The sequence below is a fragment of the Rhinolophus sinicus genome, chromosome 1, assembly GCF_057876585.1.
Source record: "Rhinolophus sinicus isolate RSI-liver-muscle chromosome 1, RSI-T2T, whole genome shotgun sequence".
NCBI lineage: Eukaryota > Metazoa > Chordata > Mammalia > Chiroptera > Rhinolophidae > Rhinolophus > Rhinolophus sinicus.
In genome coordinates this window covers 198,725,377-198,797,465 of record NC_142501.1, presented here as the reverse complement: position 1 = coordinate 198,797,465, position 72,089 = coordinate 198,725,377, and the positions used below count along the sequence as shown (strand labels likewise).

Genomic DNA, 72,089 nt, shown 5'->3' with positions numbered 1-72,089 from the left:
ATACACATGCATACACAAAATTTCCTGTACTCCCTGGAGTCCTTTAGAGTTCCTTAGATCCTTTATACAGAACAGATATAGTTTCTATAGCTATGACTTGGCTTGGAAGAAAGTCAAGGCACATACACCTGTGCCCATCCATGAAGCTGATTTTTACTTTACATGAATTCCTTCCTTTTGCCCCATGAATAAAGATATAGTCTGAAAAAGGAGGGGATCAAAGAATCTTCATAAAATTCTCACTCCGTTTCCCCCCTCAATCATATTCTTTCTCTGATCTGGGAATCTAAAAATGTCAGGAAATGCATTGTTCCCTGTGATTTAGCATTAACAAGAGAATTCTTTGAAAGGGTTCTATTACCTCTTTATGTCTTTGCACATAAACTAGGTTTTTCTCTAAAAACTCAGTTCAAATTTGATTTGCAGTGGAAATTCCTAAAGTTGTGGTAAGGATTTTAAGAGATAAAGAAGGAACTACTACTCAATGCTTACTGTGTCCAAAACAACATGGTAGGTGCTTTTCTAGAAATATGTACGTTGTATGGTTTTGCATAAAAGAGGTTAAGATTAGTACTGTGTGTAGTTGGGGCAGGTGCCCAGGAAGGAGGAGGTGGTGGAGGAGAGAAGGGGGAGAGGCAGAATCAGGGAAAGGGGGCACAAGATGGCTTTGAAGGATGCCTAGGAATTCCAACAGGATGGGTGGGATGTGCATTTCCTACCTAACCCACTGACTCCTTACCACTGCCACTGTGTGACTTTGACCATTACTGGTCTCTCCAGGATTCTCACGTCAGTGCCCACTGCCCTTATTCTTGCTTTCTTTGCTCTAATCGCACTGGCCAGGTACTCTCCCATCTCAGAGCCTTTGCAATTATGGTTCCTTCTGCTTTGAACGCTCTGCCAAAAATATGAGAGAATAAATGGCTGTTGTTTTCAACCACCAAGTCTATGGTACTTTGTTGTGGCAGTCCCAGGAAACCAATACAGATGTGCCATAGTCTTCACAGAGGAGGTGTTTTCCTGTCATTCCTAATGTGTCTGGGAGCTGAAATGAGTCTGGAAAGAAAGTAAGGAGAAAAACAAGAGGCACAAGTTGCACTCTACGTGATGGGCTGGGCAGCATACACCCTTTCATTAGGTGACATTTACGGTCAGCTGAAATGAACTTGAATTTGGGCTAAACTTCATCTGCCAGGTTGCTAGGGTCATGCACTTAGCTGGCTCACCTACCTAATTTAAGTGAAAAATAAGCATCCTTATTAGCATAGTGCTCTGACTTCATTATGGCAGCTTCTTGGAAAAGCTGAGGGTAGAGTTTTCAGTCCCATGGTCTGGTGACTATGTTTGGTCCCATTCAGAACTGTCCTCAAGGTGCTGCTTGGTGACTTCCACGTTCTCCAAACTGTCCCATGGCCCTGCTCTGCTGATTCTCAAAAGAAGTCCATCGTCTGCTGCACTTTTTCTCATGCAGGCTCCCAGGGAGCGGAAATCGGCACAGGGCAGCTCATGAAAAAAGGGTGATCTCAAGGGTTCTTCTCAGAGCGAGACAGAAAGACTTCTGGGTAGATTAGGAAATGTTCCGAAATCTCTTCTCCCTCGTAATCATTAGCACTACCACAACTATCATTTCCATAATCATCTTTATAATTATTTGAAGTGGAAAGGGAGCAGGTTAGCTGCTTAATGAAAAATAGATGCGGAAAAAATAGAAACTGTGCAGAGAGGTGATTGAATAGCCTCTCTCAGAAATGCAGCATCATCGTATGTGATTAGTGAGTGTTTGAGGGCTTTGGGCCCCAACAAACTGTTTCAACTTAAACTTGCTCTCTCTTCTTCTTACACCCTTCACTCCAGTTAAATTGAATCTCTGACTTCCTGCCATAAAGACTCTCTGATTATCCACCTCTGTGCCTCTCTTTGTTTTGCCTATAACACCCCCTACCCATCTACCCCTCTCCCGAACTTCCAAAAGGCTTTAATCTGAATCTTTCTTGGAGCTTTGGTTATTTTCTGCCTTATATTATACACACATACATACACACATATATACATATACATATGTATGTTTTTTTTTCTTCTACTAGATTCTGAACTCCCCAAGGGATACTTTCCATTGCATTCTTCTCTGAATCCCAAACACCCCAGCTACCAAGTGTAGGCTTTGAACAGAGTAAGTGTTCAATCTATGTCTGTTGAAAGAACGAGAAACTAGAAGTTTATTAACTCATTCTTTTAATAGACATACAACAGGAGGAAAAGTGTTGACGGAAACAATAACAGATATGGCAGAGCCTGCTATTATTTCCCAAACTTCTTTGCTTTCCTTTCTGGACACACAAGTAAATGGCATTGACCTGCCTAGTTTGCAGTGAAAAGAGAGCCTATCGCTGAGTTCTGGCCAATGGAAAGTGAGCAGAAATGATTTATATCACGTCAAGTCCTGGCCTATTACCTCTCCGTGCATGACCCTCCATTCTCTTTCTCCTTCTGCCAGCTTGATGCAGATTAGCACGGTAACCTTGGAAACTACATCTGGAAGATGACAAAGCTACAAGATAGAGACAGCCTGGGTCCTTGAATCGTCACATGGAGAGAAGCCACCTACCAATCAGGAACACCATTTTGGGATTTTGTGTAAGAAATAAATATCTACCATGTGTGAGCCATTACACAATTTGGAGTTTATTAGTTACAGTATCTAGGGTTACCTTCAGCAATATAACAGGGTTTAGTATTTCTGGAAAAAAGTGCAGAAACCATGATTCTTGGTTATCCTGCATTGTATATAAAATTGTGTATTAGTCGAGGTAGGTTAGGTTACACTACAGTGACAAATTAAACCTGAAGTCCCAATGGCTTAGCGTTTTTGTTTGGCTCGTGCTACATATCCATTTTAGGGGTTGTATGTGTGTGTTTGAGTCAGAGGAGGTGTCTCTACTCTACACCAACACTTAGGTACCGAGGCTGATGGCCTTTCTACAATTTGTAGCTGCAACATCTGGGATGGGTGGCTTCTCATTCACTGAAGCAGGAGAGGAGAGACCAAATAAGCCCAGCTCATCCACGTGCATCCCATTGGCCAGAACTTGTCATGTGATCCTGACAAAAGAGCAGGGAAGTAGGTGAAGCAAATGTAATATTTAGTGAGTATTATTGCTTTTGCCACTTTTCCAGAAAGCCTTCCTGGTTCCCTCCAGCTTCAAACAATGTCTCTACCTCTGAATTCTAATAGCACTAGATGTTAGCCCTCCTTTATAATAGGTGTTTTTTACATTCTATAAAGATACACACACAGACACGCACACACACCTACCCATATCTATGTAAAATAGAAATCATTTACTACGTGCCACTCTCCTATTTACATGTATTAACTCATTTCAAACCCCTTAATAACGCCAGAGGTAGCTACTCTTATTATCTCCAACTTACGGGTGAGGAAACTGAGGCACAGAAAGGCTAAGTGTTCCCACAGCATTGTAGCATAACCAGTTTACTTCCGCAGTGCAGCTCCGAACAACTCTACATTATGGCTTGTCCTTTTAGCTTCCTTATTAGCAGAGATTAGGATGTAAAATTGATTCATTTCTTCATTTCCCATAGTGCCAAGTACAGTTCGGGGCACGTAAGAGGTTTTCTGAAAGGTATTGCACACAACTAGTACCTTTTCTAATCAAGATCGTCGACAGATCTGATCTTTTCGCAATTCTACTTTCTGCATTGCTGTATTGCTTCTGAGATATCAGGAAGCATTTTAGGATATGCGATTATTTCTCTTTAAAAAGCTATAGGTCTTCAAGAAGATAAAATGGGGTCTTTGGGGACATCTAGGGTATAACAAGACGGAGGCAGCAGAAGTTAAGGTAAGATACTGAGGAAAGATTCCAGCCACTTTATTTATATTGTCACTTTATTTTGTGCTTAAGAGACTGTTAAATTGCAATAGAGAAGTGTGGCTGCTAAATCTATTTGGTCTTCATTTGTGTCCCCAAACTCCACAAATAAATTCAGATTCCCTAGAGAGGACTTTCCTTTGCTTAAGTGTGGATTTCTGGTTAAGCTATAATCCCATTCCATTGGCCGTGAGCCTTCTATAGACTAAATTTAGAAAACTTAAATTACAACTAGCCATGTGATTTCCAAAATGAAATGTATAGGACAGAGTATCTGAAAACACCAGGGAAAATGGTGGTGAGAGGGAAGTGTCAGGGAGCCAGTGGTCCATCTCACATGTCTATAATTAGAAAGGCAAAGACCCTATTCATTTAGCAAGAAACGGGATCTTGCAGACTAATTTAGAACCCTCAGAGCAATGATCTGGGAGAGGAATCTTGTTCTAATTATGACTCTGTGTTCCAACCAGGCATGAAAGACATCACAGGAAACCTATTTCAGGGGAAGTCATTCCCCAGTTGGCCATGTCTTATGCACAGTGGGGTCAGTGAGTCTGGGAGGAAAAAAACTAGGAAATAATCTTCTTCGATGACTAACAAAGATGGGGCTTTCCATCGTGTTGCCCTGATGGAAAACTTGGTGGGCTGTCAGGAATGAATAGAGAACTATCAGCCCCTGCTTGGATATTCTACTGTAAAAGTGGGGACTTACATGTATTTAAGTGGGAGGAGCTTAAGAAATCTATCCTGAGAAGACAGGACTTCTCAAGAAGTCTATCCTGAGAAGATAGGGGACTAAGTGGTACTTTGTCATTAACCTACCCACAGGATTGCCCTGCACTATCCAGTGAATGGTTATAATGCCCACGTCATCTTCAAATGCACTGCAGATCTTGACTCAAAGTATTTTCTAGATTAAAAAACAAAGAGCCTGATGTTTTCGTAGTAACCCGATGGAGATTAAACTTTGGTTTAATAGGCAAATGTAAATGGATGTTGGGATTTAAAGGAAAATGTTTCCGTGAAGATAGATATGACTTGTGTAGAAAAGCAGGGCTCATGTATCAGTTAGGGTTCTTGGTATTTTAATTTACTTGACAAATATTTATTGAGTCCTAAAATAAGCCAGGGATTGTTGCAAGCACTGGGAATGATGTGGTGAACAAGATAAAGTCCTTTTCTTCATAAAGTTTATATTCCAGAGAGAGAGAGAGACAGATAATAAACAGTAGACAAATAAACTAATAATTGTGTGATTTCTTACTGAGATAATTGCTATGAAGAAAAATAAACAGTGCCTTAGTCTGTTTAGGCTACTAGACAACAAAATACCATAAAAATGTGGCATAACAAAATACTATAGACTGGGTGGCTTATAAAGAATAGAAATGTGTTTCTCACAGTTGTGGAGGCTGGGAAGCCCAAGACCAAGGTGCCAGCAGATTTGGTGTCTGGTGAGAGCCCACTCGTTGGTTTGTAGATGGCCATCTTCTTGCTTTGTCCTCACATGGCAGAAGGGAAATGAGACAGCTCTCTGGGATCTCTTACACGTGCACTAATCCCAATCAGGAAAGCCTTCTCCTTAAAGTGATAACTTTGCATCTCCATATTTTCTCTGAGGACTGAATGCTGAAGTTGGGAGATGCACGTGCAGCTCCTTCAAGAGCACCGTCCCTCAAACTATGGAGGGCTTCGAATCCCCTGGAGGTCTCGTTTCAACACAGCGTGCGGAGCTCCTATTTATGACTCAATAGGTCTAAGGTGGGGTCTGCGAGTTTACATTTCATGAGTGGACTGAGTCAAACAGTGTCCCCCCTCCCTCAGTGTTCATGTCCACCCAGTACCTCAGAGAGTGGCCTTATTCGGAAGCAAGTTCTTTGCAGATGTAATTAGTTAAGATGAGGTCATACTAGATGAGGGTGGGCCTTACATCCAAGTTGACTGGTGTCTTCCTGAGAAGAGACCCAGAGACACACAGGGAGAATGCCATGTGACACGGAGGCAGAGACTGAAGCCTCTCGTCCACAAAGAACGCACCACCAAGGATGCCAGTAACCTCCAGATACTAGGAAGAGACAAGGAAGCATTCTTCCTTCCAGCCTTCAGGGGTCCTTAAAGGGGTCTACCCTTAGCTGGGTTCAAAAGGAATGAGGCCTTCCTTGCTTACTTCCACGTTTTGATCATTCAAACATAACATGTGTTTTGTTTTGTTTTCAATTAAAATATCTTGTTTTTCCCCCTCAATTACAAAAGTAATGCAAATGGTACAGCATAAGAAGGGTGCTTTCTAAAGTGGCTTTAAAAAATTTCAGTGCTTGTCCTCCATTGGTTAAAATGCCGTTGTATATCCCGTTGTATAGAAGGAGAGAAGATAAAATGTTGATTAACTAAAGGGGTTTCCCCTGATGAGGGAATACGTATTTTAAGTGGTTCTCTAAGAAAACCCACTGTCCTGGTGAATATGGAGCGACTTTATCCTAGCCAGGGGTGGGACAAGGGGTGGGACAAGTTAATATTAACTCCAGCTTCATCATCAGCCTAAGATTTTGCCTTAAAACTCATTTCTGTTAATTCCAGGCGCTCTCTTAGAGTTTGAGACTTAGATTTTTAACACACGGTTATTTGGGGTATCTAAATATTCATATGCACACATAGCTTTCCCTCCCTGGACTGTAAATTGTTTCCTCTTTGTGATGCCATCTGCTTCCTCCACCTAAGCCACTTTGTAATGCTGTTATAAAGTCTGTTTCAGTAGTTTCCTACTTGACCTGGAAATCAGGTTCTTGGGCAAGACAATAATATATAGTTTTGCAACCATTAGATACAGCATGCCAGCATTTCCCCCTTTGTCAGAACATTAATGCATTGAAATAATCTCATCCAGGTTTTCTTTCACACCTGCTCTTTGCTTAACAAACTCCATCCTCCTTACCTGCCCTAAATCACAGGTCTTTAAGTCAAACTGCACTCCCATGAGCCTTCCCCAAACCCATTTTTCCCCCCAAGAAATCTAAGCCGAGCTTTCCTGACTCTCCCCAGCAACCTTTCTACAGCAAAGGAAATACTTAAAATTTGCCACCATTCGTCTTGCATGTTTCATACAAAAATACAAAACGCTGCCTTTTAAAAATTAAAAAGCCAGTAAAGTATCTTCCAAGGTTCAATCTGAGTTTAGAAAATTCATTACGATGAAAAGAAAAGAAGGAGGATTTTTTTTTTTTATTGTTGATAGTTAGTGGCATTGATAGATCATGGCAGAACCCTCCACAATATGGCCAAATAATTTCACTGGAGAAGATTTTATATAGCTACAGCTAAAATTCAATGAACTGATTCAGAAGACTCAGTATAAAATATAACAGTGACTTTGAGTGCCAAATCAATTTGGGGGCTTGGAGGGATAGGGAGAGTCCCCTTCGTGGATGCAACTAAGTAGAACTGTGAATTCAGAGTCATCGGAGTGGCCAGGCAGAGGGTGATAGTGGGTGATTTAAGAGACGTACCACAAAAAAAATCAGCAAGCAGTTGTGAACACCCATGCTTAGAGAAGCATGTGACTCTAAAGTATGTCCGCAAGAAAAAGCGAGAAGGATATTCTGGAGGACAAATTAGGGATTTCCAATCAGGTGGCTAGGGCTCCAGGTTTGCAATGGGGATCAATTCAAGACCCTATGTTCTATACCAGTTTCCTCGCCTGTGAAATAAGAGGGATGGATCAGAGTAATGGTTTACAAAGTTTTGTGTTGTTTTGTCTTGTTGATAGTAGGAGGCTCTTAACCAATGAATTGATCTGACTGTGCTGCATGTTGGATTTGCTCCTCCAAACCCATACTCTAGCTGCAATGGACGGAACGTTTGTGTCCCCCAAGACTCATATGTTGAGACCTAATCCCGAATAGGATGGTATTTGGAGGTGGGGCCTTTGGGAGAGGATCAGGTCTTGAGAGTGGAGCCCTCACGAATGGGATTGATGCTCTTATAAAAGTGACCCCCGAGGGCTCTCTTGTTCCCCTGAGGCCATGTGAGGACACAGAGAGAAGAGGCCTGTCTGGGAACCAAGAAATGGGTCTTCACCAGACACCGAATCTGTTGATACCTTAATCTTGGACTTCCCAGCCTCCAGAACTGGGAGAAATAAATGTTTGCTGTTGCAGCCACCCAGTGTCTATGGGTATTTTTGTTATAGCAGCTCCTATGGACTAAGATACCAGCCTTCTTCACGCTGCGCTGAGTTCCAGGATGCTGAGGACTGCATCATGGAGCCCCTAGTGTCGGCTCAGGTTCAGTCAGTAGGAGGAGCCAGCAGGAAACTGAAGGATGGAGAAGAGAGAGGAAGGTATTTATTCCCCCAGCTCTCTCCCTGCCATGTCACTGGCTGGCAGTGGCTGTGATCCAGGCTGATGGGTCTCTCCTTCAGTGCCTCTTTTCTTTCTCTCCCTCCTCAGATGTGGGTAACAGTCGCTTTTCTTAGTCTCCATCTTCCCTGTGGGTTTCCATTAACCCTGCCCATCTTCATTAAATTCTCCTCAATGACCCCATGGAAACGTGACATTTCTTTTCTGCTGGGACTGATGCACGCAGAAACTTCTTAAGTAAAACAGATAAGAGACAAGCGGCCCTGATTGGGGCAGGCACTCTAGCTGGGCATGCAATGTGGCCCACTCCCACATGCCTGAGGGGGCACAGGCAGGAAGGAACTTCCCAGATGTTTCTTTCCAAGTCATCACCTGGAGAGAGGTGGAGGGGGAGCTCCCTTATCCAGTGTAATCAAAAGAGACTGAGTTCCTATGTTCAGTCCCTAGCTCCTATGTGCAGACCAGGGGGCAGAGGGGGTCTGCAAGGTCACCTACCTCTACCACAGATGACAGTGCAAAGCTTGTGAGCACCAATTCCAGAGCCATGTCGCCCAGCTCCAAATCCAGTCTTTGCCACTTGTTGTCCAGTAATATATTGTCTTCAGTCTCCTCATCTGCAAAGGTGGATTCTAACCTTATCTCATCGGAGGGTTGTGAAGATAGAATTAATTAATATACACAAAGGACTTAGAACAGTGCCTGGAGCAGAGTAATCACTATATAAATATTAGTTCGTATTATCCCATGCCACTTTACTATTTTCATTTCCTGGTGCCCAAGCTGTAAAAATACTCCAAGATGGCCCCCAAATCAAGTGGGCTTGGAGGTAGAAATTTCGCCAAGGAACACAAGGTTGAAAGGGGAAGTGGAACATCCCAAGCTTTGGAAAAGGGAAATAATTGGGATCTTAGCTCTGCCACAAGCCAGCTCTGTAATCTTGGCAAGGACTTACCATCTCCAGTCCTTAGTTTTCTCATCTATAAAATGGGGATACTGTTTACCTCTTAAGGTTGTGATGGGGCTTCATACAAATCGTTCCTTTATTTTTCATTTGCTCATTCACTCATTCATTCAATAATTAGATTTGTTCCACCAAGCAAGCTGTGTTTATTAACGTCACAAACTTGTTTCCCAATGTGGGTCTAAGGCACTTGTAATGGTCCTTCGGGGCGCCTAAGTTGCTACAGGGAGTTGACATGTGCTCACTTCTGAGTCAGATGCTCCCCGTATTTCTCAGCTCCAGCCTTCAAGGACACAGATTCCCTTGACACCCCAATTCAGCATCTGTGGACCCTCAGGGACCCCTTCTGGAGAAAAAGCAGCTGTTCCCATGTTGAGAAGGAGGGAATGAGACCAGTGGCAGGAGTGTGGAGAAAATTGCTGCCCACGATGGTTAATTACCACATGCGTGGGTACCACTTGTGCTGGGGTGGTTACCAGGACCAGGTGTGATGACCAAACGCATGCCTCCTCATTTAGATGTGCCCCCATGCTTCAGAGCTGCCTGTTCCCAAGGAGGTTTCAGGGCAATCTGCCCCAAATGTTTCCATTCAGAATGATGCATCCCCACTCATTTTGGGAAGCTTTTAAACTTCAGGGTGGACAGCATGGCCCTCGGGAATGTGCTTTCATGCATTAGGAGTTGATTTTAAACAGCAAATATGCCGCAGTCAGTCACAGGGAAATAATAATACAAACTTCAAAAGAGCAGAGGCCAAAAGAAAGGGTATTATTAATGGAAAAAAAATGTTTTAAGTCCTATTAAAGAGCCTCAAGTCTAGTGGAAAAAGCCAGGAAATGGGAACAAAATTAGCATTATTATAGCTTTTCATGGTAACTTACTCTGGGTTTTTATGGTGGCTTAAAAAGGAAGAAAAGAAGGGGAAGCCTAGCTGATAACAATTTCTCCAACTAAATACATTTCCCATCCAAAATGCACTTGTGATAGTGACTGTATTTAAAATGTCTTCTTTTTATGTCGGTTTTGTGGCTGTTTATACCTCACAGTGTTACTAGAGAAAGCAGCATTTTGTGTGGAACAGTAAATAGGAAAGTTCTTTGAGGCCCTTCAAGAGGAAGTGCCATTTAAGGGCCAGGAATTATGATGATTAATTTGCATCTGAATAATCCAGGTCTTCACAGAAGCCAACACTGTAGATGCATCCCCCAAATGCTGCAGAGGGTCAGCACTGTATATAAACGTGGATTTGGGGATACTAGAGGAAGAGGCGATTTCATGAAAGGCAAGGTCTTTCCTTTTTTCTCTTTGCAATAATCGTCTGTGGGTTCCCATTTCCCTCTGCTTCCATCATCTCAGCCCAACTGGACCATCCCTCTCTCGGAGCATCCTCTTTCTCATCGCTTAGGACACAGGAGCAATGATTCCCAGGGCCCCAAACCATTGTTCTCCATCTGGCTTTAGGATGCTCGCAAACCCACAGTCCACACAGGGCATCTGTGTTCACATCCACGTGTGGTGTGTGCACATGTCCACACCCTGAACAGCCGGCTTTACTTATGCATCCGCATATTCTATTGTTAACTGTGTGAAGCCACCTGGGTTTAGGAGCAGGTGAGATTTAAATGGCTCTTTAAAATATTTTTTACTGTGGTAAAAACACATAACATAAAATCACCCTCTTAACCATTTTTAAGTGTCCAGTAGTGTAAAGTGCATTCACGTTGCTGTGAAACAGATCCCAGAACTTCTGGAGAGGGCATTTTTAAAAATTAAGACTGCTTTTTTTTTAGAGCAGTATCAGGTTCACGGTAAAATTCGGGGGAAGGAACAGAGATTTCCCATATACCCTCTGCCCCCACACATGCATAGCCCCCCCCATTTATTACATTCCCCACCAAAGGTGCATTTCTTATCATTGATGAACTGACACTGACACAACATTATCACCCCAAGTCCATAGTTTACTTTAGGGTTCACTCTTGGTGTTGCGCATTCTGTGGGTTTGGACAAATGTACAATGACATGTAATCATCATTATCACATCAAACACGGTACTGTCACTAACCATCCTTCTGAGCTCTGCTTACTCATTCCCCACCCCCACCCCAACCTCTCCACAACTTTTTCGTCTTTTAAAACTGAAACTCTTTTACCCATTAAACAACACCTCCCCATTTCACCTGGTAACCACCATTCTACTTTCTGTCTCTATGAATTTCACTACTTTAGATACCTCAAATGGGTGGAATCATAGAGTTCTTGTCTTTTTGCAAATGACATTTTACAAGAAGGTCAGATTTGGGAATTTTTGTTTGGAGACAATCGCAATGTCACTGGAGGTATAACTGGTTCTTCTGTGCTGTTCCGTGAGATCCACCTGACCCTCCATAAAGGGCTCACTCTACCAGGGACAGAACTCACTCCCCTACCCACTGTTGCCTATGTCTACTTGGTCTGGAGAATACTGACAAGTGGGTGACAGCTGGGCAAGGAATAAGGACGGCTCCTGGAGCATCTGGTGGGAGGTCCAACAGCATTGAGGCAGACAGGTCTGCCTCCCTCCCACCTCCTCTCCCACCGCCTGGATGACTGAAGGACCTGTCCCAGGTTATTGTCAGCCCTGGAAGGCCTATGGCTCCCAAGTGGCGAGATAACTCCTTCCACGGGTGAAAGCCAGTAATACCATATTCCCCTGGTAGAGAGGAGAAGAGGGGGAGTGTCACCTCTAGGTTACATTTGAAGGAGGCTTTTGGAAGAAACAAAGAAAATTCTTCTAGAAACTTCAGTTACACCACATCAACCCCCCTTAATCCCCGCCCCTCAAATAGAGGAAAACAGGGCGAGGGGGAAGATGAAGAGGGTAAAGGAGGTCAAATATATGGAGAGCAGACTAAGGGTGGTGAGCACACAATGCAATATATAGCTGATGTATTCTAGAATTGTACACTTGAAATTTATATAATGTTATTACCCAATGTCACCCCAATACATTTAGTTTAAAAATAGAGGAAAACAATCTTTGCTTTCATCTTCACCCAAGAAGATGGCAGGAAGCTTAATGAATGTCTTAGACTCCAGAGATGGTTCTGAAAAAATTGGGGCACAATTGTTAGAATACTGAGAGGCAAAAATATAAACCTCAAGGTTTTCATGTATCTTCTACCAAATTAATTGGATCTATGCTGAGTCATTTCTCCCTCTGCTGAGGTAGAAGCCAAAGTGGTTCTTGTGAGGTGACAGAAAACCTAGTTACCCCAACTTGACCCCATAACAAGGATTTCTCTGAACTTGCCCCCAGGCCTGATGGTCCCAACTCACCCCCTTGGTGACCCTCTATTAACATATGTAAAGACTTTCAAAGTGACTTCTAAAGCTGTCCTGTTTTATTGAAAGGCTGCTGACAGCCTCTGACTGCTGTTCATCAGCCTGAACTTGTGAATTTGCTACACTGCCATCCTGTGAGGAGTGAACAGGCTCTAGGCAATTTCAGGTTGTTAACGTAAATTAGCTTAGTGACCTGTAACCTCTGTCCCTTGATGTACACACCCACACTCACACCTGGTGGCTCATAGAACATGGTGTTTCTAAGGGCAAGATAGACGAGCAGCCAACAAGGGTACTGGTTAATACGTATCATCAGGGGTCTGAGAGTGAGAAGCCTGAGGTCAGCTGCCTCAACAGAGTCATGACAAGAACCAACAAAACTCAGGGTAATCCAGGACAACCCCTGCACCCCTGCCAAGAGGTCCATAAAACTCTAGAATATGCAAAGTCACCTAAAGTGACAGAAAGTAGATCAGTAGTTACTTGGGGATGGAGGAAAAGGAGGAGTGAGAAGGAGAAATTACAAAGGACCACAAGGAAACTTGTGGGTCATGGATATATTCTCTGTCTTGATTGTAGTGATGATGGCTTCATGGGTGTCGACTTATGTCAAAACTTATCAAATTGTACACTCGAAGTACTTACAGTTTACTGTATATCAATTATACCACACTAAAACTGTTTAAAAAAATATTAGGGAAAAGAAACCTTCTTTTGGTTGAACTTAGTGAGTGGATAAACCTGAGGCTACTGGCAGCCATTTTGACATCGTGAAGACAAACCCTGCTCGAGAGTGAAGCCAACATGGAGGAAAATAGAACCAAAAGAAGACCAGGAAAAGACCAAATTCTGGTAATCCACTGAGCACCTGGATCCAGCTGTCCCTGAAACTATCCATGGAATGTTTGCCTATTGAGACAACACGTGTGTGTGTGAGAGTGTGTGTGTGTGTGTGTGTGTGTGTGTGTGTGTGTGTAACTCAGTCTGAGTCGGGTTTTCTCTGTTACAACTGAAGAGTTCCATGTCACAGTGTCCACAGTCGGACAGACAGACTGAGAGGCCCTTCTTAATCAGCACATATCTTAGGGAGGGATTGGCTTGGGGGCTATGGGAGTGACCGGTGCTGGCTGTCTCAAGGCAGAAAGGCCTTGCCCTGCTTCTCTGTGGTCCCTGAGCCCAGGCCCAAGGGGAGGCCTTGGCGCTTCACTGCTTATGTGCTGGGCCATTGCCGAAAAGTCAGGGTCAGTTGCGCATCTGCTTTGGAGGAGTATTTTTAGCGGCAAATGGAGTGGTTTGTGAAAAAACAAATGCCTGGAATAAATCCTGAAAAGGAGAGGGCCTGTGTGCGGCCTACTGTCCAACTAGGTCAGCCTCAGGCACAACTGCTTTTGACAGTTTGCTCCCAAAGGTGACCCGCAGGTGCCAGCTCCTGTCCCCACCAACCAGCCATCTGTGGTTTGAGACTCACAGGCCTGGGAGAGACCTGGGACGCTGTAGCTTCCATGCTCCCACTTCCATGGGGGTGTAACCCCAAGAACCCTCACTGCTTTGCTCTGTCAGCAATTCCAAGAGATGTCATTTTCTCTAGCAGCTACTAGATATTGAAGGGCATTAAAAAAAAAAGAAAGAAAAAAGATGCTATGAACCCTGATGCAAGGTGCACAGGACTGAAATCTAGCTCAAGTCCCAGTCTTGCTGCCCCCAAGGAGTATAAAATAACTTCTCCATCAATACAGGGATGACAATACTGAGGGGTCTACCTCTTGGGAATATTGACCAAATGATAAGCACATGAAAGCATTTTGAAACTCTAAAGCCCAGTACAAACATAGCATCAAGAGATGTTCCAAATCTACGCTGCCCAATCCAGTAGCCATTAGCCACCCGTAGCTTACCAAACACTTACAATATGGCTAATCTGAATTAAAATGTGCTGTAAGTGCAAACGCATACTGGCTTTTGAAGGCTTTTAGTATTTTTTTAAAAAAATAATGTAAATATCACTTTAACAATTTTTATATTGATCACCTGTTGAAAGGATAATGTTTGTGATATACTGGGTTACATAAAATATGTTACTAAAATTAATTTGACCTGTTTCGTTTCCTGCGTTTGATGTGAATACTAGCAAATTTTAAATGACATACGTAACTTGCATTTGGAGCTCACGTTATATTTCTATTGGGAACCAGTAGTTTAAATTGTGAGGGGTGCTGGTAGGGGAAGCCAGTCAGTCTGGAGCAGTGAGGGAAATCAGACAAACCTCTGATCAGGCAGTAGGGGTGGGGTCGGACAGCATTTGGAACCAGTCTGCTTTGGTGGTTGTCGCTAATTCCCCTGTGAATAAAATGGGCTTTCTTCCCTTTTCCCATCCTGCCTCCTGCCATTCACCACCGAAATCCACAGAATGAAACAGGTTCAGCATCCTGTCACATGGTCACTGGTCACATGGAAATGCTGGCGAGCTGGCTGCAGGTTCGGATCTACTTGGCCTCACTGGTTTCCTTCCCTGAAACACCCCACGTCCTTTTGCTTCTCTGAGTGAGGTATGTCTTCAGGATTTCTCAGTAGGGTAAGATCTGTGGTCTGCTGTCCAGCGTCCATGTTCCCCTTTCTGGAAGCAGCACGCTTTGTTTTGAGCCAGGGTTATCCCCCGCACCCCTTCAAAAAAGATCCTGAGACAAGGATTTGAGTGCAAGTTATGTTGGGGGGAAGGAATCCCCAAAAGCTCTGTGAGGTAGTAGGCACAGGATGGAAACCAATACGGGGTGGATTAATAAGATCAGTGTGGGTAATAGGGGGCTCACTTCCCTGGGGGACTTTGAGAAGTGGTGTGGAGCACCTATCCCACTAGGGGTTAGCAGGCTGCACTCTTTATTTACTAACTTTTATTATTTTATGCTGAGGGTCAGTCTTAGGGCATTAACTCTCTGGTGTTTCCAGTTTGTTAAGTACACTCCTGGGGAGAGAGAATTCCCTCAGTCAGAAAGATGTAGGGAATCCTTAAAGTCTACAGGGAATGTCTGCAAGTGGGCTTCAGGAAAGGCTGGGGGCAGTGGGCAGAGCACAGATAGTCCCTGCTACACCTTAGAAAACAGAGAGGAGAGATGGGAAGAAATGAGATCCTTGGTGATGGATCAAGCCTTACCTGAAGCCTACACAGACTTCTCATTTATCTGCACCTATAAATTCCATATACTGTTTAAGCTGGCTTAAGTTGAGTTTTCTGTTGTTTGCAACATAATGATTCCTCACTCATATCTTTCCTAAACTGTTCCCACAATGAAGAAGACTCTCTGTGCTTTCAAAATCAGGAAACAGGACAGATGGGTAAGCCGTGTCGTCCTTTCCTTCCTGAAGCCAGAGTGCAATGGTAAGAGAATGCATTGCTGCCTGAGATGGCAGCCACGTCCTCCCTGTGACCCAGCAGCCAATCCAGTGAAGGCAACCTCACCGGGGAACTCACTCAACTCTCTGAACACTGTCAGCTCCATGTTCCAACCCGAACTCCACATCCAGTACACTGATGGCTATTCCCGAAAACTGAATCACATCAAGAATCTTCCCATGGAAACACAAAGTTTAAAAGGTTTCCTTGATACTCTAAGAATTCTCACAGAGCAATAAATGGAAAATACCATTTTCCATAAAATGTAAATACATATATTTTATATACATTATAAAACAATTATTTCCAAAAACAAGTTATGAAAAATAAATAAGGAAGATGTTAAACGGGAAAAGGAAAGGAATTTCTCCTGACATTCACATTATTTCACAAAGCTTCATGGCTTCAGGAGGACATCTGGGCTCCAGGAAGATTTAGCATAACATCTGAGATGCCTCAAAAGCCTGCCTCTCTAGTATCCATTCCCAGCCCCACCAGCTTGGGTAATTGGTCTTCTCAGTTTTGCTTTTGGGGGTGATTGGGAAGGTGGGAAGAGAGATACGGTTCCATTCCTAACATGGCCACAAGAGGGAGCTCCCAATGGTTGGCTGTACCTGAAAGGAAATTCCCGTCAAGTTCATGGAAACTGACACAGAAAACTTGATTTAAAGGGTGCCTTCTGATAAACCTCAGCATCTTCTTGCTAACATGCCAAGAACAATCACTGCACATTTTTAGCCTGTTCAATGCATCCTCTCAGGATCTAAGAAGCATTGTCTTATTAAATCTAGGTCATTCGATTTTGGGCATCGGCTTATCTTTGGAGCTGCTCCTATATTTTACAAGGTGAATTTTGGAGCAACAAGATTAAAGAGTCAGGAAATGGATAAAGTTAACCCTGAGGCCCTGGGCCTGGTAAATCGACAATGGAGCCAGAATAACTATTTACCATTCTAAAGCCCTGATCCTCATTTCACAATTGTTTCTAAAGAATGCCACTGTCACCTCCCTTCCCCATGCTTGTCTGAGTCTTTTAAACTCGTATTTGAATTGATTCTCTGTCTCCCTCTCTCTCTTTTTTATTATTATTATCATTTTGCCAGGGACTTTGGATCATTACAAGATTGTGGGTAATGACAGACTATAATTAAGCTTAAAACAGATTTTTCTTTTAGGGAAGAGAAGAATCTGCTGTAGCTGAGACTCCAGATTGCCTGGGCTATAATTTGCGGTGCTGTCACAAAGGGGTCCTTTTTCCTCATGGTGCTCCGCTATGATGAGAGCGGAGCTGAAGTTGAGGAGTGTGTGCCTCTCCCCGAACCCTCTCTGGAGCCCAACAGAATGGACGCCTAAATAGCTGAGTATAGCTGGAGGCTGATTACAGGCCACAGCCCGCTATTGTGCCTCATCAGTTGTCATTGTTGAGGCTGCAATTGCACGGGATGTTTCTCTTTGTCGCCTGCTCCAAGCTCTTTCTAGGACAGGAGTGAAACTGTGTGGTGAGCCTGAGGCCTGGACTGGGGAGAATTGTTCTTCCTTGTGCACCCAAGGAAGGGCTTGACAGCGCTTTGGGGATGGAAAATGGGCTGCTTTCAGGTGTGACGACTGTAGCCTTGGCATTGGTGAGGCTCCCAGGCTCATGGATTATCCATAAGGAGGGTGCAAGTTATGGCTCTGCCTTCAGTAGCTCAGTAGCTGTGTGAACTTCAGCAAGCAGCTCCACTTCTCTGGCCTTAGTTTTCTCATCTGCACAATGGAACTAATAATACTCTTCTATTCCAAATGCAGATTTGAGGACCAATGAAATGAAATATGAAGAGCCAGGAGATACACACACACACACACACACACACACACACACACACACACACACAATGTATATAGTAGAATAGTAGAGATAACAACTACCCAGTATATATATATATATATATATATATATATATATATATATATATATATATTATGGGTGTGTATGTAGTTTCTTAGTAATAGGGATCAGATTATAGAGGGTTTTATATGCCAAGCGATAACATCTGGACTTGACTGTAATAACATAATAATAATAATAAACTTGCACTGAGTCTCACTATGAACCAGGCACTGTTCTGAGCACTTGACAGGTATCAGAAGAGAGATTCTCTCAACAGAAACACTACTGCATTTGGACAGGACAGTTCCTCATCTTTTTGGGGGCTGTGCTGGTCATCGTGTGGTTGTCAAGGGTCTTTCAGGACCCTCCCCATCTCTGTCCACTGAGCACAGTTAGTGCACCCTCAGTTATATGACAGCCTGACTCCCCTGCAGTTTTAAATACCCAGCTGAGAACCAGCTTCATAAAGTACAGGCCCGCGCTGTCCAATACAGAAGCTACTACCATGTTTCCCCGACCACCAGCTTTAATGCGTCTTTTGGAGCAAAAATTAATATAAGACTCGGTATTATATTGTATTATATTATATTATATTATATTACACCTAGTCTTATATAATATAAAACCCGGTCTTATATTATATTAAAATAAGACCGGGTCTTATATTAATGTTTGCTCCAAAAGACGCATTAGAGCTGATGGTCTGGCTAGGTCTTAGTTTCGGGGAAACACAATAGCCACATGTGGCTATGGAGCGCTTGAAATGAAGCTTTTCTGAACTGAGATGTGCTAGCGTGTGAAATAACGCACACTGGGTTTTGAAGACTTGGCATGGGGGAAAAAAATGGAAGTATCTCATGAATATTTTTTTATGTTAATTACAGGATATCTTGTGGTAAATAAGCTATTTAAATATATTCACCTGTTTCTTTGTACTTTTTACAAAAAAGAAATGGTAAAGTCCGTCTGTAGCTTGCATTGTGGGTTATGTGATATTTCTATTGCACAGTGCTGGTGTGGAAAGTGGGGTGTTGTGGGAGGGTTCTGAGCCATAATCTTGTCAGGCCTGCTGTGGCAAACACTGCTAGGCCAGCCCAGCCAATAACTGTATTAACAAAGTCCTGACTGTGTTTGGAATGGCCTGTGTTAAAATGCTCTTTTTCTTAGCTTCCCATGTAACCTAGTTCTTGCCCAAACGGTACACATGGACGTCTACTGGACGGGGCATCTGGGAAAGCTATTGTTAACCTGAGAAAAAGGGGACTTGCCTGACATGTGCCTTTTGCCCATTGCTCTTCCCATCTTTTCCTACCTGGAATGCAGACGTGATGTCTAGAGGTAGAGCAGCCTCCTTGGAACCATGAGGTTGACAGTCACTCTAAGAATAGTAGAAAGAAAAAAAGAGACTACTCCCTCGAGCTGCACTGCCCACCCCTGGACTCTTCGTGATGTGAGCAGAACAAACTCCTCTTTTGGTTAGGCCCTGGCAGTTGACTTTCTGCCACATGAGCTGAACATGAGCCTATCTGATCCTCATCATTACATTTTAGAGTCAGCGCAGTGGGTATTTATTGCATTTTCAGTCTGTCTCAAATGGTTGAGCACCCTGGCTGTGTGTGGGGAAATTCTGGCATTAAGAGTCGGGCCTCCCCACGGCAGTGCTCAGGCCCCTCTCAGCATGAGGCTCTGATGACAGCCTGATGACATCAGACTGATATAAGGGAGATTTCAATTCAGAGAACTGGCAAAGGGGGATCTAAGGCCCCTACACTTAGTTTCATGCTTTGCTGTCTGCCATCTTGAAATTCTTAATTTTTGAAGAAGGGACCCTGTGTTTTCATCTTGGTGTGGGCCCTGCAAATTATGTAGCCAGTCCTGCTCCTGTATAAAATGGAAATAATATTTGCCTCAAAGGTTTGCAGTGAGAATTAAATGAGAAAGCGGCTCTTATGGACTTAGCCTTGTTCCTGGAAATAGTTCTCAGCAAATGATAACTGCAAATTTTCTTGCAGCATCTTCCCTGGCAGGCTAAGCTACGGCTCCCTTGCTAACCATCATATATTCAGGGACCATGTGGGGACAAATTTGACACTCACTGCAGCGTCAGAGAAGTGGGAAACCTTAGGCAACCAAGAACTCCCAGAGGTGGGATTTTGGTTCAGTTCTTTCCAAATATAAAAGCACGTTGAATTTCTCCTATGACTTTGACGCTGCAGATGGAATTTCCTAGAGAAATCCAGGCCATGTGATTAGCCAGAAATGTCGCAGGCTTATAGCAGATGCTCTGAGTTACCTCACTCTTCTGAACTGCAGACACCTGTCTGCAGTGGGAAGAACTGAGGTTTGGGGATCAGACAGACCCCTCCTGAATGTTCCTCAAGGTCCTCCGGGCCTCACCTCTTATTCTAGCCACTTCTACAGTGACCAGTTCCAGGCAGACCCAGACCAGCTTTGCGCAGCAGTGACCGGACATGTTGTGCGCAATCCTTCATGCACCTCTGTCCTCCTGCCTTGAAAGGACATACATCCTGATGCATCATACGGGGTACCTCCAGAGGCTTCCCAGCCCAGAAGTGGGCAACTATGAATGCCTGCAAGGCCACCCAGGGTCAATGAGGAATGAGAGCTGATGGATGAATGCTTCCCTTTCATGCCCTCTGCAGACAGCTCTGAAACCCAGTTCACACGGCCTCGTAGACAGTCCTAGTGGGATCTGGTGGCAGCGCCTACAGCACCAGCCACCTTGCTTCTACCTCCTGTTCTTCACTCCTGGCTCCATGGATCACACTCCCCACTAGCAACCGCTTCCAGCAAAACCTTTGTCCCTGGCCCTGCGTGCTGGGGGACCCCTGCCAAGACTATCCCCGTGACTCTCCTGAAATGAAATTCATTCATAATAACCTATCTCCACACTTATTTTTTTTAAAAAAAATCAATATAATGTTCTAAGTGTATTTTAATGGAGAAATCATAGGACGTAGTCTATAAAAAAGTAAAATGTCTTTCGATGTGTACAAGTTCAGGCAAAAGTCTCCTAGAAGACCACGGGAGCAGGGTAGATACGGGCACCTTTGTGTGGATTCACCATGAATGTGACCTAGTGGTCAGAACCCTAGAAGGAGGGTCAGGGGACCTGGCTCTAGGAGTCAGCTCTGCCATTAACCTCCTGTGTCATTCAAGTCCTTTACTCTGGGCACCCGTTTCCTCAAGGATAAAATGTGACATTGAACTGTATGATTGCTAAGGACCACTTCTGCTCTATTTCTGTATAGTTTTCTGATCTTCTGACCTTTACTGAACACTTGTTTTCTCATTCTGGCCTCCCTACAGCTGTTAAATCAGCCATCTACAGGGAAAATAATAAAGCTCATATTGAAGCTCCATACCTGCCAGATGCTGTCAGGAGAGACGAAACCCTGCCATTATGGAAGTAACATTTGGGGAGAGGGTGGGGGGTGGGGAATAGGAGACAAGCAAACAACTAACCTGAGCGTGTGTCAGATAGTAAGAGTAACAGAGACAAGTAAAATAGGGAAGGGGTTAGGGAACAACGGTTGCCAAATAAACCAATTCCTTATGCTACTCATCCCGGAGAGTTATCTGCGAGGGGCAGCTCCCTTTGAACTCTCCCATTTGGAATGCCCACTGTTCCCGTTACTCTTGCTGCATAAAGAATGGCCCCAAACTGTGGTCGCTTGAATCATCTCACAATGTTTCTGTTGGTCGGGAATTCAGAAAGTGCATGGCCAGGTGGTGTTGGTGTAGGGTCTCTCCTGCAGTGCAGTCAGAGGGAAGCTGGAGCCACTGGGGGGCCTGGACATCGCACTCTCTTTCTTCATGTGTCTCATGTTTTCTCCAGGGGTGTCCCTAACGTGAGCTACCTCCTGGCAGGGAGGCCTCTGTGCAGTCAGACCACTTATAGGATGACACGGAGCTTCAGGAGAGTGTCCCAACAAAGCACATGGAAGTTGTAACACCTTTGGTGGTGGACATTCACCAGATGACCTCATGATTCTCGTCCCCTAATGTCTGTACCCTGTGGAGTCCCCTCCCCTTGAGGTTGGCAAGAACCGTAACCCGATTCTAGGCAATAGGCTGTCACTCCCATAATTATGTGCACAGCAAAAATGTAAGGGTTTTTCAAGTGCAATTAGTGTCCCTATTCATTTGACTTTGAGCTCATCAAAAGGGATCCTCGATGGGCCTGAGCTAATCACGTGAACCCTCTGAAAGAAGGCCCAGAACTTTCCTGAGGTGAGAAGCTCCAGGAAGCAGAGACGCTCTCTGCCAATTACTTGCTGTGATGGGCAGAACTGTGTCCCCTCTAAATTCACATGTTGAAGCTCTAACCCCTGGTACCTTAGGTTGTGGTTAATTGGCGATAGGGCCTTGAAAGAGGTGATTACATTAAAATGAGACCATTAGTGCGGACCCTAGTCCAAACTAATAGGTGACCTTATAAGAAGAGGAAATGAGGACATACAGAGAGACACCAGGGATGCACAAAGAAAGGACAGTGTAAGTATAGCCAACTGCAATCCAAAACCCAGAAGAAACCAACCTATGGACAGCTTGACCTCAGACTTCCGGCTTCCAGGAGTGTGAGAAAATACAGGTTCGTTGTTTAAGCCACCTGATCTGTGGTGTTTTGTTATGGCAGCCCTAGCACTCTAATACACTTGGCTTGAAGAAGTCAGCTACCATGACGTCACAAGGAGATAAATTTTGCCCAAATACTTGAGGAAGCTTATAAGTGCATCCTTCCCCACTTGAGTCTCCTGCAAAGAACATGGCCCAGCCGACGCCTTAATTTCATCCTTGAGAGACCCAGCTAAGCCATACCCAACCATGTGACCCACAGAAAGTGTGAGATAATAAAAAATGTCATGGTAAGTCACTACGTGTGTCGTCGTTTGTTATGCAACATAGAAGCCTCATCCATCTTTTATGATTCAGCCTTGGAAGTCACAGCATCACTTCTGCGTTTTATTGGGTACAAGTGAGCCATAAGTGCACCCAGAGTCCAACATTGGGATGGAAGGTATGGCTGTGGCCAAATTTGAAAAATACAGCCTGTGGAAACTGCATAATTGAATTTGAATTTGTGGTTCATATTTGAAACTGTAGGTTGCTTTCTGCATCTATATCATCTTAGTTTATACTGCAGTTTTTCTCCAATTGGTCTTCACGTGGGCTTCTACCCATCTGCGCCCCTCTGGAGGATATCTGTCTGTCCTTTTGAGGACCCCCCCCCAACATACACAGTACCATATATACTATAAAACAGACTTTTCCAAACATGCTCTCCATTTTTGATGACTCTTTAGTCAGGTATTTTCTCATGATGCCTTAACAGATAGAAACATTTCTTTCTTTTTAGAGATATTCCTTCCTCCTACTTTGGCTGCTCCTGGTGGCTGGTTCCATTGGGCGAGTCTGGGAAAGCATGAGCATGGTGAGGCTGGAAGTGTGTGTCTTGGCATTTTATGAAGTGGCCCCTACATTAGGTGCACTCAGCCAGGTCTCAGGGGTGTACCTGCTCGGAGAAGCCCCCAGCCTGGACTTGCACTGCTCTGGGAGCATAATGAGAAAGTCAGAATCCAGAGCCCTGACCCCCAGCTGGAATACCAAAGGCGCCTTCAGAGCTCCATTAGCCAGGCTATCTCTGTCTGGGTGCCCCCAGCCAGGAAGGACCTTGGAGGACATTCAGGCCCTTGAGGCTCGGTTCCCTTCTACAACATCCCCACCTAGTGGACCTGCCAGAGTGCTTCTCCACAGGGATAATAATAACTCCAGTTGCCCCAGGGAAGGAAAGGGCGGTTCTCCCCAGAAGAAAGAGGCCATTCATCAGCTTGAGTCTCTAAGCTGCCTTCCTTGACCTCTTTAGCAAGACAATAGTCTTGACAGCCAGACTCTGTCAAAAGAAAAGAATTTTCTAAGTTCCCCTAGTTTCATTGGCTGACTGGATCCTAGTTTTACCACAAGATACAGGAGGAAGAAGCCATGCTATGAGGCAGAGGAAATGGAAAGTCCATTTCTTCTACTTTGAAGATCGTGGGAGGGAGAGGAGAGCGGCAGGGGCAAGGTCCTGGATGTCCTGGATATGGGGGGTATTCTGCCAAGGTCAAGGGGAGGGCCAAGTCTACAGAGCCAGTGACAGGCTCCCTGTTGCATCTCAAGCAGAGGCTGCCAGGGTGTAGGAGAAGCCCACCAATTGGCCGCTTCCAACATAACACAAGGTCAAAGACAGCAGCCCTGGTAGCAGCACTTCTGGCCCCAGGGGATCTTAACATATATGTGGTGAGGTGACTGCAGGTGCCCAGAGAGCTGGCAGAGTGATCTGCCAGGGGGACAAAGAGGCCACTGCAGGTACATGCCTATGACTGGGGGAAATGGCCAGGATCCAGTGATGGACCTGGCCAACAACAACAACATCTGACACACATTTAATTAACACTTACAAAATGTGAGGCATTGCTCAAAGTGCTTTCCATGTATCACCTCATTTAATCTTTGAATTTATCTTGTGAAGTAGGTACTTATTACGGTTCCAATGACTCAGTGAGATTATATAGAACCAGTCAGATCTTAGCGGTCCCAAGGCCAGGGACCAAACCAGGGCAGGGTGAAGACAAGGGAGCATGTGAGCATATTTCTGTATCCCTACTCTCGCTGCCATAAGGACCCTGAAATTTCTCTTAAAGGAGAAGCCCAGAGGGGGGAAATCTGAAAACCTGTGTGTTTAACTCACCACAGCCTGAACGATCTAAGAAGACTATTCAAATTGTTGGATTAAACTGAGTTTACTGATTGGCCTACATTTAGTTCACTTATTACCCGGACGGGTGAAGAGGGTCATAAAAATATTAGGTTAATTGGAGGACAAATACAGAAGCCTTATGTTTTGCATTTTTTAGTGGAGTGCGAGTCAATTTACGACATGACTTCATTTCTTAGCTTGACTAAGGTGCTATTTGGTCTGAACTTGAAAGTCAGGCAGCTCTGGGTTTAAATTCCAACTGCTACTATTTGACTTTGAACAACTTACTTAACCCTCGAGGGCTTCATTCTCTTCTCATGAAAAAGGTTGGTCACAAGCATATATTGTTTAGACCAGAAGCCAGCAAATATTTTCTATAAAAGGCCAGAGAATAAATAATTTGGATTTACAGGTCATAGAATCTCTATTGCAATTATTCAAGTCTGCCACTGAAGCAGAAAAGTAGCCACAGACAATGAATGGATGAGCAAGGCTGTGTGCTAATAAAACTTTATTTACAAAAACAGACAGGAAGCCAAATTTGGCCCAAGGATTTTAGTTTGCTGACTCCTGGGTTAGAGTATAGCCCACACAATAACAAAGGGACCACAAAGTAGTGTGTTAGGTAAGACAGAAGTTTTTTTCTTTCCCCTGTTAATAGTCTGGTAGTGAGCCATCTAGGCGAGTGGGGCAGCTCTGTTCCATGTGGCCATTCAGGATCCAGGTTCTGTCCATCCTTTGCTCCTCCACGCCTAAGGAATATTCGAGGAATAGGAGAACAAGCAGAAGTGGCTGGAGCCGAGCAAGCAAGGGGAACAGGGGAGGAGAGGACATCAGAGAGGTTGTATGTGTGAGTGTGTGTGTGTGTGTGTGTGTGTGTGTGTGTGTGCATCAGAGGAGTTTAGAATCTTGTAGGCTGTGTAGTTTTTGCTCTGCATATGATGGCAAGCCCTGCCTTTTCTCAGAGCTTCCTGATCTGACTTACATTTTAACAGGATCCTTCCAGCCACTATGTGCAGAACGGACTGGAAACGGTGGGGGTGGGGGGAGTCAGGTGGGCAGCAGGGGGAACAGTGAGGTACCCATTGCAAGAATCAAAGCAAGAGAAAATGGTGACTTGGACCAGGGTGGATGTGGTCAGATTCTGGACATATTTTTAAATGGAAATGTACCTTCATGTATTTCTGCTAAGAAGACTCACGACTTTATTCAGCATATCGAAAGTTGATCCTCCAAAAAATTATGAAGCCCTGTGTAGACCAGCCACATTCGGGACATGACTACAAGCCTCTGGGAACCACTTAATTTCCGAGCATCGTTATAGCAAATCACTCCACATGAGCAGACACTGTGTCTATTTTGTTAGACTCTGAATTCCCAGGGTTTAGCACAGTGCCCAACACATATCAGGCCTTCCACAAACATTTGCTGAATGAATGATTCCCCTAACAAAATGCAAGAAAACACATTGCGTAGCGATTAGCACAGTCTACCAATAAACTAAGCCTTGTGTTACTTTCCATACAGACGCACAGCTTTTGCTTTGGAGCTCCTACGGCGTGAGCTTGAGAACAAGAAAACTAAGGAGAGATGGAGGTATTGGCATAGCTGGCTGTCACACGGGGTGTCATGCGGGGTCTCAGCTCCCACTCCACACATAAGAATACAGTATATGGTGAGGCCAAAAAGGTACACCCATGGAGCCATAGATAGGGGAGTCATACCGCTATAGTCTTGCTGGAAGCTGGGTTGGAGACACAGGAAGCAGGAGCCGCACTAGGAAGAAATGCTGTCCACTTGTCTCTGCCAACCAACCTCACTGGTTAACTCCATCCGTCTCTCTGCAATCCGCAACCCACACTCCGCCACGCAACGCCATGCCACACAACGCCACGCCACACCACCACCTTCTTGCCAGCCCCCATTTGCTGCTAGCGTAGCCACAGCAGTTATATCAGTGGCCAATGGCTCATTGGTTACAGCTGATGGTCAACTAGCCACAGCTGATGGCCATCCAATCACAGTTGATGGCCATTTACTACCCGAGTGAGCACCTTTCCATGTGAGGCCGAGAGCCTGGAAACTGCACTCCTGGCTCTGTCCCCACACTGGCCCACCCTTAGTTCAAGGGACCACTACCTCACAGGTCTCCAGGTTGTGCTTCGGTAAACCACAAGGTCGTGGGCTTTTACAATCTTAATTACTTGGAACCAAGATGGTTAAAGCTGCAAATTTCAGGGGGCTGCCATGTTTGTAAGCATCTACGTTAAAGGCAAAGCATAAGCAGGTAATTGCCGGGTCTACAACCCTTGGGCAAGACATGCAGTGAGAATTAATTTTATGTGTCAGCTTCATTGGGCCAGAGGGTGCCCAGATACATGGATAAACTATTTCTGGGAGCGTCTGTGCAAGGATGTTTCTGACTGAGATTAACATTTGACTCTGTAGACTGAGTAAACAGATTGCCCTCACCAAAGAGGGGGGGCCCATCCAACCCACTGAAGTCATAAACAGAAGATGGAACAAGAGAGAATTCACTCTCTCTCCCTAATGGTCTTCAAGCTAAGATACTGGTCTTCTCCAGTCTTCTGGCTGGAACTAGAACTTACACCATAGGCTCTCCTGGTTCTCAGCTCTTCAGACTACTGATTTTGGGAGTTCCCAGCCTCCATAATTGAGTAAACCAATATCTTATTATCTATCTATCTATCTATCTATCTATCTATCTATCTATCTATCTATCTATCTATCATCTATCACCTATCATCTATAGCATCTCCAACTGGCTCTGTTTATCTGGACCTTTGCTTCCTACCTAAAACACAACGGTTTTGGAACAAGAGGCCTCTAAAGGATTTCAGGCCACATGAACCATATCTTCAGACTCAGGTCTGGTCCCCTGTGTCCACGCACCTGAGGGAGTGAACGGCTGGTGGCACAGGGGAGGGGCCCACGTCAGTGACCACTGGTGGGTAAGTGAGATGAAGAAAGCACACGGTGGCCGCCAGAAAAAGCTGGTGCTGGGGAGTCCTTGCTGCGGTGAGGACTGGGGACAGGATGGCGTCTCCAGCTTCTCATATTACCCGCAGTGTGAAACAGACTCTCTCACTCTGTATGTGTTCCCCCACCCCATGACCAGCTACACAGGCTTTTCGTTGAATGGAGTTACAGAAAAAACATGGACTTTTGGAGTCAAACACATGTGGGTTAGCACTTGGTCCCTACAAAGCTAGAGCTTTTTTGTATTTGTGAGTAAAGAGGAAATACAGCAGTGAATGAGCATATACTCTTTGGTGCCAGATTTTCCTGGGTTCAAAGCCAGGCTCTTCCACCTGTTGGCTGTGTGACTCCAGACAAGTTCCTTAGATCTCTGTGCCTCTGTTGCTTCATCTGTGAAATGGGGATAATGATTGGAATTGTCTTGCAGAATTTGTGAGGACGAAGTGAGAAAATAGGTATAAAGCTCTTAGAATAGCTTGGCCCTGGGCAAGTACCATGTAAGGGTTAGACAGGATTAGTATTTCCTGTGTGACCTGGACAAGTGACATGAGTGACCTGGGCCTCAGTTTCTTCATCTGTAAAAGGAGATAATAATGTGGCCCCTCCCACTGGTGATGAGGATTAGAGGCAAAAGTTGATATATGATGTAGGCTATGCAGACATGTAAACTAAAATGAGAATGGGGATCATTCTCCCCAGCTGCACTTTGAGCATTTTGAAGACAGTGCAACGCCGTGGTTAAAAGTGTAGGTGCTAGATTAGGGTTGCTGGATGGAGCAAATAAAAATACAGGACTCTGTATATGTTAAATTTGAATTTCAGAAAAACAAGGAAAAAATGTTAGCATAGGTATATCCCATGCAATATTTGGGACATCCTTATACTGAAAAAAAAAAAATGTTGTTTATCTGAAATTTTCAACCCTATTCTGGAGCTGAACTCGTGCTCATATCCCAGGTCTTCTTCACTGTACAAACTTGAGCAAGTTACCTTTCTGCTTTGGGCCGTGGTTTTCTGACTTTGCCGGTTTTTAACTGTATGACCCAGGGAATCCCTCAACCTCTTTGTGCCTCCATTTTCTCTTCTGTGAAATGGGGACATGAGAGTGCCTGCTTCACAGAATAGTTCTGAGAATAACTGAGTTAAGGTGTGTAAGCCCCTCTGCCTAGTGCCTAGCACTCAACAAATGCAGAACATTTCATTCAATCAGATCCTTTCAGCTAATTATTAATTGGGGAACCCTTTTGGCGTAGGCGACCCTACTGGGTGCTGGGGAACAAGTGGTGACCCAACATAGACACAGCCTCTGGAATGAGAGCTTCCTCCTGCTGGGGACTCCCTCAACACTTACGACTTTCATGGTTAAAGAAATGTCACACCGGTTTCATGTCTCTCGTTTCTTAACAGCTCAGTGAGCATCGTTTGGATTCACTCCCTTTTCTTTGCGAATGTCCACTTTCCCCTTCCTCTGAGCCATCACAACTATAGGTCGTTGTCTGTAGTGCCACGCTTACAAAGTGCAGGGGCTGGAACCTACTTATGGGAGGGTCTTTGTGGGTTATTTATTGTGACTGAAAATGCAAATACGTTGGCAGTACACACAAGGGGGAAAGCTACCTCAGCAGTACACGCAGAACGTAAATGCAGATGGAAACGGTGGGAGAGTGTCATTTTTAGTAAGTAGAGCAGATACTCCACTTTGCTGAAAATACGAAATCCCAGAAAATTCTTGTGACTTTCTTTGTTACTGAAAGAAATTTAAAGATGACCTGTTTCTTCTTTCCAGACCCTGGAATGAATTATAGTTCATTATGTTTGCTACTATTCAATATGAAAAGATAAAATAGCAAATGAAAATCTAGAAAGGGATAGTGGGGGTGAACAGGGTTTTACTGAATGATATCAACTCCTGTCACCTGCAGAAAAGACCCTCTGTCAGTGCTGGAAAATTTCCCTTGTCTTCTGGTCTATTTCATACCAAAAAGATCCAAGCAGTTAAAATATATTCCCCTGGTCTCTGTGGACAATTTGCAAATGGAGTTAGGAAATAGGGAGCCTGAGCTCCCCAGATCTACTCAAGGGGGAAGAAACATTGTCTTGTCCTGAGTTGTTGATGTTAGCTGAGAGAAGGCTTCTTTCCTACTCCTGATGTCTCCTTCCAAGGGGAAGGGGCCCCAAGAACATAAGCCTCTCATCCCCAACCTGCATGCTTCACTCTGCACCCGCGACAATGCAGGATGTCCTAAAGTGACTGGTGAGTTAGGACAGAGAAACTGGACATGCTAAAGCCAATCTCACCCTCTCCCTCCTGGTCTGCATGCGTGCAGAGACAAAGCATGTCCCCTGCTCTTCCATACTGTAAGTGGGTGACCGAGTATGTCTGTCTGTTTTGGTATTAGGAAACTCACTTGCCTGCAGATAATAAATCACAGTCTTCAATATAACCTTTATCAGTTATATAATAAAGATACTATTCTGACATTTTGCCATTTCTCAATGGGTGTCGTCTGCAAAGGATAGGGGTGTGTCTTAGTCAGCTCAGGCTGCTATATAAGAATACCATTATGCTGGGTGGCTTATACACAGCAGAAATGTATTTCTCAGTTCTGGAGGCTGGAAGTTCAACACCAAGGTGTTGGTAGATTAGATGTCTGGTGAGGCCCCTCTTCCTGCCTTGTAGATGACTGTCTTCTCCTTATATCCCCACATGGCAGAAAGCAGACAGAGATCCCATGCGCCTCCTCTTTTTTATAAGGGCACTAATCCCATTCCTGAGGGCTCCACCCTCACGATCTACTCACCTCCCAAGGCCTCACCTCCAAAAACCATCATATTGGGGGTGAGACTTCGGCAGATGAATTTTAGCGGGACATGAACATTCAGTCCATAGCAGCTAGTGACACGCTGAGTATCCTGGATGGTCTTCAGAGCACTGTCATCTTTCTCTGAGTCAGACACAGCCTTCAAAACACAGGCAGGAGGTTAGGAGTGAATCACACCAGGGCTGAGCAGAGTTGAGCCTGGGGCCGGGACAAGTGTCAAGACTGCTATTTTCTCCTGAGGCCCCAACTTTACTTTCACATGCTCTTCAGCTTGTGCTACTCTTGAAAGCAAATAGAGAGATGGCAGAACTAACTGGGCTGGCAACACAACGTGGATTCTTCCAGCCCTACGATTGGAAATGCAAATGGGGATGATGGATGGGGTGAGATGAAGATGGAGATCTAGGCAGGCTTCTCTCTGCCCCAACAATTATTTCTTGCAAGGTGAAGGAACGCAGTGGTGCTTTTTTACTTGGTTTCTAGTAGATGTCCTAGAGTGGACACCTGGAGGTGTATGCAGGAGAATGTGCTTCAGGGCTTACACACCAATTTCAGAAAGTCCTGCGGATTCTGGGCTTCCATCACAATAGGCCTCTTTTCCGGTGTTGCTTTGGTTTGTTGTCTGGCTGAAGGCAGGAGAAGCTCAGGTTTAGCAAGAGGCTCCCTGAAACCGTAGCCAAGAGATGGGGTTCATCCAAGGCTGTCAGCCTCAGCTCTGCTACCAATTTGTTGGGGAAAGTCATTTGTGCCGATTAGACCCTACTTGGCAAAGAGTTGTCCTGTCTGGGAGGCAGGTTAAGAATCGAGTGTAAGAAAAGGTGATCAATGAAAGTGACCCATTATTTATGCCTCCGATTCTTCTTAGACAGGTAACCCTCAATTAGCTTTCTGAGAAATAGAGGAAATAAGTCAGTGGGCACATGGTTAGGACTGGGCAATTCACACAGAGCATTTTAGTTCCAAGATGAAATGCCCTGAGGTATGTGGGATTAATGACTTGTAAGTCTGGAAAAATCCAGTTTTTTTTTAACACTTCTCCACAAACACAAAGCAATGAAATCATGGTAAACAATAATGAGAAGGACCCAGGCCCTTTTCCCCCTTATCCTCGTCAAAAGAGTGCTTGTCCTTGCCTGAAGTGACCTTTTCTCCTATGAATTTATTATCTGTGTTCACAGTTCGTATTCCACAGAAATGCACTGGGCCCATGGCAGTGGTTGTTTATGGTTAATGTCTGTTCTGATCAGCTGGGCATCCATTCTCTTTGGTTGGTGCCTGTGACACCCTAAGGTGACCCCCCACCCCCCACCTCATGAGTCATGTTCTTTGTCATCCCATCCCTTTGCATGAGGGCAGGATCTGTGATCTGTTTCAAACCAGTAGAATAGGGCCAAGGTGATGGGACGTCATCATGCTAATGAGTCCTGATGACCTTGAAGGAGCTAAGTGAAGTTGTGAGAGGACCTACCTATGAAGAAGACCACTGGATGGAACTCCGGGCAGCCTCTAGGAGCTGAAAGAGGCCTCCTGACCACCAGCCAGCAAATAAAGGAGGACCTCAATTAAGAAGTACAAACTTCCAGTTATAAGTCACAGGGACATAAAATACAGCATAGGGCACATAGTCAATCATTTTATAATAACTATGTACGGTGACAGGTGGTAACTAGACTTATTGTGGTGATCACTTCTTAAGGTTTATAAATGTTGAACCACTATATTGTAAACCTGAAACTAATATAATATATGTCAATGACAATTAAAATTAATTACAAAATTCCACTGCCACCAGAAAAGAAAGAAGGAAGGAAGGAAGGAAGGAAGGAAGGAAGGAAGGAAGGAAGGAAGGAAGGAAGGAAGGAAGGAAGGAAGGAAGGAAAGAAAGAAAAACAAGGCCTTCGGTTCTATAATCACAAGGAAATTAACTCTACCAACTACCTGAATGAACTTGAAAGCAGATCTCCCCCTTAGTTAAGGCCCCACATGAGAGTGCAGTCTGGGTGACACCTTGGCTGCAGCCTGTGAGACCCCAGCAGAGGACTCAGCTGAGCGGTGCCAGGACTCCTTGAGCCACCGGAACAGTGAGCTCATGAACACGTTTTGTTTAAGCCACTCCTTTGTGGTCATTTGTTTCACAGCAACAGAAAACGAATTCAGTGCGCATGCCATTCTGGTAGTTAAATATGTGGCCATCACCTGTTTCATTCATTGTGCAATCAGCCACACACTGCTTGTGATGCAGAATACTACCTCGACCTTATGCTGTGACTACAGCTTCAGGCAACTATGACTTTTCTTTTTAACTGGCTTGGAAGCCCCAAGAGAGCAAGTCTTTCTTAAAAGGCCCCACAGCACATCCAAGTACTTAGCACACAGTAGGTACTCAGATATGTGATCTGAATTTTTGACCCTCCATTTGTTCAACTAAACTAAGTGGGTCTTAGATGAAAGACACAGACATGTGGCAAAGTTTTACTGAACACCTACTATGAACCAACTTAGATCCCAGACATGCAGGGAACAAGTCAAAAATCCTGCCCTCCAGCTGTTCATGGTTCAATCCAACCCCTGAGATCTTGCAATCGCATCTCCTTTCCACCCAGAATCAGAAGATACCCAAAGATTCCTAGAGTTCTTTATCAGTCTGTCAAATGACAATTCTGCAGATCAGGTAAGGGTGCAATTGTAAAGTTCTTCAGTCACTTTTTGTGACTTTTTAGTGTGCAAGTAGAAGAACCAAAAGGCCCCTGGGGTGTCCAACTTCCATTTAAACAGGGAGAAAGTCACAAAAATGCAAGAGCACATTCTATTTTCCCTCAATACCCCAGGGTGGGCCTCCCTTCAACTGTGACTCAACTGGACGTATGCGTACTCAAGCAGACCAGAAATCAAAGCCATGTTGGGCAGGAGCTACTTTTTATTCATAGGTTTACAGAATATATCGAATTAAGAGGCATATCATTTGTTAACTCTATTTACCAAAAAGAGCTAAATATATATTCAGCCTTAAAATGCATTCATTGTAGCTTGTGTACTGCAAAATTCACTTTCATATACATATAAACTATTCTTATTTTGCCTACGTTATGCATTTAAAATACATAAAAATGGTACCAAATGGCATATTGGCCTATTTTATCACTGGTCTTATTCATTCCTGATAGTCAAAGGGATTGATGGGGAAGCCATAGTTTCCCTACTAGAAAAAAGGTAGATTCTGATACAAGCAATGGGATAATGTAAGGATAAGGGTGCCTTGATTTAGATCTCAGTAGCTTTCCATATAATTACTTTAATGACTGTTATCATTGGTTCTCTTCATTAATAATTAGGACGCTGCTAATTTGCCTGGTTGTTCCACCCTCTCCTTGCCTGGTTGAGGCAAAAGAAATCATTATGACATGTTCTTTTCTTCCAGTTTATTTCCACTTTCCCCAAAGAGTTTCCTCCATAACCATCTGCCCTGCTTTTCTGCTGATTCCCTTTACATTTCTCCCAAGGCTGGACCATCTTACTCACTACTCACTGTGTCAACAAGTAGATTACTGCATCTATTGCAGGGCACTGTTCAACAGAACCTCTGGCCACTGCCCACAAAGCTGTGAGTGAGAGGCTGATACTTCTGCAGAAGAATCAGGAAGCTGGCTAAAAAGATTTTTCTTTAGGTGGCATGCAAATGCACTCCCCTCCCACAGACCTTCATCTCTCTTTCATTATACCCTGGTTGGAGAAATTTCCATCGTGAGTGTTCCTGGCAGCCAAAGCTCCAGCATCCCACACGGATTTCTTTCCTAAAAATACACAGCCTCTCACTCCGTGGGGAAGAAAAATGCAGCACTACCATTTCCAGCGGGCTCCCCAAAGGCTGATTGCGGCCGGGAGCAATTCATCATCACGCGTGCATTCAAGTTTTTAGTTTTCCCCTCACAGAACTGTTCTTGTTTATCTCGTGGACATTGTGAGAAGAACCAGATGCGTCTCAACCTTAGCATCCCTCTCATAGCTAAGTGAAGGGAGAAATAACCGTGCCAGCTAGAAACCCTCTTTTGAAAAGAAAATTATCTGAAACTTCCAAAAGACTTTCAAGAGTGGGGCCTTGCACGTAATACTCTGTTTCCCCGAAAATAAGACCGAGCTGGACAATCAGCTCTACTGCGTCTTTTGGAGCAAAAATTAATATAAGACGGGTCTTTTTTTTGCTCCAAAAGACGCAGTAGAGCTGATTGTCCAGCTAGGTCTTATTTTCGGGGAAACGTGGTTGCAGTTCGGTGGTGTTTCATTGTTAAATGTACTGGTTGACTGGATGGAGTCTAGTCAGTGCTATTTTCCTTCTGACTACGCATATTTCTTGCATTTTTTGGTTTTATCTCAAGGTGCATGATTATATTCAAAATCATGATTTAAAAAAATCTTCATTTGGAAGGCAGGGCAGTGTCACAGAAAGAAAATACAAAGCCTGCTGTTCAGAAGGAAAGTTCTAGCTTTGCCACTCACTACTGGATAATCTTGAGCAGGCAATTGACTTTCTGTGTCTATGTCCTTCCCTGTGAAATTGGAATAATATCTGCCCTCCAATAAACTGAAGAACTATTTATGAACAAATCAGATGAACACAAAGGTACACTGAAAAAAAACATAAAGCTTTGTTGAAACACAAGGGGGTCTTATTAACCATTGCTCAATGTCACAGCACTATTCACACCAAAGCCTTATTTTTAGTCTTTATAAGAGATCTATTTGTGATTCCACGGAGTTTGGGGACAAGTCCTCGCTTTAAGACGGTGGCTTTGGCTATATGGCTATGTCGAGGGACTCAGTCTGGGAGCTGCCACCAAGATTATAAAAAAACAAGCTGAAATGATCAACCCATGGGTGATGGGAAGAAAGAAACAAGCACAGCGCCCCCCCCCCCCCCAACACAAAGCAATCTCCACAGGGATGGGCCCCCATGTCTCTGCTTTGGATTTTTGTTGTTGTTTTTTGTCTGGCATTCTTATTGGAAGAAAGCTTCTTGCAGAAACTGTTTAAAACTTGAGGGACTCTTGGGAGGTAGCAGTAAGATTAATGAAGCAAAGCTTCCATTGCCTCTTGCCAAAAACATCCACACTCCTTAAGTAAGTCGGCCAGAACAAATATCTCCTCCCCCAGTGCAGGAACTCTGTAGATTGCAGACTCTGATTTTGTCTCAAGTTCTTTTGAAAAGCAAAAGAAAAGAAATCCTGATTGCAGCTGAGTGGGTTACCTACCCTCTCACCCACTGCCCCCCCGACCCCCATCGTATGCTTTAGATCTTTCTTTCACCTGTCTCGTCTGGACTCACCCAGTCCCCACGCCCAACCTGGCACCCTGTGCTTCCTGGTTTCCAGAGTCTGGGCAATGGGCACCAGCATGGTGAGTACACACCGTGAGCCCCTACCTTCCCCCTCACAGGTGAGGCTGGGAAGGTAGTGCACCATTCTGTTAACTCAGCACTGTGAAGATGCCCCCATTGCCTTCTCTACAAACGTCTGCGTCAGGAAGCTCATTTCCACCTGACACAACTGTTGGGACTGTCTAACCATCTACAATGTTTGCCAAGTGCCTGTTTTTCCACCCAGCCTTGTCTGAGGGGTTCCATGTACTAGAGAGAACAGTTTGTCTATCTCGACAGCTGGAGGAATAGCAGGGCTGTCCCACTTTCAGCTTCCAGTGTGGGGATCTGAGTCAATTCAAACAAACCAGGAAGGCAAAAGAATGCAGAAGAGTAATGTGTGCTATAAAAAAGGAAAACAAACCACTTTTCTCCTATTTGCTAGGTGCTTAGTAGGAAAGTTTCAAGCAACAATGAACACTCCTATGTGCGGGTGAGTGTGTTCGTTAAAATCCCTGGTATCCTAGGCTGGAAGCCCTCAGCCTGCCGTCCCACAATGTCCCCAAGAGTGCCGTTGGGACATCGATGGATTGCTCTCTAAGTGCTATTTATTGCCTCGATCTGCGTTGCTTAAAGTCTAGGAACAACAAACACATTCAAATTTGTGGCAAAACATTTACCTACTCATGGCTTGGCAAGCAATCATTAAAAAGAACAACACAGTTGGTGCTTTCACTGCTAGAAGTTGTTGGGTCACTCTTTGAGAGCCACTCCTAAAAGCATTCACTTCTCATTTTTTTAAGAGAACCAGCTAACCAGGCAGAACATCCCCCTGGAAATTTCCACAAAACCGGACGCTCCACAAAATTCCTGATGGTCCACACCAAAGAGGCCCATTTTGAAACAGGCCACTCGGTTATCCAAATGCGGACCTGGTCTGTGGGATTCAGAGTGTCTGGCTCCAAACCTGGTCCCTACTGATCAGCCCGGGACCCCTGTCCCCAGCTTGTACAAGATGAGCCCCCATGGAAGCACGTGGCCCCATGTAAGCGTGTGGGTTTCCTTTGCCAAGGACTGGGGAAGGAAGGAGCGTGCTGTCCTGAGTTTCATCAGTTTACAATTTGGTGCCACAGCACCTTTGGAAGGGCTGTGCTGGCAGCAGCAATATTAGCAAATCAACCAAGCAGGACTGTTGCATGAGTAGGGAGGTAGGTAGGTGGGCAGGTAGGGAGGTTGGTATTCAATTACTTGAAATATTAAGTTGCCCAGAGGGCAAAGACATGCATCAATCAAAGGGCCATCTCTAGGTTTCAAAGTACACAGACACTTGTGTAAAGTCCTCTTTGACTTCACAAAATCTTACTTCAATCCTCATCAGAGGGAAATACCTGTTCTATTTCTCTAAAGGATGGGATGAAAAGCACCATTCAGTCTTTGGCCTGTCTGCTGGTGACCCACACACTCAAAAGATGGGTTCAGAGAAGCAGTGAGTCGTGGAGCGCATCAAACAAGCATTGTTGCTCCCGCCACCAGAGGGGACAGCTCTGAACCACAAGAAGAGAGGAAAACGCCTTTGTCTCACTCCTGGGCCTGCAGCCCGTGCTAGGCCTAGACATGGGTCAGCAGAATGTTCTCTCTTTGTAGCAGAGGAAGCAATTTGTCAAACATGATTTTGTTGACATACCCATGACAAGCATCCGTATGAGCCAATGAAATAGCCAAGGTTCTGCTAGGAAGGAGGGGGGGTGGGATTCAGGAAATTGGGATGGCTCAAAATAGCACTGCTGAGTGTTATCAGATTTTTAAACTTATCATCAGCAAATCTTTTCAGCTGACTTTGGCTTTCAGAGTTCTTACCAAAAAATCGCTAAAATGGGATGAGAAGGTCCCATAGTTTGTTTGGTCTTTTTTTAAAAAAAATCATTATAAGAGCTATTCCATCTTATCTGATTTTTCTCCTTCATCATTAAAAAAAAAAAAAAAAAAAAAAAAAAAAAAAAGCACATTACTTTCCTAGATGGTAAGAGTTAATACTGTACTCTTTTCTCAGAAATTACAAGCTTCAAGACGTCTTTTTAAATGGGAGAATGGACATCTCATGCAGGTAGCCAGTAAATGCAATCCCTGATTAAAATGTGACTTCTAAAAGTTTGAAAACTTCTAACTATTTCTCCAGTGCATTTTTTAATTTCAAAGCTCTGCACCTGGCTTCTTTTTAATTTTTTTTTTCTTGGTCCTCTCTTATCAGAGTTAGGACTACGTGTCTTTTCAATTCACCAATCACACCTTCACAAACTTAAGTCAACAACTATGTGTTCAAAAATCTTTGTTTTCCCTTTGAAACTGGACGCAAAGAAGAAATCTCTCCTGTCAGTGGAGACTGCTGTGAAGGAACGAGGCGCCTGCACATAAATCTCCTTAAATTTTTTGAACAGCTGCTTCTCTTTATCCCACTGGTATATCTGGGAGAACGTATAGTCACTCCCCAGGGCCAGGTAGTGATTCTCTTTAAAAGAAAAGGGTTGCAAGGTCATGGCCCCCCGGGATGGAAGGGCCTGGATCTCCACAAACTGCTTACTGTTCCACCTCATGACCCTGGAGTCCCCGATGAAGCGGGTGAGGGAAAGGTAGAGGGCATTCTGCATTCTGAAACTCTTCACAGCGAGCACGTCCTCCATGTTGGGAATGTCACTGTGGGGGACAAACTTCTTAGAACTTTTGTTCCACTGGAGGATGATGGGGACCTGGGAGCGGCTAGACAGGATCAGATGCGATTTCCCATCGATATCCACAAACTCGGCATCCGTGTCCCGGAACCACTCGTGCAGAGACTGGTAGGAGTAGAATCCTTTGCTGTTCCATTTATACACTGTTGACAGACCCGCTTTGGAGCTGTCTGCGATGACGAAGAACGTCTCATCGTCGATCTGAAACAACTCGATGTCATTGGGCTTGGAAATGCGAGACACTTCAATGTCTTGGAATTTGACAAACTTGGTCCAGCTCTCATCGTACTTGTAAATGTGAGAGCCACCAAAGAGCTGGGCCACCACCACAAAGACCTGGTCATCGATGAGGATGGCCTTACAGCCCACGATGGACTGACCTGCTCCAAAAGAAAGGAGAGGGGATTAGGGCAGCCACAGTTAAAGATGCTCCTCTGTAGTGAAATTAGGACCCTTGGGAAGTGCTGGTGAGAAATGTAAAATGGGACAGCCACTATGGAAACCAATATGGTCGTTCCTTGAAAAATCAAACATAGAATTACCATATGACTCAGCAATTCCAATACTGTATCCTTACCCAAAAGAATTGAAAGCAGTGACTCCAAGAGACGTTTGTACACCCATGTTCATAGCAGCATTATTCACAATAGCCAAAAGGGCAAGCAACGCAAGTGTCCACTGATGGATAAATGGATAAACAAATGTGGCATGCACATACAATGGAATATTGTTCAGCCTTAAAAAGGAAGAAAATTCTGATACATGTTACAACATGGATGAATGTTGAGGACATTAGCTCGTCACAAATAAACAAATACTATATGATTCCACTTATATGAGGTACGTAGGCTAGTCAGATTCATAGAGACAGAAAATGGGTGCCTGGGTCTGGGAGGAGGGGAAAATGGGGAGATGTTTAATGGGTATAGATCTTCAGTTTTTCAAGATGACAAGGGCTCTAGAGTTTGGTTGCCTAATGATGAATGTACTTAATACTACGGAATGGCACACTTAAAAGATGGTAAGTTTTATGTTATGCATATTTTCCCATAATTAAAAAAACAACATGTAAATCTTTTTTATAAATTGTGGCTCCATAGAAACAGATAAGTACTGGTCACGCGAGCTTCTGCATCTTTAGAGACAGGCATACAATTCAGCAAATTCACTAACATGCTATACAAATTGTCTTCATGCTATTCAAAAAAAAAGTATGTCCCAACTCCATAGCCAGAATGAGGCAATTAAAGGGGCTTCTTTTCTTGCGGGGCAAAAAGATAGGCGCCAGGCCTCAAAGTCGGGAGGAAAAAATTTTAATAAGGGCTCTGAAAGACATTTGGCCTCTTTTGATTTCCAGAGCCAAAGGAAACCGAGGCAGAGTAGTGTTGAACTTTGTGACTCTAAACGAGGTGGCCCAGGGTTCCAAACGCAGTTCCGCACCTGAAAAGCTTTCTGAGCCTGTGCCACTTAACTCTGTGCTCAGGCTCTTTGTCTATGAAGTGAGACTTAAGCAAGCTACCAGCGGTGGTCTTGCAGGGCTGCTGGAAAGGGCTCCAGGAGAAACTTCATGGTTAGGGTTGTTAGTACAGAGCACCGGCAAGCAGGAAGGAGTCAGTAACCAGTAGCTAACATTATTGGCTCATTGAAGCAATTGTCTTGATAATCAAAAGCCCCTTTGGAGACTGTCCACTGTAGAAATACCTATAGAATGAGGCGTGATTTCAATGATCGAACTCAGGCAGCACAAAACTAGAACTTTTCAGGAAAAGGGGAACTTTTTCAGTAGTGACTCCCTTGAAGGTCAGGGTCACCACCTACTATCCTCTCCCACTCAGGATTCGGACCCCCAGACCTTCCTCCAACCTCTCCATCACAGCCAGCAAGCAATAGCATCACCCACACCTAAAAAAATATATTGAGCCTCCATCTAGGTCATTTGATTAAAAGTTAGTTCTGTCTTCCCATTTTCTAGGCAATTTGGACAGACCAAAGTGAGTTTGGTCTGTAAATTACAAGGATAGTTACCCGATTTCTGTCCTTAGTAATAACTCTGAGGGCAAACGATAGGTGGTTTTTAGAGTGGTATTTACTTTTCTCTTTCACTGCTTTGGGTTTCTTGCTAGAATCTGGTCCCTTTCCTTTGTTAAAAACTAATTATTGTATTTTTTCTAAGTATAGAAGTTTTAAATGTTCACCAAAGCAAATTTTTAAAATAACAATAGGTGACACTTGTGAAGTATGTTCTATGGCTGGCACTATACTAAGCACTTTACATGTATTTTTACTCATTTAATTTTTATTCCCTATTTTATAAAGGGTAAAACTGAGGCACAGAGAAGTTAAGTAACATATGCAAGGTCACACAGCTAGTCTGTGGTAGAGCCTAGGATCCAAATCCAGGTAATCTGGCACCAGTCTACACTATACCACCAATGTACCAAAAAGCACAAAGAAGAAAATCAAAATGACTTTCAAATGCCGAAATAATACTTGATATCTTGATATATTTTTTTGTCAAGCTATGCTCATATTCAAATACACTTTTTAAAAATAAATTTGAGCAGATAGTATACATAGGCTTTTTATAATTGACTTTTCTTTACTTGACTACTATGTCGTGAATATTTTCATATTATATTTCATCTTCTATAACTAGATTTTTTAAAATACTACACAGTATTCCACTGCATGGATGCACCATCATTTATTTAACTAATCCCCTATTGTTGGACATTGCAGTTATTTCTAGCTTTTCATTATTATAAGCAACATGCTTACTTATAGAGAAATTATTTTTTTTGAAAACCAGATGGAAGTGTTCTTAAATGTTTGCTGACTCAAACGTTGTGCACATGTTAAACGATCAAACTGCTCTTCGAAAGCTGCACTGACTCCCACCCTGCCAACACAAGTTGAAAGTGCATGCCCCTGGTCCCCTTCCCGAACTGCCTGGCCATGGAGGTCCCTGCTACCCACAGCGTCCTACAGGCCTGTCTGTCTCAGCTGAGGAGCGATGTGAGACAGAAAGAATTCTGTTTTTGGAGATGCTCCATAACACTTCTGTCCAGGTAAACACATTTAGCCCTAGGAGTTGTCCGTAGCAGCAGAGATTGTGTGTGTGTGTGTGTGTGTGTGTGTGTGTGTTAATGTAGAAAGAGAGATTAGAGTCTGGACCATACATTGCTTACAGAAATTAAAAGAAAAACAAAATAAGCCAAAACCAGGAAAGCCGAGGAAAGATGTAGAAAGAAAAAGACGTGAATAGTAAAGCCTTGGGGTGCACATGACCACAGGTTTACCTCTCCCCCTAGAAGATGGAGCGAGAGCTGGAGCTGTCTCTTTTGCATCATGCTCACTGGGGTCACAAAGGAGAAAGCAGGTGCCCCTGCCATTCTTCGGAGCCCCATCTTGCAGGGCAAGGATTGAGAAAATCTGTATCTTACCGACTCTGGGATCACCCTGTGATCAAACTAGATGACAAATGAGGCATGCACGGCCCCATGAGGGGAGAACTGTCCACGTTTACCTCGGTCTTGTTCAAGGCAAGTGGTTCCGTGGCTGTTCCCTTGCTTATGCATCTGTCACCTGCCCTGCGCACGCATGCTGCTAACATCCAGCTAGGCACGCTTCTTCCTCCAGCCGCAGTCCTCCTGTTTCTGTAACCACCCTCTTCCCCTGCCACCCTCAGGCCCTTCTCTGCTGGTCCCTGCCATTCCCTATGCTTATGAACACCATGGAGAGAGTAAAAAGTTAGGGACTGGGGGCAGAAGGCCTGCTCCTATTTTTTTTTTTTTTACTATAAAATGGAGACAATGACATACATGTTATGAGATTGTTATGTGGCTTATGAGAGAAAAGGTTTATAAATGACTGAGTACATAAATGTTAGTTGCCTTCCTTTCAGTGAAAAACTATGTTTCAATGACTGTGATTTGTGTTTAATGGAAATGTACATACTAAGGGAGCACAGAAGACAGATACTTCATTTCAATCAGGTCATCAAGGAATGCCTCCTGTATGAGGCTGCATTTGAGCCTGGAGATCCAGGTGAAGGGAGAAATATGAGAAAGTGAGGTGGTTGAATTGTAAGATGTGCTCAGAAATCAATAATAAGTGACAGAAAATGGGCAATACATATAAAGCAGGCATCATGTTGGGACCTTGATACATGGATTGTATGCTTTCCTGAATTAAGAAGAATAATAGATCTGGAGCTGGTAGCTTCCCCTAGTGGTAGTAGCAAGGAATGGTATCAAATATCTATTTTTATCCCCAGCTGATAGCTCAACATTCGTTGAGGATTTACTATATGGCAGGCACTGTGCTAAGAGCTAAATTCCCATGGGCCGAATCCTATGATGGCCTCATTTTACAGGTGAAATGGGAATTCAGGAAATTCCCATTTTACAGATGAAGGGGGCTCATGGAAGTTAACTAACTTGGCCAAGGTCGCCAGCTAGAAAGATCTGAAGCCAGTTTTATCAAACACTAGTGTGATGTCGAAGCTCGTAAGCTTAAATACCACTGTTGGAGCTCATTTCTTGGGCTTGGCTGGGAAGGGGGTCCGTGGGCTCCATGTCGGGTTGCCCACGGCTCCGAAGATTCAGACTTCGAGACTGAGGGCTGAGGAATCCCGAGAGACTAGCAAGGTCCAGACCTGCCTCTGGCCACACCCACTCTGATCTCACTGACCACTTCCTACCCAGCACCTCTGTGGCCTCGGCTCGTCCAGGCCAGCAGCACTTGCCGGAATTCTTGCAATCGCCTCTGAACTCGTCGCTCTGCTTCCACCTCTGTTCCTTTTCCCACACAGGCTACTCTTAACCCAGCACTCCATGCCTGGTACCTGCCTCTTCCTGTGCAGCCCTGTGACCTCTGCACAAAACCCTCCAAGGCTTTGTACAGCCCTCGGAGTAAAAGTCCACATGTTTGTAAGACCTCCAAGGTCCCATGACCAGCCCTTCTTACCTCTCTGACTTTGTCTCCTGCAACTCTCCCCGGGACCATTTTGCTCCTGCCAAACTGGCCCCTTGGATTACCCAAACAGGAAACATACCCTCCTGCCTCTGGACCTTTGCACTTGCTGTTCCCTCTGTCTGGAATGCTTTTCCTCCAGCTCTCCATGTGGCTCAAGCCCTCATGTCCCACAGGTCTGATTCAAATAACACCTTCTTCATGGGGCCTTTACCAGATACTACCTGAAATGTCAACACCCCCATGCTCAGCACTTCAAAGCTTCCTTCCCACCTTCTTTTCCCTTCTTAGCATGCTGCTATCTAAGTGTTATATGTATTGCAATTATGCGTTTTGTTAAATGATCTCTCTGTCCTGTTAGAATGTAAACTCCCTGAGGGCAGAAGTTTTTATCTGCTTTGTTTATTATTATGGCCCTAGCACCTAGACTGTGCCTGGCTCAGAGTAAGTACTTCAGAAATCTTTGTAAAGGAAAGAAGGAAGGAAGGAAGGAAGGAAGGAAGGAAGGAAGGAAGGAAGGAAGGAAGGAAGGAAGGAAGGAAGGGACTTGATGAACTCAGGCATGCCACCAGCTGCGGGTAGAGAAGAGTGTCATCCCTTCCTACTAAGGTCCACCTGGGAGACGGAAGGGGTGGGATGCAACAGTGACAGACCCTGGGCTCTGCCTCCAAAGTGACAGTGGAGTGGCTCAACATGCCTGAGCCTCGACGTCTTCGTCTACAAAGGTGTGAGGAGGAAGCCGGCATGAAGAACTGCCTACTCTGTGCTGGCCTCACCAAATCCTCACAATGCCCCACGGGGTACATCAGCTGCCCATCTGACAGATGATGAAACTGAGCCTCGGGGCCACTGCTACTTCCTAGCACCTGGCAGAATCAGGAGGAGAATCTACATGCGTCGGTTTTCAAAACCCGAGTGTTCTATGGTCTGTCTGTATGCCAGCTCTCCCTTGAACAGCAGGCTCTGTCCTCTACCTGTGAACAGGTAACCCACAACAATGCCTCCAGCGACTGTTGTGAGTTTCCAATGAGATGAACCAGAACCTGGCACCTCGCAGGACCGCAACCAGCACTGGCCACAAAGCATCAGAACTCCTTGCACAGAGCTTCACTTTGCTCCCACCTCCTACCGTGGTGAGAAGGCAGAGGGGCCAACTCATTCACCCCTCACTTACCTTCCAAGCCAGGAGAAAGAGAAAAGCAAAACCACGTGCGAGTCCCCTCTCTCTGCCTCCCTTTTTCCTTTCACACGGACTGGGTTTAAGGTCTTAAGGCCTTGGCTCCCTCAATAGGTTCACCTGCGCAGCTCTATGCTGAGTCTGCACTTGGATGAGCGGGGCTGCTCTCAGGAATGTGAGCTCAGCACGCGGCGGCCAGATGGCCCAACAGCAACGCGGCTCATCTGAAATGGCCTCTTCGTGGCATCCGCATGTGCATCTCACAGACATCGCAGGGCTGCAAGATGAGGCTCATTAGCAGCTCTGCTCCCGAGGGCTGAAACGACACTTTCCCTGCCTCCATACATCCTGCACCTGCTGCAAAGCCACTCTGTGCGGGAGAGATTCCCAGGAGCCTCCCCATCCGGAAATTCTACCCAGATACGCTTCTTGCTGCAACAGCAAAATGCTGCTCTAACTCCAAATCAGGAACTACTAAAGGAAATCCTCTCGTGGGGTCACAGCTAGGCTATCGTGGTGCTCTTTATAAAGTTAGCATTACTATCAGATTGCACTGATAAATGAGAACTCTTTGAAAGACTTGATCCACTTACTTACAAAGCAAGTAGACCATCCATTTTTAGTAGCACTAAGACACTGGGATCCCCTGCCAGCAGTGAAAGAAGCATTAAGTAAGTTTTATCCCAAAGGCCTGAGTTTAGAGTCCTTTATTCTTATTTTGTTTGTACTATTAAAAGGAAGCAGTGATCACCAGGGCCTGGTAAGGGAGCAGTAGGAACAGCTAAAGAGTGTACATGTGTGTCCATGCATGTGTACACATGTATGTGCATGTATGTGTGTGCATATGTACACGTGTGTGCACAAGCACACACGCATGTGTATGCATTAGCATATTAGTTAACAAAAGTCAAAGGAATCATTTAGCTGCTGCTACAAAGTGGGTGCAGTCTTAGGCCACCATAACTGCTCAAGATTAAGGGGTTCTCGAAGTGATGTGTCACCACTCCAGGAAAATGCCTCCCATCCCATGCAACCCACCACCTTCTCCCTTTTCCAAAGCATCACCAACAATAAATAGGATCAACTCCTGACGTTTCGTTCTCACCAATCACTGAACATGTCGTGATACAAAATCAGAGAGATGAGGGTGGGCTAGAACGTGTTCCCCAAATCTAACCAAATCAGAGAGCCAAGCCGTCCTTGGGTACGGCAGGAACGTTTCTTCTCTCCCAGAAAGTAGGCCAACGCCTCCGATCAAAGCCTCAACTCACACACAATGGGATTTATAGATGATGTAATACAGAATTGTACACCTGAAATCTATGTAATTTTACTAACAATTGTCACCCCAATAAATTTAATTAAAAAAAAAGAAATTAAAAAAAAAAAAAAAAAAAGCCTCAACTCACCTGTAATGTTGTCATAGCTCCGGAAGTTCATTTCGATGTGGTCCCACTCCAGCACCATACAGTTCTCCATGCTGGGCTGGGCGATGGCCACATACACGTCATTCTTGGAGTTGAACGTATCCACTGAAACCGACTGGTAGGGCAAAGTCTGATGAACGACAAAATCTGGGAATTGGTGTTTAAACAAGAAAAAAAACAAAAAGGCTCCATGAGATCTCTGGTGGCAATCTTTAACCACCATTACCCTTCCATCCCTTTTAATATCAGCTCTGAAAAGTACTGGGAGGGGAGAGGGCAGAGGAAAAGCAACACACACATCACAGTGTGTTTGACGCTGGGAGATTCCAGAAGGTCCCAGCTTTCACAGACTGAATGCACAGCTTCTGATACAGCTTGAGATGAACAGTTCACAAGTCTGGCTATTGGATCTCCATGTTTTAAACAAATTTGGTGAAACCTGGCTTTGAAAAAACCAAGACAGCAAGGATGCCACAGAGCAACATTCCTGAAACTATCAAGAAAATTCTTCTGTGAAGAAGGGCTGCCGTGGGCAAATTTGTTTGGGAAATTCTGTAATTCTAGCCTTCTCAGAAGATCCCCAGTAGTAAAGAAACCTATTTAGTTTTGTTCGCTGTGGTGCTTCTCATACTTACCTAAGAATGGGGTCCGTTTATCACCTGTTAGCATACTCCCAAGCTCTGTATTACCTTGGTACGGAAACTGCCATAGCAGGTTCAAAATGAAAAGTCAACTCCCCAAACGGCACACTGCACATTTGGAAACCAAACCAAACCCCTGAGATACGGTCTGAGAGGTTTATACAGCTCACCATGCGGGGAAGTTAACCTAAGTGTGTTTACTGGTTCCTGGACTCAGTGCAGGGTAACTAATGGCTATGCCTGGGGTCTGGACAGCAATGGACCGCTCAGCAAGCACTTACAGGAAGGAGATTGATTGGATTTTCAAGCAACGTAGAACTCGTCTGATTTGAGCACGTGTTCTACTCTTCCATTTAGTGGCACAAAAATACTCCTCGTCCACATTGCTCCCCCGAGCTATGGCTGACTCACTGTATCGAATCTTGGTGGGGAATGCACAGTGTTACCACGGAACGGGGTGAGGATGCTTTCAGATGCAAGAATGGTTACAGTGTGGGGTAGCTATAGAACCAAGGAAGAAAGAAAGGAAAACACTAATAAAGTTTAAGGTCAGTCATTTCTTTGGCCAGAGACCTGTCAATGTGCATGGCTTCTTGGCAGGGTAAACATGCCCCGGGTACAATGATGGTGGCTGCCTGGCTAAGGGAAGTCGTTCCTACGGAAAATCCTGGCTTTGCCTATCTCTTCCCCACGAAATCCTTACTGGCGCCCCTCAAGTAAGTCCCATGTCTGAAAAGCCTTCCCTGACCAGTCCAATTCACAGAAGTCTTCCTAACACGTTGGACACTGAATCAGGCACTGCTGTTTACACCTTAATATTCACCATGATTGAATCTCCAACATAGCGATATGAGGGACAGATTTGGAGAAATTAGAGTGAGAGATCTTAGAGACTTGAGTCATTTTAACAGAGCCAGACGCTAAAGCCCAGAGAGGGTGCATGTCTGGCCATAGCCACACAGCCAGTGTGGTGTGTCTCCTGAACCAACTTAGTGTCTCCTGAACCAACTTAGTGCTTCCTTAGTCTGGTCTGGGTCCTACGTTCTCAGAGTCCCCGTAACATAAGCCCACAGCAGTCACTCAAGAAATACCTCTGACTTGGAAGCCTCATAAAGCCGTCACATGAGAAAGGCAATAAAGGGGTGGGACATTCAGCAGTGAGTAAAAAGGGACAGAGCAAAAGGAATGGAGGCAGGGAGGAGGTGAGAACAGCTGAGAAAGCGTTGTGGTGGGAAGCGTGGAATGGGGATGGGAAGAGCAGGTGACAATCAGGGGGCAGGAGAAGCAGGAAGGGCAGAGGGAGTGAGGGCAACGTGAGGCACTGGAAAGAGCACTGTGCCTGGAGTCCACTTCATGCACTCAAGACCCTGGGCTGCACACTACCCCTTTCAAGGCCTCAGTTAACTTATCCACAATAGGGGGCAATGATACCTCCCAAGCTTAATGACACAGATACATTGAGGTAGGTGGAAATGCCTACCTCAGGGCTTAGCACATAGTAAGTGCTTGATAAATATGGAATTGAGGTCCAAGAAAGGACAGCCCACCTCCTCTGTCAGAGCCACCACTGGGCTGTCTCTTGGACGAGTGTCCATTTTAATGGCATCTAAGATAAGATGCCAGAGCTGTGACCCCATCTTCTTGCTGAGTGACCTTGGGAAAGTTACTTAACCTCTCTCTGCCTTAGTTTCCTCATCATATATTATGATTCATACTCATACAGAGCTGTACCTAGCACAAAGTTAGTGCTCCACACATGATAACTTTCAGAGGTGTCCTTCACCAGATACAGTAGGTGCTTAATACGTGCTTGCTGGCTTAATGAGGTGGGAAGGCTAGCTCATCCTGAAACTGTGGTGGGGAGAGGACAGGGCTGAATGATGGTGCTTGCAGGTACAGGGAGAAGCAAAGAAGAAACTGTCTCTGCACCCCAATAGCAAGAAGTGGCTGAGGGACAGTGGGGACAGGTGGCAATGGTAGACAAGGCACCCTCTCCCCCACCCTGCAGGGAGTGGACTATCCAGAAGAGCTGGGGCTCTGAGGTAAAACAGACTGGGTTTCAGGTTCCTGCCTACAGGAAGGAACCGTGACCCATGGGCAAGAAACTTGAGCCTCAGGTTCCTCATGAGTAAAATGAGAGTGACGTTTATTTCATAATGAGAGTGCACATAGCATTAGCACAGAGCTCTGTCAATGGTGGCCCCTCCGTAGTCTTATATAGGTAACTCTATAGTTACACAGTTATGTAGTTAGTCACAATGACAGCATTATACGGTCTACACAAAGACTTAGGGAAGAGTCACAATAGCTCCTAGCCCCACCCCTCTGTCTACACCCTTGTTGATCCGTCAAAGACTAAAACAGAAAAACTCAACCTCAGTTCTCTCCTATTGGCACTGGCAGAACCAGTGTAGAAGCCAGAAAGCATTGACTGAGGCACAGGCTTTGAGGGTTCCGTGTTCATGTGGAGATAAATGGAAGAAGGGAAATGGTAGTAGTTGGTTTCTGCTTCTTATTCTGGAGTTTGAAAAGGACTCACAGAATACAGCTGCGTTCTTTTCATCACAACTGAGACAGCTGTGAGCCTCTCTCCTACCTCCGGCGGCATTTGTCTCGTCCAGGTCTTCAGAAAGTTCCCAACACGTCTGCAGTCCCTGTAACTCACTTATTCTAGATAGTCTCCCGACTACACTCTGAATTCTCAGAAACATGAGCATCTGCTCAAAAACACAGGTCATTTAAAGTGCAGACCAAAAAGTCCGTTTTTTTTAAATGAAAGAATCCCAGAATGAAAAAGAGTTAGTTGCCAGAGTGGAGAGCATTTTACAAATCTGGCCTTTATTGGTCTGATTTTCATTTGTTTTCCCAAAACATTGGTTTCATCATATTTTCTATATACTGAGTATCTGGCACAACAGATGAAGTCCTTTGAATTATAAATCTAATTCTTAATAGGAGACCCCTTCTCTCCTCTACCACCCCCTCAAAAAAAGGAGGAGGAAGAGAAGAAAATGAGGAAGAAACAGGTGAAAGAAAATGACAGATGCATATGTGTTTGTGTGTACAGGGGGGAAGGGAACTCGAGGAGTTTAAATATTTTCTTCCATCCCCATCTTCATTTATTTTTCACAAATGGCAAAAGCACATTCATTGTGAAAAGATCTCAGAGACTACACATATTGACATGACATCCATTTACTAGTGTTTAAGTATGATTGGTATTCTCTGCGAAAACATTGCCACTTCCATTCACACTGGATTAAGTTCATGATGTCAGTGAGACTCTTCCAATTCAGGCATGGCTCCCACTGGAATCAACAGATTTTTACATAGCTATTTATAGCACTTGGAGAAAATAAATTATACATGACGCCAACCCTAGTGGGAGAGAAACTGCACATTAATGCATTATTTCTCTTCGCGTTTTCATCAGCCCTGAAATAGGGAAGCGAAGAGGACCATTAGGATGCAAAATCCACTCCCTTTAAGGAATTTAGTGAATTATTCTCCTACCAGGCGGAATTATGAGCAGGTAACAGGGAGTTTTGAAGTGGTTAAAAATAGACTTGAGGCGGAGGGCTGTGGAAGGGCTGTGATTAATCTAGAGAGCTGCAACAGTCCAGGGGCGGCTTCCCAGTATTAATTACACCCCTGTCCCCGGAACGGAATGGTAACAGTACCTTCCTTTCCCCGGGAAGAACAGTATCTGCCTGTCCTTCCTCTACCTAAAGAACTTACTCCTTTCCTGAGAATCGGAGCTAACAGGAAGACAGTGCACTCAGAACACGTGCTTCTTCCCGAATCGTCGGTGAGGATACAACAACAGTACCACGACTCTCAGATCTGGCTTTCCATCTTCCATCCATCCTCACCTATTTTTCCTCCCCAGCCTTTAATAAAGCACCAGAGGCTGAGGCTTGATCTGAGCAGGAAACAGGAACCCAAAAAACTCATGAAGTATCGACCTAAATTCTTACAAGGCAGGGAGTCTATTTGGGGGCCGGTCATAAGTGGGTTGTGCCATTTTTTTCATGATGGAAGAAACTGAGAGCAAGAGTCAATTTGTCCGTGCATCTTAAAGGGATAAAACAATGGCAAAGACAGAATGGTCATTTCCCTGTTACCAGGGAGGAGTGCTGACTTTCTAAAGTTTAACAGGAAGCTTTTTAGCCAAGGCATAGATAAGAGAGAGGATGCCCTAAAATGTGTTAGGGGCTCACACTGCCCCATGGGTTCTGGGACTAGGACAGATTTCAGGATCTGGCTACCTCGATTCCAAGCCCCCTCCATTCCTCTGATAATGCTCAGAGCCTAGCTCATTTCTATGACCATCCACAGGGCTCTACGGTCAGAAATCACGCTTCCTCATATAAATTATTCCCAGCTCCCCCAAGCCCATGCCGTTTGTCTCAGAGATTGACAAATTTATGTCAAGGTGTGAAGAGAACAACAGACAAGCTGCTCACGTCACCTTACGGCTTAGAGAATTCTCCAGGAGAACCGGAGAAGAGGCAGAGCGGAACCCCAGTGAGCTTCAGTTTAGCATTTCATACCAAATGGCCTTGAATGCCACCTTTTGGTGCAAATGTCATTGACTATGACCTCTGATTTATTGCACTGCTCTACAATACAATAAATAACCTGCTCGTGGCCTCACTGGCTAAAGGGCACCTGCCAATTACACAGCTGAATAAGCTCCTGTTCAGTGATGAAAGACGAGGTCATTTCCCTAAGATTTCAGGTTTTCTCTCAGCAAAGAACAGAACTGGTAGGGGCCCTTCTTTACAAAGATACATAAAAATAATTTTTACTTTGTGAGGGTTTTTTTTCGTTTGGAGGAAGGCAGCAGGACTGGCCTGAATGTGATATTTTGTTCTTGAAGTTCTTTTGTCTTTTGAGTTTATGAAATTATTTTTTGAGTTCTCATTCTTGCTGCTCCTACCGACATGCCTTGTGGCTCTGTCGATATCAACTCTCGACTTAAATGTTTATTTTTATAAGTCTGATAAGCAGGTTTCATACTGTGTATTGATCCATTCGCCTTTCAAATCTGGCATTAAAAGCTGGACACTCCATCTAAGTCTTTCCTATGGAGACACCTGCTCTCCCCAAGATGTATAGAGAGCTGAGGCAGTTAGCACTTAATTTTATCTCATAGCCTAAAAAAAAAAATGTATAAACAGAAACCCTGAGGCAGACTCTGGAAAACAAAATCAAACTTTCTTTACAGTTTTTCCCTCAGCGTGAGTTTTTTCTTCTGGCTACTAATTGTTAACTTATATTTCCACTTTGCCATTGGTTATAATGTACCTAGTTATCTCTTTTTACATGGAACTACAAAAGCAATTTATAGACGGTGAAGTCTGGTACTTACTAGTTAAATTTTCAATAAACTTCCTATCATTTAATCAAGAGAACCATAATTGAAGCCTCGCTGCCCTGGCTTTTCACTGAAACCCAGGCTGATTTGAAAATATTCCTACGTCAAACTCACTAGTTTGTACTTTGACCTTTAAAAAAATCTTTAGAGAAATTCGAATTTTGTAAACAATCAAAAAGAATCAAAATGAAAGCCAGTGCAGTGAACGAACACCTAAACTGTTGACCTAGTTTCCTTACACATAAATTCGTATCTTTGAGAAGGCTTAAGTGTTGCCTGACTAATCTTGATAGAAAACTTTTGCTTTTACCCACATTTCTCCACTCCCAGTTGACAATCTAAAAGAAAAACACAAAGGGAATATTCTAAATAACCATCTTCAGTGAGAGAGGCACTCAGTACCTGTCGTTGTGCATTCATAGTCGAAGCTGGTCACGTCATTTAGTTTCTTTTCCTGATATTCTGGTGGACCGATACACAGCACATCAGAAACAGTGGAATTTGTCATCTTCAGCCACAGATACAACCACTTAGCTTTGCAGTCACATTCGAATTTATTGCCCCTTAAATCTCTAAAAATCAAAACAAAACACAAATACAAACACAGAGAAACAGACATGCCTGAAATGTTTTGGCAGTAATATGAGTCTCCAGAATTATTAACACCGCGATATTAACATCGTGATACCTCCAAAAAATGAAAATTTTTTAAAAATTTGTATTTAATACGTCCTATTTCTTGTACTTGTCACTGACTTATTTAATGATCTTCAGTGCCCGTGATGTTAACTGTACAGACTACAGAGAGTTCTCAGAGCTAACGTATCACCGTTTCCCCAAACTCTCTTGAAACTGTCACCATGCCATGTTAGAAATGGGGGAGGGATGGCAGAAGAACACCATCCAACACAGCTTCTTGCTAACAAACACAGGACATTATAGGAAGACAGTTTTCACAAACACAATTGAACCTTTAAGATCTTGTTAAATTATGTCCAGAAAGAAGTGACAAACACTAGAAGATAAAGCAGACGGATGTGCTATATCAGGGAAAGACATAGCCAAATGCTACAAGTGTATTCACAAACAGCAAAACCCAACATGATACAAGCTATATGCTGTTTCCCAGTAGGCACTACTTTGTCATACAGTTTTAGCTATAATATAAAAGAAATTCAATAAAGGGGGAGAAAACATTTAAAGATGCGATTAATTGGGGCACAAGCAAACATAATTGGGACAAGCAAACATAAACTTGATTTTCGTTACTTACAGTTCAATCAGAGAGTCTAAATCACTGAAGACATCCCTTGGGAGGGCTTTTATGTGGTTATTGGCCAAAGAACTAGAACAAGAAAGTAATATTTTAATGTGGTTATTATCTTCATGCGCTGTTACTCTGCAGTCCCTTAAATCAAGCTGATAATTGGAAACAGAGCTCTAAACCACTTCAGCACAACGTGGCTCAATACTGAGATAAAGAAAAGAGTTTACTTATACAAAGATGACATTATAATGCTGGAGTACATTGTAAGTTTTTTGTTTTGTTTTTAAAACAAGCATTTATTAAGCTCTTGATGGAACCTCAGATGGCATCTCATGTTTCTCAGAATAAAGGCCAAAGTCCCCTTGATGGCATGCAAGACCCTCCATTGTCTAGTTTACCTCATTCCCGCCTACCTGTGGGACCACATCTCAACCCCCAAGATCCAGCCACACTGGCCCCTTTGTTATTTCTCTGTCACCCTTCACGGCTTCTGAACTTGCTGTTCATCTGCCTGGAACACTCTTCTCCAGATATCCCCACACCTCCTTTACATCTGTCCTCAGCTATCACTACCTCCCGGCCCTCTACACATCTCCTTTCCCTCTTCTGTTCTTCACTGCATGACCATTACTTGTCATACTATATATTTTATTTATCTATTTAATTATTGACTGTATAGTTTCCCTACACGTAAGGAATGCAAACATGAGGATAGACTTTTGTCTGTCTCTCCACAGCCGTATCCTCAGCTCCTAAAACAGTGCCTGGAACATAGTAGGTACTTAGTAAGTCTTTGTTGAATGAATGAATTATGCACTAAAATGAGAAGGATTTTAAAAAAAAATAAAAGATGCACAGTCTTGCCCCAAGAAGTTCCCTAACGGTCCATCAAAATGAACTCTATTACTTGTGATTCTAAAAAAGGACTCAGTAAATACTCTTTTACATAAAGACCCCCAGCTCTAATCCTAACGATAATATAAATTATCAATGAACCACAATGTTCAGGGAATGAATGATTGTGATCAATTTTGTTGTCTCGTTAACAAAGGTTGACCAGAAACCATTTTGCATTTTTGCTGTTAGTGTTGAAGAGCTTTCTAAAATGTCCTAGTCCACTTCCCATCTCCCAGAAGTAGACGTGAATGAACATCATCAACTTTCTTTGATGACTCAGGATTTTGCAGTGCTCTGTCATCATCCTGCAAAGATGAATGTCCATGGGGCTGGCTGCTGACGTTGAAAGATACCGGGTGTTGAAAGGCTGTACATCAAGTCTGTGATTTCCCCCAGGCATCCTGCTCTAGTCTGAGTCAGCCAAGAAACTGGTGCTTGTTCTTTTCCCTTACACATGAGGACAATAGTAAAACATATACATGATAAATATGTAGGCAATTCAGCATCAACCTCTTTGAAAATAGACATGAAATTAGTCTGTTGTAGCATCATAATGACCCATCCCAGAAAAAGGAATTAAAGAAATGAGTGTTCTGCCTTAGACTCAGCTAACCATTCTTGCTTCAAGACACCAACAGAATATTGGGAGACCCCTTCCCATCTAGGTAACCACAAATGGATTGAAATACCATTTCATGTATTTTTTTTTTTTTACCTTTCTTTCCTAAACGATTTATCTGTACATTTTTAAAGATGTTGAAAAATAGGCTGAATACGTCATCAGACTGAACATATTCTAGAATAGCTTTCTGAAATGAAAAACGGACATGTTTGTTTTGATTTTTTTTTTCTGGTTGAGGGTTACTTTTCCTGGAAAGTAGAGTGCAAAAATTTTTAACTAGTTGAAATGTATCGCATTAAAGTGATCAGAGTATATGGAATGGTTGAGGCCCTAAAAGCAGACTGTTTAGCAACTGTTCCAAGTGTTCAATTTAGATTTCAGAAAGCTGAATTATTTAGATAGACTATCCACCCCCACTCACACTCGGTGCATAACATCTTACTTTCCACTTCATTTTATCCATAAATTCATGACACTTCCTTCATTTTTAAAACTACTTAACAGCAACCTGTCCCTTGGGCTTTATAGGGCTGCTGGAAAACAAACATCCTAGATTTTACTTACAGATTGGCACTGTTCCTTCAATGCTTTGAAACCTGATCTATGTTTCTTTACATATGAATATGAGCCTGTAGGTGTTGGAAAAGTTCACAAAAGGTAAAAATCAGATACTTAAATAAGCAAATACAGGTGACTTCCTTAAGCACAGGGGTGAAAGTTAGAGAGTTAATGTGGTCTCTTTGCTTAGAAGTTTACAAAACTGGGGAGGGAAATGGGAGAATTATAATGCTAAGTCAGAGAAAGAAAGACAAATATCATATGATTTCATTTATATATGAATCAATTCATTCTTAAACAATGTATTCAGTGCTTTAATTACTACATACATCTCCAGCCTAGACGATTCCACTTTAAAAGTCACCTGATTTGCCCAGAAGTAGAGTCTGTATGAAAGATGCAGCTCAGGAAGGAACCCACTGGTCAACCAGCAAATGAGAAAGAATATCCTGCTGGCTTAGCCCTGTACTAGATGCTGGGGAAAGAGCAGAGATGATGGAAGATCCTCATGGGCCCTCCACTTGGGGAGCTTTCAGTGCTGCTGGGGAGATAAAACTAATATTCACAAGATAGCACCAACCAGTGTAGCCTGAGTCTACAGGAAAGTGCTGGGTGTTTAGAGCCAACAAGGAGGGCTACAGGCAAGGTGAAGGGCAGATCAGGAATGGCTCCATAGGGGACATGAAACTTAATCTGGAATTTGAAGAAAAAGCAGATTTCAAGAGATCACAGACAGAAGATACAGCATCCAGAGCAAGAGAAAGAAAGAATGTGAGGAGAAGCCCAGGAATGGGATGAGTTGGTTATGCAAAGGGGCCACTGGGAGCCCGGTATTCTGAGCACATTAGGGAAATGAGGCTGGAGAGCTGGGGAGAGGGGCCCCTGTAGGATGGGAATACAAGCATAAGCTGAGATGGGTGTATTAATGCATGAGATGTAGTCTGGACCCAAGCAGGGGACTCCTTTGTTCCCTCTGCATTTCAGACAGAAAATGAGGTGCCTCTTACACATATACACATGTGATATACACATATGGTTGTATGGGCAGAGGCACAAGCATGCACACACAAATGCAGTTATGTACACACATGTAGAGAAGTTCATGCACCCATGGGCACACGTGAGCAAACAATGCAAATAAATATACATGCACAATACCTGTATGTTCACACCCATTTTCAGACCAGGGGCCCACAGCCAATCGGTCAAATGAAATTTGACATCTGGGCTAATTCAATCAGTCACATGGGCTTTGCTTTAGGTTCCAAATCTGTCCAGAGCCTTTGCTTAAAAACAAAGCCCCTCATTCCTGACTGCTGGGAACTGGATTTATCCGGCCACAGCTGTTCTTCTCCAGATACCCACAGCTGTCTTCTTAGCAGACCCTGTCTGGCCACCCAAACTGCCAAGGCTTTTCAATAATCCATGGAGAAAACTGAGACTTCTTGATGAGTGGAGGAAGGGAAGATGATGGACTGGCTGCTTTGCAATAAAGCATTAATCTAAGGGGCCCGAAAAACCTCCTCATTTTAAGGATGAGGAAACTGAGGCTCAAAAAGGTAAGCAATAGTAATAAATGATGGCCTTGATATTTGAACCCAAGTCTATGTGACTTCAAGCCCATTGTCTTAGCCTCCACAAGAATGTGAGAATTCAGCATCCAGGTTGAATTTGAAAATACAAATCAAAACGTTTCTAAGAAGAAAAGAAAACGTGGAGCAATCGCGTGAGCAAGAGGCTGACGCTCTCCAGGATGGACGGTGCTGATCCACAGGTTTGCACCTCCCACCTCTGCTCCCTCCTCTCCTTGTTCTATGAGCTTAAACTCAGGTAGAGCTTCTGCTTGGTAGAACTCCAGAATCAAGTGTTTGCTGAGCCTGGTGGCAGACACCTTTGCCTATATCAGCGTTTGACGTAAATGATTACCTCTTTAGATGCTGTATCAGGGTTACACAGTCAGGGTGTTACTGCTCCTGCCCAACTCCCCTATTCAAAGCCCTGCAATTTCCCTAGTTCTCTTTTTACTATACACAAGCTGACTATGGAGATGAGACATGTTATCTTACGCAAACACAAAATATCTATCATGCAGATGGGACCTGGTTCCTGGCTAATAAATGGCTCTTACCAAGACAATGGCTATTTTTACATTTTTATAAACACAGCCCCTATCTTTTCCATTTTCTAAATTTGCTAAGTGTGTGCACTTGCTTCATTCTGATATGGCAATTCAAATCAATTTGTTTAATTTTTTTTTCTCCAGAAAGCTATTAAAGAATCCAGAGAGCTTAGCTTAAGCCGAAGATTAATCCAACATAAAAGAAAAAGCTATTTGCATTCAAATTAGAGAAACCACAAAAATGTCTCTATTCCATTTCGTTCTAATTCTGACCCTGCATTCAACATTCTTCAATGAGTCGTGTAAGCCTCAATTCCCAAATCTATAAAATGGGGACACACAGACTATCGTGAAAGATAAAGAGGAGAAGTCTCACTAAGCACCCAGCTCTGTGCCTGGCACACTGTAAGCATACAATACATGACAGTTTCCTTCCCACTGCCTCCATCGCTCGATAGAAGCCTCTCACCTCTCAAAGGAGAGGCTTTGACATGCAGTCATGTGATGCTGATCCAGGAGGATGGAAAAGATAATAAAGCTAAGTGTGTGAATAATCACCACAGGCTGGTGCCTGATTGACAGTATAGGAACCTCTAGGGCAACCTGGAAATTAGTTTCCTTCCGAGGATGTTACAATACAGACAAAACAGTTAAGAAAGAGAGAGACACCAGGAAGTAAATCTTACCCTACGTAGTCAAGGACTGACAACACTTGTCAAAGAACTTACAGGTGAGTGAGGTCACGGAGGCCACGAAAGGCATTTCTTGAAATGGTTTCTATTTTGTTCCCTTCAATGAACCTAAAGAGAACAGCAGTATAATTAAACTAAGTTTTCTCAGCTTTACATCTCTAAAAAATGATATTGGTGTGCTTTCAGAATAAAATCGAAACACATTCATGAATTTTAAAAATTCATCTCTGAAGACGAGGTCAGCTACACCAGATCCCAAGAGTGAGCAGGGTTTGCATGCAAGAATGCATGGACACGGGGTATGTTCCGCACTCTTTCCAGAAGCAGCATGGAAATCTTCAAATTCAGAGTCGGCAACACTGGTGAAAACATTTCGGGAAACAAAAAAGAAGAAAGCACTCTACCAAGGCAAGAAATGTTCACATCTCTGCAAGCCTGGAATGCTCCCAGATGGCCAACCCTTCTTAGATTTCATAGTGCCTGGCTACTAATACTTTTGTTAATATCATCATCCCTTGAGGGGAGCCCATTGTTTCCTATCTCCATATTAAAGTTTCTGCTGAGGGAGAAGTGCATTACGCTTGGCTTCTGGCAAACTCTGAGTTCATCGTGTCCTACACAGTCTAATCTCTGAACAAACGGGTGACGAGGCAGGGATCCTGTCACGATCTCGAAGCCACTAGTAAACAGGAAGTATGATGAAACTGGGTGTAGGCCAAACTTCTTTCTCTGCACTAAAATGTCCTGGGGCCTGAGCATAGGACCCTGAAATAACAACTCTGGCCATGCTTTAAAGTCTCTGTGGGAAATACATGCACTGCGACTATGCCCTAGGGTCACAGAGACCTATAATTTAGTTGACAGCATTATATTTCGTCAAATGTAAGAGGGTGTTTGATGAGATGGTGCAAAGGAAGGCTTTGGGACACGATGCCATTAGTTAGTGAGTTCTTGATTGTTGCACTGAGAACTCTCTGATGACTGTTTTTAAAAAAATCAGGGATTTATTCAGTAATAGACTTCAGTATAAACTAAGCTAACCTCCTCCTCAATCACCTAAAAGCAAACAAGTAGTTTTACATTTGTTACTTTCATCGCTCGCTTATATGCCTTGATAGAACCTAGTTGGACTCAAGGCTTCAGCCCTACCACTCTTTCCATGTTGATTAAGGATACCGTCAGAGTGTCATGACAGCATACATACTACGTATGTACTCTGGACAAAGAACTCTTTCACTGAGATCCTTCCCAAGGACGCAAAATCAGCAGAGAGCTTTCTTAGACCCAGGATGTGTTTAGAATTCAAACATCTATCTACCTGTTAACCTCAGATAAGAAAGCAGAGACAAGGCTTTAAAAATCCCTCTGAATGCTCAGTAAGGAAATCCCACTGATAGCAGGATTAATATTATTATAAAGTTACAAAAGACAAGGATGAAAGAACTTAAGGGGGAAAAAGACATGAAAGGGGGAAATGGCAGAAATCAGAGGGAGGGCAAAGCTCATTGCTGGGGGGAAAAAACTGCACTTCTGAAAAGGAAAAAATAATGTGTGTTTTTTTAAAAAAGAAGAAGAAATAAAATTAGACCCTCGTCAGCAGCTTACAGGAGATACTGCAAACGGAGTATAGGCCAACTGAATTAAAAACATGAAGTTGTATCCCCAAATAGGGAGACTTTATTTAAAAATAAGTAATCCTCAGAATCCTTCAGCTTTATTTCTGGCTGATCAGCAAATCCATGCCTAGTTATGAGAGGTAAAAATATCCAACGCAATTTCCAATTGTGCTTACTACATGACAAATTAAATGTCAACAGAGAATAAATGAATATCTTTCCTTCTTTGTTTCCTTTCCCCCTCTTTGTCCCCAACCTCCTCCTGTCCCAGCATGTTTATACACAAGTAAACTATAAAAGGTCAGGCTGGAAAGAGAATGGGGTTTTCTCCACCCCTGAGTTCTCCAACAGATGCTGTTCAGTTTGGAAAGCAATATTGCAATTCTATGGACATACCACATGCTCAGCAAATAGATAAAGCACACTTACAGGTATTCGAGATGAAAAAGTCCAGCAAAAGCATCATCCCGGATGACTGTAAATGAGTTAGAATTCAGCAATCTGAAAATAAAGGACAGATTTCAATGTGGAGATGTAAAACTGGAGTCCCATAGTGCAGCCATTTCTGTTTCTTGTCCTGTGTTCAGATCCGGGGGCAAACAGGGGCTCTTCTCAGTCTAAGAATGACCCATCAGATGCACAACCTAACTCAGTGATGGTGATGGACAATGGCTAGTGGATCGCCTTTGACCAGATTTTCTATCCCTATCACTCCACCCTTTCTCCTTTGTGGGACTCAGTAAATATGACCTGAGAGCTGTTATTTCAAACCATTCCAATGCTCAGAACAACTAAACAGCCAGTGAATGCTTTATGATGCACGAGCAATCATGGAATTAGAGATCTAAAGGATAAAATCCAACTTCATTGTTAGAGAAATTTGAGCCCAGAGAAGTTAAGTGATTTGACCAAAGTCACACAGCTGAGGCAAATACATAAACACAAACACACACACTTTTCTCCTACATTATACATTCTCATGAGAAATAATTTAAAAAAATTAAGAAACCTTCAGAAGATTCTTTGTTACCACATAGTTTTTAATGAGTCACCACTTAAGTCTATTTGGTTAAAGTTTATATAGCCTATATAGTCACCGATTAAATCTCTTTGGTAAAATACCAAAATTTGTATTTTTGTCATATGGAAAGTATATTTTAATAGAACTAGAATTGCTACGAAATTTCAGATTTAAAAATTTTAAGTATAATGTTGTAAGCAAGTACATAACATGTCAAGAACAAAAATATCAGCATTAATTTATCGGTAGTATGCTGCTTGTTTTAATTTTGATCTCATTTCACATTTAAGAAACCAATACAGATACAGAGAATGAGCTATGTACTTATGGCTTTCCCTGTCACTGATTTGCTTTTGAAAGCTGCTTTTTGGACATTTCTTTTCATTAGCAAACATTAACTAACCTGGGCAACAGGTAATGACATAGACACTTGCTAAGAGTGGCTGGGTGGCAGAGCAGTTATGAGTGTGGGTTAGAAGTCTGGCTGTGATTTTGGGCAAGTTACTTAACTTCTGTCAGCGTCAATTTTCTCATCTGTCAAATGGGGAAATAAAAACACCCTCCTTGTATGTATAACAGGGTGAGTAAATACAATTTTATATATAAATGCATAGTATGCTCCCTAAGCATATGTACTCAGTCAACTAGAAATACTCCTATTTCCAGAGTAACATTAAGAGTTTAAACTGCAGATTTTTTTTAAGTGGGGAAAACAGTTCATTTAGGTAAAGTTCTGGTTAAAAATCAATGTGATCATGTCCCCAGTTGCGAGATAGGGGCGTTGGGATCTATAATAAAGTCTCCGAGGAAAACATGTGCCAAATGAAGGAAAGGACAGTGAGCAAAGAGCCTTGGGACTCAGCTTGGTGGGGGACACAACCAAGTTCACACTCAGAGCCAGCCATGGTTTGTCATGGAGTTTGGATATTTTAGGAAGAACTGACACCAAGAAGGCAGGGGTCACTCCTCCCGGGACTGCACCTCCAGGACCCCCATTTTCAGAGAGAACTTCCCATACTCACAGCAGCTGCAAGGACGGCAGATGGGAAAACATTCGGTCCTTGATTTCTGAGAATGTTCCATTTACCAGGCTCCTACAGGCAAGAGAGCAACAAAAGGAGGCCTAGGTTTCTTTAAGAAATGCTGGGCAGGATGAGCAATTGGCCTTATCTTCCACCTGTACTTCAAACTCCTTCACTCAGAAAGGAGGCTTAAGACAGTGGGCCAGGGGCTTCTCAGGGGCAGGAGCGAGAAGAGTCAAGCCATGTTCCGATGAATTGAATCAATATGAAAGCTAGTCTGAGTAACAGAAACCGTTACCATCAGTCTAGCTCCTTCCACAGACGTTATCTCAGCCAGTTCAACTCAATCCCCCTGCTTCCTCTTCTTAACTACAGGAGCCCCTGGCTGCAAATGGATAGTTACTTCACCTCTGCCCATGATTTTGTTTGTGTAGACACAGAGTTAATGTTGGCCAACAAAACTTCTGGGGTGGGATTAAGCATTCCCCTTGGGAGCCCACCTCTGAAAGACACTCAGAGCACTTCTGATGAAATGCACCGTGAAAGCCTTGGGGGAAAACTCAGAGACACCTGAGCGTGAATGTGCAGTGGGAAGCAATGCCATCTGCCAGATTTAACGGTCAATGTAGGGGCAAGAGGCTTGGCTCTATTTTTGCACCAGGTCTCGCATCGTTTCTGGCCGCAGCAGGACCTCAACACATTATTTCAAAATTCCTTCAGTTAGCATGCAGATCAATTAAGCAGCTGCTGGTCTAAAGGATTTAACAAGGAGAATTTTAATTTCTGGAATCCTCCATGTCCCCCGACTTAGCAATATTAAGAACCAAAAATGCCCTCTTTGCCTGCCAACCGGACTCCTAACTTTCTAGAAATGTAAACAGGAAGCCCTTCACCCCTGGGCCCAGGGCCCTGTGCCTTGCCTGGGGTGGGAGGCAGGGGAATGTAATATAAGAGGAAGTGAGTGCCCTGAGCATAGCAGCTTCACCTGGGAATTCCCTGCCTCTGCGATTGAGTAGGCATCCCCAGCACCTTGGCCTGGAACAAGGGAGTCATTTCAGCAGGAAACATTTCCCAGCAGTGACGATATAGCCCAGCAGCCCCTTCCACAGCCCTTATGAGAACTGGTCATGTGGCTTGCGTGGCTGTGTGCAGGCAGATTGAAAGCATCTCTTAGCAGGTGGATAAATGATGTGGAGCCTTTCCCATCAGTTCCTCCAGTGCTGAAAAAGCAGCCAATATATGTTCGGGGCGGAAGGTGGGGGCGGGCAAGAAGCCCTTGTAAACTCAGAGAAAGAAGTCAGCCTGACTTCCAGCACCAGACCACCACGGGGCGGGTGCCCCACATGCCCCAAAGCTCTGCGAAGCCCTCTGTGCTCCCCTCTTCCAGGCCACATGGGGAACCCCACACACACACTTCCAGAGACTGTCTGCCTTTACCCAGGTTCCTCTCGACCTGCTGTGAAGAGGTTGGGAGGAGGCCAAGGTGTACACCACAGCCCCAGCCCCGAGGTGGGACAGCGAGGCCTCAGCCCTTCGCAGGTGTTCCCACTCCACTCATGCTCACTGCACATACGTGCCCCTACACCACCACCCGCCCCGCCGAACATACACATATCCTCTCAAACTTTAATGCACCCCAGAATCTCCTGGGGACGCCAAATGCAGGCTCCAAGGCTCCCCTCCAGAGCCCCTGCATCATTCAACGCGGGCCCCAGAATCTGCATTGGCACAAGCCCCTCCAGGTGGGTCTGATGCAGGTGGCCCGCGGGCCACACGTGAAGAAACACTGCCACAGGGACTCGTCCGGGTTCCCAGACTCTGCATCTCGGGTTCCCTCCATCCTCCCCAGCGCCCGAGACTCCACCCCCGTCCCACAGCGCGCCCCCACCCAAACGTAAAGAAAGCGGCTGGGGAGTGGGGTCAGGTCGCGCTGTCCCAGCGCCAGCGGCAACTCCCTGGCAGCGGCGGGCTCAGGGTGGGGCGGGGAGGGGGTTGGAGGGGTCCCACTCACTCACAGGGAGCTGATGTCGCCCGGCACGACCCTGGGCACCCAGGAAGAGCCCACGCAGATGATGGACTCCTTGGTACAGCTGCAAGTGGCGGGGCAGCGCGCCAGCCGCCTCACCTGCGCGCTCGGCGGGACCAGGCACGCGGCGCCCAGCAGCAGCAGCAGCAGCAGCCCGCAAGCCCCGCCGTCGCTGCCCCTCCGCAGCGCCATGCCGGGTCCCCGGTCCCCGGTCCCCGCCCCGGCCCCGACCCCCGCCGCTGAGCCGCGCGCTCGGACCCGGCGCCGCTGCAGACGCGGGTGCCGCTCGCTGCTCGGCGGCCGCTGCTGGCGAGGACAAGGGCGCCGCGGGTGTGGGAGGCCGAGCCGCAGCCGAGCAGCATGCTGGCCGCCACCCCCACTCGGCGCCCCCCCACCCGAGCCCGGGCTGTTGGGCGGCCGCCGCCGCTGCGCCCGCCGCACTCGCGCCCGCCTGACATCAGCACTCGCGCCCGCAGCCCGCTCTGGCCAATGAAGAATGCGGGGAGGATGCCCTCCCCGCGGGAGAGGGGGCCGCGCCCCGCCCCCGCCGCGCCCAGCGGCCGCCACCCCGTCTCGGACCCTTCGGGACCCTCCCCCGGAGCTGCGGGGACAAGAAAAAGTTGGGTGACCTTGGGGGAGGGGCCGGTCTGGACGGAGATTCCCTGGGGGCCCGGCTGAGCGGTTGGAGATAAGATGCCTGCAGTCCCTTCACCGCCTGAAATAATTTGGGAGACACTGGGCTCCTTAAGCCCGGTCAAAACGTGAGGCAACAAAAAAGTAGTGTCGGGGTAACGGACATGATGACTGTGAAGGGAGACTGTCCTGGGTGCTTTAAAGAGTGCAGAATTTTGAGCAGCTTCCCTTCATTTTTAAAAAGAAGAAATGAAACGAATGCTACCATTGAGTTGAGTGAGGATGGCATTCTTTGTCTTTTGAGGTGTGGCGGTGGGGTGTGGCTCCCAGTGCCAAAGTCCCCCGGAGTTCCTGAAGCCAGCCACCTTTCCCCGCTGAAGGAATTAGGAAATAGCCGCTGCTACAGTGGTGTGCACCCCTGCTACTCTCGGGCCTGCCTACTGCTTGCTACAGAGCTAACAAACCCACCAGTTTCCCCTCCCTAGCATGCTCTCTGGCACCCCACCCACCCCAATTCAAGACAGGGGTGCTTTGTTAATAGAGATTGGGAGTGCGATACTTTCTAGGTATTCTATGTTTAATCTTCTCCTAACCCTTTGAGGCAGGTCCTATTAATACCCCCAATTTACTGATGAGGAAACTGAGGCACAGAAAGCACCAGCAGTAACTGGTCCAGGAGTAAATGGCTGGGCAGAGATGTGGACTGGAGCCTGGCATGGTGATTGGTAACCAGGCCCTAGTGAGCTCCTCTTCCACTCTGCACACTTGCTGCGCTGAGCTTGAACCTTACCACAAGGTAGTGTAAGGTGGGGAAATCAAAGAAAAGGACCAGAGCAGAACCAAAATGATGGCTCGTAGCCCGCCCAAACTGCTCAGAGTGGAGAATCCAGGGAACTGTCATTAGGCTACTAGCCAAGGCAAACCATTTAATATGTTAAGATAAACCCAGAGAAGGCAGTAGTGATGCTCAAGGTTATAACGATAGGAATCATTACTATCGCTTCGTCAGCAACCATTCTGAGCATGTACCAGGCTGGACACTGTAGGAGAGGAAAAAGGGACAGGCCTTATCTTCAGGGACCTTGAAGTCTAGGTGGGCAGACAGCCCTGAAGAAGTAACTCCACATGGCTACCTGGGAGTCACAGACTGACCAAAAGGAGTTCGGGAATTTAAAGTGAGTTTGTTGCAGTTAACCTCTTGGAGGGAGTTGGACATTCATTGCAGGAAGCATTTACCCAACACCTAGCACCTATGTGAACCAGTCTACATTTATCATTTAATTCTCACATCTCTCCCTGAGAAGTGAGTCTTCCCATTTTATAGACGGGAAAATTGAGCTCAGAGATGTTTTTCTCTTGCCCAAGTTCCCCAGGACACAGCCAAGAGGATCCCACTCTGGAACTGGCTGCTGTGTCTAGCCCTCACTGCTGTGTCGGCATGCATTCCACAAAAGATTTACTCAGCAAGGCCCAGACCTGGAGCTGAGCATGGTCTGGAGAGGGCTACAAGCGCATGGACCCACAATCATGGATGTGTGTCCTGCATGTCTGTAATATTCCTGCCTTAAGAGGCCTGGGCATATGGAGAGGAGGGAGTTAGGCTTCTCTAATGCAGTACCTTCCTGCTGACCCAGGAAAAGAAAGTCTGGTTCTCAGCCTTGTTGGAGTGGAGTGAGGAAGAAGAGTGGGGAAGGTAAACTCTGTCTCCAGGACCAGAGAGGTTTGGGTTAGCATCCCAGCCTACCATTTACTAACTGTAATCACCAGCAAGTCATGACCTCTTTAAGCCTCGATTTCCTCACCTGTAAAACGGGAGATAGTGGTATCCACCATGGTCTGGTGTCCTGGAAAGACCCTTGATGTGAGGAATTCCAGAGATACAGATTCTAGGCCTGGCTCCACCACTCATTAGCAAACCTTCTTGGTCATATCACTCCCATCTCCAGCCTCTATTTTCTCATTTATAAAGTGGGAGTAAGGAGACCTTCTCTCTTCCCTGTATAAATGTGACATATCATCATTATTACTATGCTTACCCTCCCCAAGCTAGGACTAACTCCAGTCCATCCTCTCCAATCTGAAAAAATGAGAAAGTTCGTGCTAGAGAGGGTGCATAAGAAGACTTGGGTAGCATAGCTGGCAGGGTTGGTTTTTGTTTCGGCTCTTTTAGAAACACTAAGTGAATGCTTGTAAATTATAAGGTGTAGTTTATAAATCAAGATATAAAAATGGAAATGCAAATTACTTTGGTTTGGTTCCAAGATCTTCAACTGTTAAAAACAAAAAAGAAACTTAATAGACAATCAGAGAAACACAATCTGTTTCCAGGAAATAGCAACAGTTTTTCAAAATGTAAGAATCCTTGTTCAGATGTACACTTACTCAAGCTGTCCCCATGACATGAGCACACATTCATCCCCATAGGGGACGAAATGGTACAGGCTGCAGTGACAGGTGTAGGCAGTTCAAAGCATTGTTCATTCATTCCCCCTGTCATTCAACCACCTGTCATTTCATGTAGCCAATATTGATTGGGAATCTACTAGGCTCTGGGATGGATTTAGCCTTGAAGTGGAATGAAATGTCAAGAATGGCTCCCATGTTTTAGCTTAAGCCAGTGGGTGGGTGGAAGCATCATTTCTTGAGAAAAAAAAAAAACCTAGAAGAGGAGAGGATTTGGCTGGGAGAGAGGTATCAAAAGTTTGGTATTGGAGATTTTGACTCTGAAATGTCCTGAAGGTGTCCATGTGCACCTGAGCTGGCAGCGAGATGACTAGTGGGGATGCTAAAGAGGAAATTGGGTGGGGCAGGTAGATGGGAAATCTTTATATCCTAGATGGAACATCGATTCTTTCTCAGTAAGCCCTTAATGTAATGTTGGTTGATTGAATAAATGAGGGAATGACTGACTGACTGACTGACTGACTGACTGACTGACTGACTGACTGACTGACTGAATGAATGAATGAATGAATGAATGAATGACATTTTGGACATACAGACATTAAAGAGAAATTATTTCTCAGGTGCAATCAGCAAGGAAGAACAGAAATCTTACAGAAGGGGGTGAATCTAGGAGCACTGCAACTGGGGATCTATTTCTTAGAGCAAACATAATTCTCTAACACTAAACCACACTGTAAATTTCATAAGAATCTTAGAGACCTCATCATACTTCTAATTCCCTTTCCTAAGTTTCCAACCAAACTGTATCTCACCCCCCAACTGCTCTTCCCACCAGAACTATAAGCTTTGGAAAGCCTTCACTAACATCTAGCAGTTCTGGGTTTGATGCTTGCTGTAACAATGGAAGAAAAACTATTCGTCCAAACCTCAAAGGAATTTGGTTTGAGTGGCTACAAATTGGATTCCCTGGGGTAAAAGTAAATACATACATACATACATACATACATACATACATACATACATAACAAAAACAGTCTTGTCCATATTTTTTATCAGAGAATTAATTCGCCAATCCCTTTTTGACCACATCACTCCAATATGCCACTCTTGTGGTTGGCTGCTAGTCAAATGTAGATGCCACTTGTGGCTTCTCACCATTTCCTTTCTTCATAAACTCAGTGGGTATCACAAGGCTGGAACTCGCTCTGCACTTGCCCCAGCTCAGCCTCTTGATTTTCAATCGTATTCTCGCAAGGCTGCCTCTGGCTATCTCCTGCAGTTTCCTAAATCAGCTGAAAGGCCCTCAACACCCTGGCCATGGTTTCTGGTGACCTTTGCCCCCAACTTACCACCATCAGTGTAGTGGATACCTGTGACATATTTGTCACCCAGCCTCAGTTGTCCCTTCTCATCACAGCAGGACATAATTTTGCTTTGGAGGGAATGACTCCTTCTCGACATTCAATCCATGTGGCTCACTTGATGAATGCTTCCATCTCCCATTACCCATGTCATCTAGACTAACGCATTCCAGAACATTCCATTCTCCCAGCCACAGTGACTAGTTTAGTGATGAACACACCACCCAACTGGAACAACCCAGGGAAGGGTGAATTTCCTCTCTGTTTGAGCTAGGGCATCCATCCTCGGCCCTCAGACACTGGCATTCCTGTTTCTCAGGCTTTGAGACTCAAACCAGGATTTACACGTCACACAGCCCCCTACCTCCCTGATTCTTAGGTCTTTGGGCTAAGCTGAATTACACTACCGGTTTTCCTGGGTCTCCAGTTTACAGAAGGCAGATTATGGGACTTTTCAGCCTCCATCACTGTCAGCTAATTTCTATGATAAATTCATATATATACATAATCATTTGTTCTGTTTCTCTGGAGAGCCCTGACTAATATATCACTTTATAGTTATAAGACAGAATGCCTTTAGCTATGTTCCTTGTTCTAGAAACCCAATCTTTTAGTTGGGTTGAGTTGATTAGAAATACATCTGTGAGTCACAGACTGTGGGTCTGAGTAAAGTCTAATCCCTAAGACGAGGACAGTTTTCTAAATAACAAACTTTCACAGCCTCCCATTTCCAAGTCAACATAATAATTTTGGGGGAAGTCGCTTTGCTCTTCTTAGCAAACAGACTTAGAAATTCTACTTTAGGAGAACAAGTTACACGATGAGTATAGATTTAACTTAAATTTAGAGTGGTGGGTCTGTAAATGTCCTCTAAGCTCTTATCCATAAACAATGGTTAATTGAATGCTTTGCATCCTCAAAGGGCATATATTCTCTCAAGATTCCTGCTTCTGTGCCCTCTGGTCTCAACTTAATTTTAATCAAGGTTAAATTAAATATATTTGGGGCTTATAATTTTTCCATTTTACAGCATCTGAGTTATTCTGTGATTTTATGCCCTCTGCTCAACCCAACCCACATCAAATTATGTGCTGAGGGAAGTATCTGAAATGCATCCACATTTATTTCCAATGGCTGTTTATTCATTGGACAGCCCTTCCCAGGGACATTTGTGTTTGAACAGAACTGTCAGAAATAAACTAAACACCAAGGGCGGAATTTCTGACAGTGAACCTGAAATCAGAAAACGGACTAAGGCTTCTACGGCTACCTACAGGCCTGGCTCTGGGTCACCCCCTCTTCACTCCACCTATATCTTATAACAAGTGTTGCTCTGAACAAAAGTAACCAAAATTTATTTTCAGAGCACTCCATGCCTCCCTTTCCTGAGCTTTTCAGAATCCAGTACTAAGAAACACTGGTGTAGTGAGGGGATCATGGACTGTACTATTGGGGGGCCTGACTGAATCCCAGTTTCATCATTTATCATCAGGGAGACCTGGGCAGGTCTCATCTTTTCGGGGCCTTGATTTCCTCTTCTGCAAATGAGACAGGACAATGCACATCACCCTGGGTTGCTGGAAGGATGAAATCAGTTGGAGAATGTGAAAATTCTTTATAAGCAGTTCAAGTTAGTTAATTGGTGGTTAGCTAGTGGGTCTCTACCTGTTCGCCGAGAGACACAAATCACTGTAGATATAGATATGGCTATAGACATGGATATGGATATAGAAATGGATATATCCACAGCCCAAGAGACAGAATCTGTGCATTTATCTGGAGGCTAGAAAAATTAGTTTAATTGTTCAACAAATATTATTGAGTCACTCCACAGAGCCAGGCACTGTGCTAGACTCTCGGAATGCAGTGGTGAACAAAGCAGATGTGGTCCAGCTGTGGATTCCTGATGCCCTCAGCCTGCCCTGCTCATGCAGCAAATGCAGGTGGACATCCTGCATGCTTGGATTAGTAGCCCCCTGGCAACTGGGCAGAATCTCAGGAGCCCAACTGGGGGCAAGATGGTGGTAACAGCAGGACACACACCCCCAACTCCGCTCACACCAGGGCAAGGCCAGACTAACACTGTGCTGAGATAAATTTCCATCCCTTAAACAAACCTCATGACTCCTTTTCTCAATTGTTGGGATGACATTTAGAATTTATGTGGCTCCTGAAGCCTCCTAATTTGGTAGGAGAGCAAGTGAGCCATCATTTAGGGGAGGGCAAGGGGGTCTCTCCACTGGCCCAAATTTTGCTGACCCACAGAAGCAGTCATTTCAGGAAGAGGCCGTTGTAAATCCCACGTTTGTCCTCAGTAAGCCGTCTTAGCTCTCGTCAGACAAAGGCTTACCCTCAGTTTAAAAAAAAAGTTCTGGTAATATTTCTGTCTCAAGGCTATTTCCTTCTCATGGCAAGAGAAGTAAACTAACTTGTAAGGGGAGAATAAGCTCTGACATTTACACAGCAGTTTCACAGTTAACAAGGCCTTTTTACCCCTATCATCTCAATTCCAGCCTCATGATAACCCTGGATAGAAGGAGTTTTCAGGGAAAGAAACTGAGGCACGGACAGGTTAAGTGTCCTGCCCAAGATCAGGCAGCCAACGTCAAAGTGTCAAAGGCTGCAGGGGACAGAACCATCCTACTCCACCATAATCCTGCTGGAGGGGGTGGGGTGAGGGTTAGGGATGTGTTGAAAAAACAAACAAACAAACAAAAACATCAATGCCTTCCACCAGATTCTAGAAAACAAAGTCCTGCCGTTCCTTCCTCCACCTTGCCTTAAAGCATTTAAAAGCATATCTTTCGTTTTTTCCCTCGTGCACTGTTGGTGGGAATGGAAATTGATGCAGCCACTATGGGAAACAGTTTGGAGGTTCCTCAAAAACTTAAAAATAGAACTACCATACGATCCAACAGTCCCACTACTGGGTACGTATCCAAAGGAAATGAAATCAGGTTCCCAAAGATATCTGCACTCCCATGCTCATTGCAGCATTATTCATAATAACCACGACACAGAAATCATCCACATGTCTGTCAGTGAAGGCATTATCTTTGATGTGGAACTATTGTTCAAAAGCAATGTTAAATATGACCATTCTTCAAGCTCTTAGGTGGTGGGTCTCAATGATTTTCGGGGCCCATGTGATTACAAAATGTCTAAATATCCCAGGAGGCACGAGCTGAGTGCAAAAGAACAAATGGCAGAATGAAAGCACTCTATGAATTTCCCCTTGATGCAAAAGAGGCTTGACTTGAGGCAAGAATCCCCAGGAGCCAAGAGAGAGTTGCTGAAGGGTGACAAGGACAGAGAGAGGAAAAGACATAGTCACCCTTGGAGATCACAGATAATCCTGGAGCCTCTGGACCAAAAAAAAGGGCCAGCTGGAAAAACTGCCCCCAGCCACTCTCCACACGCCTCCCCATTCCAGTATGAGCTACAGCAGTTCCTTGGGGTGTACAGTCCAAGACAGCACTATTTATTTTTATCTTTTATCCTCTGAAAGGAATAATAGGATTCATCAATAATGTCTTGTTTTTAGACTCAATTGGGAAATCAGAAAATTTGCCACAAGAATGGCATTCCCTCTGATCGATTTTACTATAATATCTTGGACCATATGATTACAGCTGAATTTCCCCATAAAAACCAGTGTCCTTTCTGGTATATGGGCAGGCCACTGGAAACAGCTTCTAATGGCCAGGGTCTGGCTGAAATTGGTGCTGTCAGATCAACTCAAGATTTTGTATTTCTTCACCTGCCATAAATGCACACAGCTCCTGGAGAATGAGGTCAATT

The 72,089-nt window shown here is 44.4% G+C and overlaps 1 protein-coding gene across 1 annotated transcript; it reads right to left on the bottom strand.

The window, feature by feature from the left end:
• Positions 1-37,935: 37,935 nt before the first annotated feature.
• On the bottom strand, positions 37,936-64,359 carry LGI2 (leucine rich repeat LGI family member 2). The gene is made up of 8 exons (XM_019743885.3): positions 63,878-64,359; positions 61,863-61,934; positions 60,249-60,320; positions 58,240-58,311; positions 53,322-53,393; positions 52,451-52,620; positions 46,010-46,174; positions 37,936-38,829 (listed from the first exon to the last, which is right to left on the bottom strand). Exons 1-8 carry the CDS (start codon positions 64,078-64,080, stop codon positions 38,012-38,014), a joined length of 1,644 nt encoding a protein of 547 aa, XP_019599444.2. The 5' UTR covers positions 64,081-64,359; the 3' UTR covers positions 37,936-38,011.
• Positions 64,360-72,089: the final 7,730 nt, after the last annotated feature.

Bases quoted from the DNA above. Each gene is read 5' to 3' on its own strand.
- LGI2 (XM_019743885.3), bottom strand. From the start codon at position 64,080: ATGGCGCTGCGGAGGGGCAGCGACGGCGGGGCTTGCGGGCTGCTGCTG. The intron at 58,312-60,248 runs GTAAGTGTGCTT...TGTTCTCTTTAG, and splicing joins CTTTTTCATCTCGAATACCT to GTTCATTGAAGGGAACAAAA. The intron at 38,830-46,009 runs GTGAGTTGAGGC...CTTTTGGAGCAG, and splicing joins GAGCTATGACAACATTACAG to GTCAGTCCATCGTGGGCTGT.